Consider the following 72,089-nt stretch of genomic DNA (forward strand, 5'->3'; position numbering starts at 1 on the left):
TTTTCAAGATTCTCCAGAGAAACAGATGCAATACAGGATACCACAGGCCCAGATCGTGAATGGTATCCTTGTAAGGCATAACTCAGTTCAAAAGCCAGAGACTATAATGATTGCTCTTCCAGTGGAAAAAGCAAAAAGACAAACAACCCAATAAAAAGGACATACAGAGAAGCCCCTTTCTCTACTCCCCCATTTCCCCGGGTCCAGACTCCACTGAGCCTCCAGATTAGTATTAGCCTTCCAAACACAGTACCCTACTTCTAAGATGTTACTCAAGGACACTCTGAAGAGATGGTTCCATCCTCTAGGCATCCCACAATTTAGTCAAAATGAAAACTCATAAAAGTAGATTTTCAAAAATCACAGTAATAATGAATTTAAAGAAAAAGAGAGACTACACTCAGGATGTAAATATCCTGTAAAGCAGAATATGCTTTACTCTTTTGAATTGGTTATAATTATATATTAGAATTTACAATAAAATCAAACGTGGAAAGAAAGTAAATAAGCACTTGAGTTTTTTAAAAAAAAGTCATTTTGATTTACTTGGAAAAGGAAGTTATAATTATTTAAGATTATATCCTAGGCAGCAACTGACCAGTAGGAAGGGATAAATTCTAGTATCTATAAGGAGTGGCCTTAGGAATTGTTTAATAATCTAATCACCTTAAAAGTGAACTACTTGATTGATACAGTCTAGGATCCTGAAGTGACATGGTCTAGGGGTCTTTAAGGATTCATTCTTTCTGCTATTCACAGAAAACATCTGAAAAGTACCATATAAAGTCAAAGAAATTTCAACCACCGTACACAGAACCATCAACTGAAGCTGTTTATTGAGGTGAGGAAACAAACACATGCAGCAGACACACAGAGAGAAAGATTGTCTCCATAGCACAAAGGGGCCTTAGAAAACTGAAGACCTAGTCTCTTCTGAGGGCTGAGGGCTCTAAGCTTCCAAAGAGCTTCCTTCAGTGTGTGTGTGTGTGTGTGTGTGTGTGTGTGTGTGCTATATGTGTGTGTATGTGTTTATGTGTGTGTGTGTGTGTGTATAGTTTAGGGTTGGTCAGTTTGAAAGAAGTTAGGATGCTGGATTGTTCTAGAAGTGTTCTGTGGCATGTGCTGAGCAGACTTGAATTTGTGAGCCAATCCATCAGCCGAGGTCTGCTGGTGGGAGACAAAAGCCTACAAAGCATTATTTTAAGCTGCCAGGCTTTATTCAAAGTCAGGACGGTAAGGAAGAGGCCATCTTGGAAATTTGCCACCTTTATTACCTAGCCATGGCTCCCTCCTCCCTGTCTGTCTGCCTGACAGGGAGTCTGTGTAACTCCTAGTCTTCCATGACCACATTGACATGCTATTCTTAATTATTGCTGAGTTGTCACTTAATGATAAAAATATCTTGCTAATGTTTAGATTTCATGTTGTACAAACCCACTGTCAATTTTCAGCTAATTCAAAACTGTGCAGACTGCACTGCTGAGGTTCCTAGGATCCCATCAGTTCTTTGTTTACCTGGGTAGCAGAGAGGACCGAAGCACTGGCTTACTGGCTTACATGTCCACGTCTATCTCTTGTCCAGAACTGTGCAGACCAGTATCTCACTCTACAATTGGTATTCCTGCCTTCCCTGAGGACTGTAGATCTTGATGGTTGGAGCGGAGTGTAGTCAACCAGCAGTCTGTTATCCTGAACTTTATTTTATGGCACTGGTTGAGACAGCCTAGTGGGACATTGTATTGTTGGAAACTATCTCCAAATAGGACTGAAGACATCAAAGGAGAATATTGTCAGCATTATTTGTGACTTGTATGTGTGTATATGTGTGTGTTTGTGTGTACTACATGTGTGTATGTATATGTGTGTATGTGTATGTGCTATATGTGTACGTATGTGTGTATAAGTGTGTGGGTACTATATGTGTGTGTATGTATGTGTGTTGTGAACTTAGGCTATCACACATGACAGATTTCTGAAGTATTTTACAAGTGAATTGCTCTGAGGCTTAAAGTTCAGCCATTTTATGACCCATGTCCTTCTTCCTGGCACAGGAATATTTTTATTTTCTCAAGAACAGCTTTTAGCAAATACAGGCCATCTCTGTTTCCCTGATATCATACTCATTAATTTACAGATCTTTCTACCATCTAGTCCTTTCTCCCAGCATGGCTCTATCCAGTCCTCCCTCCCACATAGTAATACTTTGTGCCTCAGGAAATCACAGATTTGGATAACTTTCTTGTATCTCTTGTAACTAGATGAGTTTAGGGTAATAATAGATGTTTAAGATTTCATTGGAAAGTTTATCATGAATTATAAAGGATTTTTTGCAGTGTTGTAAGTCATCTTTGATAATAGAATCATTAATTAACAAATTGAGAATACTATGGAGATGATGCTAATGGACAAGTATCTCTCCTTCAAGTATAAGGACTGAGTTCAGTACTCAGCACACAAGTAAGAGCCAGGTGCTGTAATCCCAGCACTAAGGAAATTAAGACAGGTAAATTCCTGTGGCTTATTCAGTCTCTAACAGTTCTTTCTACAGAGGAAGAGATTTTGTCGTTCCTAGGAATAGCTAGTTTTTTATGGTCTGGGGTGCCTTCCTTTTCTCCTCTTTCCCAACCCTTATATGAAGCAGTATTAGGTCGCACCAAGGAACCTCTTCTCAAACCTGTTACCAAGCCCTTTCAAAGGCTCCAATAGAATCTCCTTCAGGCCTTGCCTTACACCTCTCTGAACTGACCCATCCCTTCTCTCTCTATGTAACTGAAAAAAAAAAAAAAAAGGTTTGCCCTTGGAGTCCTAGGCCACCAACTGGAACCTCTTTGCACCTGTAGCAGACATTTCAAAAAAGTTAGACCTAACCATCCATGGATGAGCACTTTGCATACATAATTTAGCAGCTGCTAAACTCGTTACTCAAGAGTCTAAAAAACTAACCTTTGGATTGCCTATCACCATCTTCTCTTCTTATAACTTGTCATGACTCAGTTTCCTCTTAATGTCAGTAGGCATGTTTTTTCTCATGAACACCTGATAATATTCTCATGAAAGCGGATGCAAAATTTCTGTAGAAGTAAAACTGTTGGTGCTAGAGAGATAGCTCAGCAGTTATGAGTAGTGGCTGCATTTGCAGAGGGCCAGGGTTCAGTTCCCAGCAACCACACAGCTCACACTCATCTATAACTACAGTTCCAGAAGATATAATACATTCTTCTAGCATTCTTCTAGCATGCACATGGTACCCATACAAATGCATGTAAAAAAAAAATGTACACCTAGCAAAAAGGTAACTCTACCCTCAATTCTAAAGCCTGTTATATAATTACTTTTCTGTTGTTATAAAAAAGAAAAAACACCATGGCTACAGCAATTATGGAAGAAAGTACATAGTTCCAGAAGGATAACAATCCAGGATGGTAGAGCAGAAGCAGGAGCAACAGGATGCTGAGAGCAGATACTGAAGGTTCACATCTCAAACCACAAGCACAGCACAGAGTTGAGAAAACTAACTAGAAGTGGCTCATGTCTTTAAACTTTCAAAGCCTGCCTACTGTGACAAATGTCTTTTAAAGAGACACATTTCCTAAAATTCCCAAACATATTGAAGCAATAGCACAGTGCACACAAACGTTCCTGTACATTATCTAATTCAACATTGTATCTTAAAAATCCTTTGGAAGTTAACACTGCGACCATCACAGTGTAGGCACTGAGCATTTACTAATGTAAGGTCCTCAGAGCTTTGCATAGTGTGCTCCACTTTTTCAGTCTCTCTTTGAAGCATGAAAGTGTGAATTAGTGTTTCCAGGCTGAGAAAGGAAGATAATGCTAAGCCTATCCAAACATCCATCACTTTGACCACTAGGCCACACCATGCACTCAGCAAACAAGGAGATTCTTACATAGTTCTGTGCATTTTTGTGCACCCATCCATGACAAATGCAAAAGACTGGATAGCTGATACGAGATAAATAAAGGCAAAAGGAAAGAAAAGGGAGGAGATTCTTCAATTAAAATAATCACCAGCCAGTAAAACAAAATAGTATGTTATGTGGTTGTGACAGTAATTAGATTGTCGTCACCGGGAAGCAGTTACCAAGACCAGTACGTCTGCAAATATTTAGAGTTCTGATTTATCTTCAACAGGTCAGACTGTGTACACAGCTGCATTCATTCCTGGATCTTTCTGCAGCCTATAAATAGCAACAGCAAGATATAGTGATGATACAGGCAAAACACTCTTGGGGCTCTGAGGTCCAAGCACCCAGCTTTTCTGGGGCCAGGTTTATACCACAAAGAAAGGCATCAGGCTCTAACTGACATTAGTTGGAGTCAGGAACACCTTGGAATGATGAAAGAATTGAAAAGCCATAATCATCAGCACTTGGTTGTCATTAACTAACTAGTCTGTTAACTCTACAGAGTCAGATTTTATGTTTTTTTTTCCGAACAATTGTGATTGAGTTTTCAAGCCAGTCACAAAATCTTAAATCTCTCTGAATATTGTACAGTTTTGCCTAACACTTAATCCTTTTCTTCCATCATGAACCATAAAAGGCAATTCTAAGCTACAGAAATAGCTGTAAGGTTAAGGGAGATTGCTGTTTTTCTTCCAGAAAACCAGAGTTCAGTACGAAACACCCAAGAAGGGTAGCTCACAACTGTGTGTAACACCAACCCCAAATCATGGTGACTTGTTCCCTAAGGCACCACTACTACATATGCATGTACACACACACACACACACACACACACAATTTAGTCATATATTTAACATGATTATGGTATATGTGCAATGCTCTGACTATATATACTATCAGGGAAGATTCTGAGTTTGTTTTATTTTGTTTTGTTTTTCAATTTATTCTGCTCCAGTTGAATGTGTGACAGAGATGTAAAATGACAGGCTGGAGTTCTCCATTAGTGAATGATGACCTTGATGCCATTTTTAAATCTTAACCCTCATGGCACCAAAACTAGACCACAGAGAGGATATTTTAAAAAATACAGCCTCAGAGGTTTGGTGACTTTTTTAAATTTTATTTTCTAACAATTGAAGGTACTGGCTTTTCCTGTGGCATTTTCATGTGTCTGTGTAGTCATTCTCTTCTTATTTGTCCCCTTTCCCCGTGTGTCCCAACATGACTCCTTTTCCTCTCTTAGGCATCTCCTTTTCTTCAAATAGTCTGTTCTTTAGTTTGCATAAATATGAAGAAGAAAGAGGCCTTCAACACTGTCTGTAAGAACTTAACTGGTGAAGACACTTTGTGTGTCCCTCAAAAACTACAAACAGAGCCACTACATGATCCAGCTATACCACTCAGGAAATATCCCAGAAGACTTCTAAGAAAGCATGCAACCCAGATGCCTGCACAGACATGTTTACTGCTCCACTCTTCACAGTAGCTGCTAAATTCAGCCAGGTTAGATGTTCATCAATGGATGTATGGAAAAAATAGTTTTTATATTCTTTCTATGTGTCCCTCCATCTGTAATCCATTCTCTGTTCTCCACTACTGGCTGATCCTCTCCCTAAGATCAGGAGGTATGTTGCCTATCTTAGAAGAGCCATGTTTTTCAGAATAGCATCCTCTAATTGTGCAAGTCTACTTAAATTTCAACAGGGTAACATTAAAGTAAAGTAAAAATTCAACACTCCTTTCACACTAGCTATATTTCAAGTGCCTCAGAGTCACATGGCATCTCTGACTTTGTACTATCTTCACTTTGGCAAGTCTATCTCTGCAGAAAGTTCTCTTGGGCAGAGCCTCTTAAGCAATCCCCTTCAACCTGAGCTCTTGATGTAGCAACTTCACTGAATCTGACCCCAGCTCCCCTCAGACTACATCTGTACTTTCAAATGCACAATCATGGCTGCTACAATTGTTCAAAATTATCAAGCAGCAGGCTCAGAGTTGGTATGAAATGCCTAGCGGCTATCAGTGAAGAAGCTGACTGATAGGACTCTCTGGGATATATGTTCCACATGTGAATTGGCTCTCACAAACCTGCATTATCTGAACAATTACAAGTCTAGGGTTAGATTATTTGCATTCTGATGGGGTGGAGAGGTCACAGGGCAAAGAACAGCACTCAGCTTCATTCTCCCAGGATGTGGGTGCCTGCTCCTGCATCATTTATAAGTTCCCCATAAATATTCATGGCAAATAATATATATGTATAGAGTGTGTGTGTTTACTCAATGTGCAGGATTAAAATTCATTCACATCAGATTTGAAAGACTTAATGTTTGCCATGCCAGAACAACTGTTGTGTGAGGAGACATGACTTTGAGGAAAGAAGAATAAGGAGGGGGTCTTTTCTGAGTGAGAGCTTTGAGAAACGCAAGGACATGGGTTTCTACAGTCTTCCTTTATAACCATACAGCTGCTGGTATAGAAACCAACCCATGACGCTGTAGTCCTGGCTGCCTGCTCTCTCTAGAGTCTGTCCTATGACTTTTCCAGGGGAGATAAAGACAAATTTCTTCTGCCCAGAGAGTGCATCTACAATAGACCAAAGAAACAATTCTGCCCATGTCTCCTTCAATGTACTAGTGGACTTATTGAGGTTGTGTCAGTGTTTTGCAGGAGGGATGATTTACCTCTAGCCAGCTCCATCACCTCAAACCTTACTCCAGCTTGGGTTATGACTCAGAAAGGTAGCACCCAGAGCTCTCTACATCAAGCATAGGCAGTACCCAAGAAGACCAGAGAGTCTATCTATTCAGAAATTGTTACAACTTGTACAACTTTGATAAAGGCCTTATAAATCTTTTCCAAAAGAATCTGAGATGTGTTTTTTTTTTATTTCCTTACTGAGTCCCTTCCTTTCTCCAAGTGGGAATTCTTCAATTTAAAGGCAATCTATGCAAGGTCTCTGAATGAAAGCTGCCCCCTCCCAATATCCCCATTATCAGAATAAACTATACCACTTATATATCACACATTTAAATATCAGGAAATGAATATGCATGTATACATATAAATATAGTTGCTGTTATAGGCTGTTTTATCCATTTTAAACAGAAGTCTTATTTTAATTTATATGGAAGAGTATGTGGCCTACATGTGTGTTAGGCTTCATATGGTCATCAGATCATGTTACTGAGATGATAGCCCACACAGTCAGTAAATGCTTACCTACCCATTTTAGAGATAAGCATGTAGAAGCTACATTTCAAGTCATTCCAAGGTCACAGAGAAAACAATTTTCATGGCTCTGATTCAACATGAAATACTTCATTTCAAAGAAGCTGCAAAGGGATGTGAGTTGACATGTAGGGAGGGGAATCTGGTGTTGTATATCTTGATGATTTATGTAAGCAACAGCTGTCACTGTCTGGGGAGACTTGCCTAATGTGTAAAGGCCATCCATGCCCTAAACTTGACAGTCCCTCCATACTGTGTGTTCCTGCTGTTATTTCCCAATGGATATGTTCATTTTCCACCCCCATCTTCCCTCTCAGCTCTACAACTGAGACTGTTCCCAGTAGCAGAGCCATGCACTGAGTTTTTAGATTAGAGAATTCCCTGTGTACTTCCCTTAATTTCCTCGGCTTTCGTTTTCATAGCTCTGGAATGAGGCACTGACAGATACCCAGGCAGGAGACCAAGCCGAGGACCAGCCATGCCTTCAGATAAGATTATTCACAAAGACAAAAGCCTGGATCATTTAACAAATTCAAGTACAAGAAGGCAGCCCAGCCTGGCCGGGCCAGGGAAAATAGATTGTAGTGTCAACTTAATCAATGGCTCATCACTGCTCTTTTTCAGTGCTTGAACCTTATTAGGATTGAGGCTGCACTGCCTGGCTGAAAATCAATCAGGAATTTTTCAAACAGCTCCAAACTGTAGAAATACAACTGCAAATAATTTGTTGAGTTTCCCAAGCTAAGTGAGGCTGGCACACAGGTATGTATCTGATTTGGGTACAGAAGTAAAAAATGAGAAAGAAGTGGAAGCTAAGTTTCCAAACCCAGGGAATTTTGATCAAATTCTATGTCTGTGCTCCATGGTAAAGATACAGTGACCAGATAGGGTGATATGAATGCTAGACTCTCTTAACCCAGAGACTGACTACAGCTAAGACTGGAAGACAGACTCTAAAGAAAGCCACTGAGTGTATCTTTGGCATCTAGAAATGGTTCCCAAAGATGGCATGGATTATTGGGACAAATAAGAAAGAAGAAACAAAATGATAGTGCCAGAAGACATACTGCAGAGAGAGGCTGATGGACTTGTAGGGAGCCTCGTAGTGCCTATGTGTAGATTATGAGGATGCAACTGTATGACAGTAGAAAACTCACAATGCTGGTGCTGAAATGAGAGACACTGAAGTTATAATACATAGAGAACAGGAAAAATTGCTTACAGGACCGTGGGGGAGAGAAAGAATGTAATTTTAAGAACATGATCTCTAAAATCAATGGATATCTGGGTTAAATTCTGGCTCCACCATTTACTATAGTCTTGGTATGAGGCATTTGACCTCCCTGAGATCCAATTTCACAGCCATTGCCAATTACAATCATTCCAACTCCTGGGACTTGTTAAAAAGATAAACTAAAACAATTAAAGGCTAAGCAGCATGTTTGGTACATATTATGCAGTCACAATTAGTAATAGATGATACTATCATGGCAAGTGGGAAGGAAATATAGTATTTTAGTAAAGGTTGTTGTTACATTCAATTGTATACCACTCAAATATCTGGTGAGGTCCTAACAAGCAATATTTGTGGGTGTGAAGCTATCTACAAATCAGTGAGTGTGGGGTGACTAGGGTAGGATTCATCTGGCAGATTTCATTTCCTTGAAAGTGGAAAAGAAATGGAAAGTGCTGTCCAAAGAAAAGTGGCTACAGAGGAGGGGAGAGGAGACTAAGGCAGCAGATGGGCTGAAGATGTACAACCTCAAGCTAGAGAACATTTGGGGTATCAAGGCATTGATGAGGTCATATCTTGTCTTCAGACTTCCAGTCTCCACAAATGAGAACAGATATATTTTATTGATCACATGAAGCTACTATTCAAATAATCCTTACCCAAGATATGTCTGTTCAATCAGCCAGGCTTTTATTAACTGGTAGAGGAGGCAAATAAGAGAGGCTCCATTTAAAAAAACATTAAAACTTGGAGACACACTCCACAGCTTTGAATGCTGTAATTTTTTGGAAGACATTGAAATTCATAATAAATACAATGATATACTATTTATTAATTAGTTAGTTCTGGCTATTGTAACAAGTCACTATCAATTGGGTAGCTTAAAAAACAGAAGTTACCCTTTCAGTGGTTCAAGAATCAAGACACTGGATACCTGGTAGAATCTAGTGAGGCACTTGCTCCTGGCTTGTAGACAGCTTCCCTTTTGTTATGTTGCCTCTCTTTAGATTGTGGACATAGGTGAGAAGGCAAAGAAGATTCTCTGGTTTCAGTTCAAAGCACTAATCCTACAACACCCTCATGGCATTACCTAACCTCAGTCATCTCCTGAAACCTTTCCCAAAAAGATTCCTTCCTATGTCAGGGTTTTAACAGGCACATGGTGTGGAGAAGAGAACCCGTTCAGTTTCTAACATCAGTGGCAAGCAAGCAAGCAAGCTGTACTTATCTCAAAAATAGATCTTGAGATATAGTTGACACAGAAGTAAATCTTTGGAAGAAGAGCCAGAGTGTACCAAAGGGTGACAAGGATATTGATGCAGTCCCCAATATCTTAAAGAATGTAAGTGTTGGAATGGTAAGAGGAAATCTCAAAATGATGTGTTGAACCAGTGTATGAGATAGTTCTGAGGGCAACAGAGATTTGGGGGAGCTCTCTGCAGGAGGGGCTTGTGTTACTGTTAGTCTCTTCTTAATCCCTGGCAAAGTGAAATGGACTGCCACCCAGATAGCTGGTGTTTGGCAAATACTGTTGGTAATGTAAGAAGAATTAAGAACCACAGCGGTATTTACCAGGACCCACAACTCCTCACTGTGGGCAAGGTTTCTCTGTGTTTTACATTCTAAGATGAAGTTGATATATTGAGAACATTACCAAAAGAAACACATTGAACTGGAATATGAAGGATAATCTCAATCTTTCCTTTGCTATTAATCATCCTTGGAACTTTAGATGAGTGAATTTTGGCAGTAATGTGGTTGTCTTCCAGCCGTTGGCTCCAGAAATAAGACCATGGGGCCTGGTCTTTGCACACTGCCTTCAGAGAACTACTGGTATCACCTGGATGCTGGAAATCCCTCATTCTTCTCTTTAAAGTAGAAATCCCTTCAAAATATCCAATAATTCAAATAGCAGCCAGAATATGAATACTTGCTGAATTGAAAATCTACATTACTATAGATTCTCCAATGGATTTTATTTATTCATTCAAAAGTATGTTTCAGTCCAGGACACAAGTAATGGTATATTCAGATATCAATGTCTACATCTAATATATATATATGTACATAAAATTTTTAAATACTAAAATCTATTTCTCCTGAGAACTTTCTTAAAACCTCTTGAAACTTCTGAACCTGAGTGCTTTGCGGCTACAATGTCAAGTGACAAAGCTCTGTGGGACAGAGCTCTGCCCAAAGCTTTTAGTGCTTGGCTCGCTCTTCTGTGTTACATGGTTATTGGAGCTGACAAACCCTAAAATAGCTTTATAACATGCAGCCTCTCTATTCCCCTTAGACTTCAGAAAGTCTTAGAGTTTGTGCTTCATTTCCGTTGTGGGAGGAAGTGGGTACATTTGTAACCCTCTCTAAATTGAACCCATCCCTGTCTCCAGGCCAGGTTCAGAAAGGTTCTACCTTTTCTAAAGAGATAGGGAAGCTTAAGTATATGAAGAGAAGTGTTCTGCCTTAGGCTGTTTCCAAAGAATTACAGCATGTGAAAGTGAACACTGAAATTAGCTTAACACAGCCTCTTCATTTTTCAGATTAGAAAACTCAAGATTGGAGGGATAATAGCCACTATCATGTACCTAAACGCTAATAGGGATGACAATATAATCCAGGTCTCCTCCCTTAAGATTATAATCTGTTCCCTAATCTTCCAGCCCAATCCTTCTCACACATTTGTTCATAGATGTGGGTACTTTGATCTCTCTTCAATGAATAAAGCTTCTTCTCTGTTCAGGTGAGAGACCAGAAAATTTGTTCTGCACAGGGCCAGGTAGTAAGCACTTCAAATTCTGAGCTCTACATACTCATAGAGCAGCTGCTCAGCCCTGCTGCTAAAGCAGCTATAGACTAGATGCAAGAAAATTCTTATAATGCTTGGGGAAGGAGACTGAGAGCCACGACTAGGCGTGGGATCACTCTCTGCCTGCCCTTGGTCTAGCTTTGTCTTCGCTAGTCCTGACCTAGAATCCATTGCCTATGATTCTCAGCACTGTAGGTGTATTCTCTTTCTATCCTTTGTGTATCAACAATATGCTTTATATACATCCACTTAACTGAAAACTACTGAATTTCAGTTTGTGGAAGAGCAAGGCAGTAAAAGTAGCTGTGGCAATTGCAATATCTGCTGAGTATTTCCCTGTCCAAGGCACTAGTTAATGTACTGTATGACTATCTTCACTAATCTGGGAAAATCCTTGTTACTGCAAAAGAGCGTCTGGCAACTCTGGTAAGGCTTGGAGCTGGGACTAGACTCCAGATTCCATGACTCTGAGTGCTCCAGGGGTCCTCTCTGCTTAACTCACTTTTACTGTCTTGATTCATAGTGGTTCATGTCCACCTAGATAGCTGTGAATGAGATTCTGGATCAAAGAAACAGCATAAAATTCAGATGATGGAAAAATCAGTAAGTCTACAGAAAGTTTAATGTCAAAGTGTAGATTTTTATGTACAAGTCTGTGCTGTGTTTCTGTGTGTATATAGCTGTGTTGTACATTTTTGTGTGTATGTGTCTGTGTTGGATATATCTGTGTTGCATCTATGTGGCATGTGTCTATGTTCTGCCTCTGAGTACGTGTTTTCTCTGTGTGTACAAGTCTGCGTTGTGTCTATGTGACTGCTTGCTTCTAGGTGTCTCTTTTTGTGTGTGATTATTCAAATCCCTCCATTTGTAAGATTTGCTCACACACTCACTAGCCAAGTACTAGGAACCACAGTTCACAAAAACAAGGTATTGAGACCCTGAGTCAGAAGAATAACTCTCCTAAAAAACCTGGCCTTTCACTTCACACATTAGTGTTTCTGTGTGCTCCACTAAAAGATGAGAGCATTTTATTAACCCATCACTAAGAACCTCTCCTCTAGATAGTCAAATTAACGAGTCTATAAGAAAAATGAGGAGTCACATCATTTTTCTCTTGAGGATAGAGGGCTCCCAGAAGAACTGTCCTCCTGGGGCTGGATAGATGACTCCATGATTAAGAGCATGCACCATACTTTTGGAGAACCCAAGATCTGTTTCCAGTACCTAGGTGTCTCAAACCCCATGTAACACCAGCCCTTGAGAATCCAATGCCTTTTTCAGGCCTCATTGGGAACCTGTATACACATACTGCCACACAGATACAAACACATCTATAATTAAAAAAAATATAAAACAACTGTTCTACTTTGTATATGAAGGGTAATTGAAGAGATCAACATTTAGCAAAGAGCACCTGAGCTCTGTACAGGTATGGATGCAGGCATGTGTGTGCTTATGTTGTCCTGTGATGCAATAGCTAAGCCTTGGTGTCAAACTGCCTTGTTAGCTTGGTTTTGCTAGAAAGCTTCAGAAGGTCTTGTAAAAGGTATTTCTAAGGGACCTGTACTTCATGAAGCATGTAAGAGCCTTCTTGCATGCCTCCTTCTAGTGGCAAAATCAGAGCAGATTGTACCCACACATACTCTAAGTTCAGCAGCCACTCTTGAACTATTACTAGTGCAGGTAGCAGAGCCTCCAAGCTTCAGGACAAGAGCCACATTGGCTTACCTACCAAGTATTCAGATATTGAACTCAATGTATGTTTGTCAGGTAAGAAAGAAACCAACCAAGAGCAACCCAGGGAGAACCCCGTCCTCATCCAAGCCTCTCTAATTTCATGTTCACAGTCTACCAATATTTAATTGTTGCTTGGAGCTTTCCTCTAGGCACTAAGAGCCCTCAGTGAAATAAGCTCTTCACACAAATGTGAGCCTCAGTCACTGAAGTGCAGTCTATAGATGAAGGATTCTTTTCCTCCTATAACATTCTGCACTGCTGTGCCTTTCCTGTGTCCATGTGAGGAAGCCCCTGGGGATTTGAGAGCTGCTCAAAATTATCAACCGTAGCCTCACTTCTCTACATTGGTGTGTTGATGGATGTCCTAGCATCTTTATGATTCTCTTTGTAGGAACTGCCAGCACTGATGGGTAATGCAGATACCACGGAGGCATCACATGGCTGGAGACAAGTGACCTGGGATGAAACCTACTTCAGCATCCACAGTTAGAGCACCTGGTCTCCTCCACCAGGTCCATTTCTGTTTCTGACTTTTATGTTTTAGTTTCATTGAAAACCTTAACAATAAATTGCACAAGGATACCTGTGGCCTGGTTCAAAGCATGCTTTTATTAAAGAGAACTGTCTATACCCTGTTTTAGAACTTGTTAGTTCCTCAGAGAAACACAGATTAGAATTTTCCAGAAGGAGTATGATGTCTGACTCTGATTACCATATCCTCTGAGTCCTCTCTCAGTATATTATTCTGCAAAAGATTCCTACATTTAGTTTGTGTGTGTGTGTATGTGTGTGTGTGTGTGTGTGTGTGTGTGTGTGTGTGTGTGTGCATAAATGTAGAGATTAGAGGTACTAAATACCTTATTTTATAAGATGGGGCTATAGTAAGAGTTTTGCCTTCTTAAAAACTCAGTTATGTTATGTGAATGTGTTTTTGTTTTAATCCCAGATTTGGGATAAAAGGATGCTCACAGAAGGTGATTATGGCTTGCCTCATGCACTAGCAGAGGCATGATTTTTGCCAGCTGCAGATAGGTTAATTCTGGGGACTCTGTAGAAGGAAGATCCTAGAGAGGGTCTATGGTATTTTTGCTTCCATTACTGCTAGTTTATTTTGCTGCTGCGTTTGCTGTGCCTTTGCTATTGCTGGTTTGTTGAACTGCTGGATATTCTGACAATGAATATTGGACTTTTCCCAAGGAATTGTGTGCCCCTAATAATCAGGAAGTAGCCTATAGAGGTCTATATCCCCTTTGCCCTCTGATCTTTTTTCTCTCCTACCTAACATTGGGGATTTCGAAGGGATTGGTATAGAACAAGGCTTGAAAGGGAAGTAAAAGTATAAGAACTCAATAAAATAGTTTTAAAAATATGCCAACAATGGAGTCTTTAACTAATTCTGAATCAGACTTGTCTGGCTAAAATGGACACCTTGCTAACAAGTTCTGGGAATCTCCATTTCTATATGCCACATGCCCAACACTGTGGTTATCAACACACAATGATGCCTCTAGCTAGAAATTCAAACTCATATCCCTAGCCTTGTCTGTCAAGCACTTTTCCAACTAAACCAAGTCCCCAGCCTCTGCACAGGAGTCATAACAGATTAGAGATATAATAAGAGTCAGAATGAAGAAGAATGGCAATAAAAACTAAAGAACGTACTGCTTCTTGATACGATCTTGTATTTATAAGACCAAAAATACTTACCTTAATTTAATATTTAAGTCTCACCAAGTCTTGCACGAGATTCGTATTTAAAAATTGAATATGGATTTCTTTATTTCTGGCCATGTTCAAGTAAATAAACTTTGATGGGTGAGTGTTTCTCAGAATCTTTGTGACATACATCTAGTAATCATCTACTGCTAGTTAAGTCTGTGAGAAGTGGCTGCCCTGAGATTCCTGAACAGCAAGTGTACTCTAAAGTCAGCCAGGTGGCCTTCCTCACCTTTCAAACTCTCTGGCTGAAACCCTTAAATGAATTCTCTTTTCCTGGCTAATCTGCCTGGCAGAGTATAGTAACTAGCTCATGTTTCCTAGTGGTGCTATTTGTAGGCCTTTAGAGCAAATGCTTTGTGATCATCTTTTGTTTGGTTCTTGCAACAAACTATTAATCTCATTGTGATGAGAACAGAGATCTTTAGTAAATTCCATAAATTTGTACAGGAAACTGAGTGGAAAAGCCGAAGGATTCAAAGAGCACCTGAAATCACAGCAGATGGAAAAGTTATTCACATCCATTAGAAAGAGTACAGGTGAGCAGACAGTGCATAGGATCCAGAAAAACATAGCAGTGACTAGTGTTAGAGTGTCCTGGAAGAGATAAAAGAGCTATGCAAGTGTCACCATTGTCACATTAACCAAAATGTCTGACATAGGCCGCTTATAGGAAGGAATTTTATTTTAACTCATTGTTTCTGAATTTCTCATCCCTTCATGCCAGGACTGAGGACCATTGAGTCAGGGATGTGTAATGAACCAGGAATCACAGAGAAGAGGAATACAGGCACTTGCTGGCTTTTCTGGTTCATTCCTCATAATCACCTATCACATAGTATAGTGTCATGATATTCAAGGAAGATCTTCCTCCCACAAAGGCTGCTCCAATGAAAAGGCCATCCTAGCATGAGTAACAACTGAAAAATATCACATCTCTGGAGTTTCTTGACTAATTTGAAGTAAGCTCCATCAAAGAGTCTCTGTTCCTTCAACAGGTATTTATTGTTTATATAATCAAATGTTTATTGTTTATTGAAATTTGTGAACCTTGTACAATGAGAACCTTGTCCTGAGTCTTAATAAGTCTTGTTGCTTCCTGAGTCACTTGGGCCTCACTTCAGGGGGCAACATTTAAATTCAGATGAAATACCAACTTCTTAGATCACTGTGAATCTAGTCATGTTGCCAGTAAATATGAACTATCACAAGTCAAGTTAGACAACTGGGAGATTTAAAAGGAAACTATGCAGTTATCACATGGCTTGCAACATGATACAAGACACCAATTGTAGAAATAAGGCTTAGGGCCAGAGGTACAGTTCACAGTAAGAATCATGTGAACTCTGAAACCTTTCAGTCTTAAACAGAATCAAGTGCAGAAAACCTTTCAAATCAGGGGTTCAAGTGTAGGCAATTGTATCACAGTGATTTGAAGTGGAGCACTGAGTCAGAGCAGAACAAATGTCTAGTAGAAGGTGGAAGCCTTCAAAACACTAAATGTGGTGTCAGGCCTGAGGAGTTTCTCAGAGAATTCTCCATAAGCCATCCTACAACTAAACCAGAATTATGGGTAGACGAGCAAAGAAATATAGTTAGAGGTAAGAGTGAGGGAGTTTCAAGGTGAAAAATGAATTTTCATTAACACATTATGCTGCACCATTAATTTCTTTGTCATTTAAGAACTGTCTTGTTATCTGAAGAACCATGTTTTATAAAAGAACTAAGGGATAGTAGTTTTAGAATGTGCTGAGTAAGGGTTCCTAAAAGTTTGAGGATGTAGATTATTTAGGAAGCATCCTCAGGAAATGGAATTTGGTGGCATGAGTGAGGCAGAAGGAAGAGGAACAAGATGGTCTCAGTTGGAGATGATCTGTCTTGATGCCCCAGGAAAGCTTAGAGAAAAGATTGGAACACTGATTTCATGCCACTTTGAGACAGATGACCCACCTTTTAAATGCCTATCCAATGTCTTTACAAAAGATTGTCTCCAAGGAGAAAGAAAGGGCCAGAGCCTTGAGTTTAGCATAAGAAAATTCTGCAAAAGAAGATAGATAGATAGATAGATAGATAGATAGATAGATAGATAGATAGATAGATAGATAGATGATAGATAGATAGATAGATAGATAGATAGATAGATAGATAGATAGAGATCCCAGTCACCATCCCCAGAGGTGATCCCAGTCACCATCCCCAGAGGAGAGTTATGAATACACTGCACCAGCTGGTTTAAAGTCCTAGGTGAAGCAATAGCAGCATCTACCCCAGACACTCACTTCGTACTATTTATAGACTTCTGTTTCTAACGTTAAGTTCACTCCATCTTGATTGATTCCAATATTTTAGAGAACTTATTATGTGATCACAATTAGAATTAACCATTACTTCTGCTATACTATTGAGGATTTGATGACAAGTCATATTTCCAACCCTCCTTATCTAAGTGACTTACCTAAATGCTATCTTGAACTCTCGGCATTATGAACCCCTGATTACATGCATTGCATTTGGGCCGTAATTGTTCCATTTGCCAATTTGTAGTTACTAAGGTACACAGGTGCTAAATATACTCCTTCTTGATTGTGTTGAATAGGACAACTTCTAGCACCTCACAGTAGCCTGGGTTAACTGCCCATGCTATTACTGAAACTCTTTTATCTTGTTGATGATTTTTGGATTTGATGGTGGACAGAGAGGACAGGAGCAGTTGTAACTTCAGAAAAACAACAATTCTGCTGAATCTTCTGGTATAAGCATTCTCCCCTGGACCCTAAGACCTCTTATCTCACAGATTAATAAATGTTCAGAAGATGAAAGCATCAAAACATCAATTCTGTTTTTTTTTGTTTTTGTTTTCGGTTTTTGTTTTTTTATTACTTTTTTTCACACTCCAGGTTTTATTCCCCTCCAAGTCCACCCTCAGACTGTTCTATGTCCCATAACCTGTCTCCACCCCCTGTCTTCATGAGGATGTCCCCATCCCACACCCACCCCACCAGACCTCTAAACACCCTGGGGCCTCCAAACTCTTGAGGGTTAGGTGAATTTTTAATATTAGTAATGGGGATGACATTAGCTGAAATACTCCACAAAGGGGAGAGAACCTGTCGAGACTATATCTAAAGGTTAGGCATGTCCGCTGGTTGAGAGATGAGGCCACCTACTTATCTCCAAAATTTTAACACAGAATTGCTCCTGTCTAGAGGAAATATAGGGACAAAGAGTGGAACAGAAACTGAAGGAAAGGCCATCCAGAGACTGCTCCACCTGTGGATCCATCCCACATGCAGACAACAAACCCAGACACTATTGCAGATGCCAAGAAGTACTTGCTGCCAGGAGCCTAACACAACTGTCTTCTGAGAGGCTTTACAAGACCCTGACCAATACAGATTGTGGATGCTCACAGCCAACCATCCAACTAAGCACAGGAACCTCAATGGAAGAGTTATAGGGAAAGGACTCAAGAAACTCAAGGGGCCTTATCCTGGCATCAATAAGATGAGAGGACCTTGGTCCTGTGAAAGCTTGATGCCCCAGTGTAGAGGAATGCTAGGGCAGTGAAGAGGGAATGGGTAGGTGGGTGGGGGCCACCCTCATAGAAGCAAGGGGTATGGGATAGAGGGTTTGCAGAGGGGAAACCAGGAAAGGGGATATTTGAAATGTAAATAAGAAAACATCCAATTTAAAATATATATATATTAGCAGTGAACCAAGTAATTTTACCACCATCCCCAAATCATACAATGATTAATCATTTACAATGATACACACTTGCCTTTCATGGTGGCTTCTCAAAGCTTGTGCTTTAGCTGTGACAAGAGTTTTCTGCACTTACCAGCAAGATTGTAGTCACTGAGATAACATCACTCACTGATAATAACACTGAGATAGGCTAGAGAACCAGTGGATGCTGAATGGTGGATGTGTGGCAATATCTTCTTTTATGTAGAGAAGACAGTATTTTGGGGGATCCCATGGATCATATATCTTATGAGATATTACACAATTGGTTTGACTGGGGTACTATAGGTGAGCAAAGGTGACCTGCTAAATTATTCTCAGTGCCAGCCAGGATGAATTTTTATCAAGATCAAATATCTAATTAATTAGTTTTTCATGTGTTATCCTTTGTCAAGGGTGGTGTTTAATTAGATAACCAATTCCCATAACTTATATCTGTTTATGGACGAATAGTAGAGGAAAGATTTTCGCACACATTAGAACTGCCACTAAGGCTCAGAGATCCTCATCAAAGGTGGCCATCTTTTCATCAGCCTTCAAGTATGAGAACTATCTCAGTTGTGAAAGCTGGTAAGAGATACAATTTTCATTGGGTCAGCTAACTTCAGTCTTTTCCCCTCATCTGAGTTATTGTAGTTGAGAAAATAGATATAGAGATACAGACACTGATTTGCACTAAAGTTGTTAGTTGCTCCTTATTGCTACCAAGAACACATCTATTTCATGAGATATCTTCATGCCATATGATGATGCCCACTGTCTGCTTTTGCAACCCTGTTCCACAGCAGTAATCATACTTTCCTGATTCTGATTGTTAAGTGTCATCACTTGTCCTTGATTGAACACTATGATCATTGTTATTACTGCTATACAAAGTCCAGTTCCATAGCTAGACTCCTAGACACCACCAAGATACCACCAGTGATATTAGTGACTTCCTCACTAACACATTACTTACCTTGTTGTAAACAGTGTCCTCTAGAAATTCCTGGGGAACATGCCCACATCTTTGACTTTTCTATTCTGTAATGTTTTTCCTTTCTTTATAGTTTGCTGCAACAATTCTCATACACTGATTTTATTTTATCTAATATGATCTATTGCTTATTTCCAAACTCTGAAAGCTTGCCCAGTGTTCAGGGTCATTTCCATGGTACTAAATGGTGTGTCACAGAAGAGTATCTCCTAAATAGATAAGCCAGAGTTTAGTGGTTAAAAAAGCCTACTCTTCTTCCAGAGGACTCAAATTTGCTTCCCAAGATCTGTAAAAGGAACCTCACAACCTCCCATAACTCCAGCTCCAGGGGGCATCTTACATCTCTGGACTCAATGGACACTTCAACTCCAATGCACAAACCCACCCAGAAGTACACATAATTTCTTTTTTCTCAAGATACTACCAGTGATAGAAAGATAGCTCAACATATAAGAGTGCTCTCTGTGAGCATGGAATCCTTAATCTGAATGCACAGAACAATAACAAGTTGGATGTGTTTTAATCAGGTATTGAAGTTTCAGACAGAGATAAGAGAAGTACTTAAGCTTTAATGGTACTAGCATAACTACAAGTTCAATTAGAAATCCTGTTTCAAAAGAGAGAGAGAGAGAGACAGAGAGAGACAGAGAGAGTCAGAGACAGAGACAGAGACAGACAGAGAGAAGGGAGAGAGACAGAGATAGAGACAGAGACAGAGATGCAGAGACAGACAGAGAGCAGGAAACATAAGTCCTGCTCAGACCCTAGGATTAATGTACTCCCATAAACAGGTTTAAACACACACACACACACACACACACACACACACACACACACACACCAGTGCTGATTGAGCTCTTGCATCTGACCAGGTGAAGATTCAGATGAGCTTTTTGGTCTTTCCATGTCATTGGAAGAAAAATAACTGAGGAAACAAAGAGATATTATAAGAATGCAAAGAAGAAATTAAAGTCTTGGAGACAAAGGCATTTGGCTTCCGTTATTCCTGTGGACAAGTTGGGAATGCTTATGAGTTTCTAAAATTTCATGTTAAACTGAATGAGAATGAGCATTTTGTAGAACACTTCAATTTTACTCATATCGTCAAAGCAGCTGTGCTGCAAACAGAAATGAAGGTCACAGGAAGGGCGTAGGTTCCTTCTTACAGATGTAGGGCTTCTTCACTGAGATGACCCTCTTGCCATATACAACGGCCAGGCTCTGCATTTGATTAAAGATTGTGGATTAAATTTCTATAAAGGTAAAATAAAATAAAGTCCCCAGGAAGTGCTCTTTTCCTGAAGATACACTATATAACCTTAAAATTTTATACTGAAATTCTGTTGGGTCGATGTTTTAATGAAGATAAAGACCTAAGCATCCTAAAGAGATTTCACTTTGACTAAACTTGAAAGGAGACCCTGCAAGGTGACTCTCCACCCTCTGCCTCTGCAGTAACCCACTCCTTGACACATATATTTTGACTTTGCCTACATTAAAAGAAAGCTCAACTTTGACAAGAAAATTACAGGGAAAGTGAGGAACCGCGCAGAAAACAGAAAACCCCTACAGTAAAGACAATGCTTATCCCTGGAAGTCAAGAAAGTTAGTTCTGTTTCAATAGCTCAGGGTGCAGAGAAGAGGCTCATGGTTATTGTTGTTCATGGCCCCACTGAAGAAGCGGAGAAGCCATGGGCCTGAACAGCATAGGGTTTTAATGTCAGTATTCATTCCATCTATGGCTTAATCTCAAGGAAAGAATTTTATAGTTTATCTAAATGATTTTCTCATCACAGCAATGAATAAGTTGAGACTTACACCAGAGAAGTGTCACAGTCAAATATAGAGGAGGTATATCTAGCCCTAGGTTATATCAAACATAAGCAGAGGCACAGGTTTTTTCAACTAGGCTATCAGAAACCAAATTCTGATAGCTACTATTCTTTATATGAACAATAGGCCTGGTAACTTCAGTCACCTAACATGGGAACTTGGAATAATTTTGTTGCAGATACAAGCTCCTATCGAAATTGCTCAGGTATCACAGGGCTGTGCGCAGTAAGGACCTAGAAGTCCCCACAGCTCTGCTGCTGCGGCTGCTGTTAAAAGAAAGATTACGTGACTCAAGAGTCCATATTTTGTTCTATGGTGAACACTAACTAGACTCAAATTTGGGGCCTTTCACTTACTCCACCGTTAATTTTGGATGTGTGACAATCTCTTAGTGGGCTTATTTTTCTTATCTGGAAGGTGGAAATGAAGGTCCCTGCCTTTCAGAACTGAACAATCAATGTAAAGTGGATAATATACTATTGAGTGTTTCACATTTGAGAAACAGAAAATCCTGCCTGACTCCCCGGGCATGGACCTTCCTCTGAACATCATTGATTTAGAATGTTATTTTATAATAGAAGTATGTGGAAAACTACTTATAAAAAATAAATAACTGTATTATTTTTATTCCATGTGTCATTTTCACCTGTGTCTTCATTTTCCTTAGCTTTAGACTGTATCTCTCATTAGTGCACCTCTACAGATGAGCATAGGATAATCCAGGAATTACAGGGAGCTCCTCATACCCAATGTTTGTTCATTCAGAAGTTCGGAATCTAACGGGAGTGCACATATAAGCAGTTCTTGACATGGTCCTCTCTCCTCCTGAAGTGCAGATGGAACAATATATTCTAAGCCTTTTCCACACAGATCAATCTGTCTCTGTGAGATAACTTGAGAGAGTTGAGGAAGTGTGATTTTGAGGATAGCAGTATACCCCAGCTCTCCGTCAATGGTTACTAATGCTACCACACACAAGCTACTGCAACCTCCCCCACGAGCCTGCTCACAAACTCCAAGAACATTTGCAGTATCTACCCTTCATCCTTCCACACAGGTATTTGTTGAGACACAGTTCCTCAAGCACCTCTGTATAGTGAACTGCATTGAAGAATGAACAGCCAAAGTCATCTTCAGCTGCAGAATCCATATGGGATGTTGTCTGTGCAAATATTAAGACATCTTCCATGAATTTAGAATTACTTGTATGCCTGAGAACAGTGTCTGGAAATCAAATTGACCACTTGTCCAAAAGCCATAAGCAATAGTGTATCAGCCCTGACACAGACAAGAGTATGGGCACTTTGAGTTGCAGACCCCAACTGTGGGGATCTCAACTGTGGGGCTATTGAGCAATTGCTTGTGATATTGTAGCTGAAATGTCTAGGTTTGTTATCATTCAAGTGAGCCCTTTCATATCTGCATCTACCTGTTCTTAGCACAGGGCTTGAAGAAATAAAAAAAAATTACAACCCCGCCCCAATATTATTTCTGATTTTAGTTTGGGCTACATCACCCACACAACTGACATGTCTGTGTTAATAGTAATTAATGCCTTCTTGTTGCTGTATAAAGAAAACACATTTATTTTAATAATTCTGCGAGATGGGTTTGGATTATTTTCTCTATGTTTACAGAGAGTAAATATGTAAAGAAATGTAATGATTTATCCAAGATGGGACAGCTGGAACTCTGGTTGTAATTGAGATAGTACTGAGTACTTTCATAAGAGAGCAAAAGCAAGAACTATGCTAAAGTGAGTGAAAACCTACCACCCCATAGAGTAGTCCTGCACTTGAGAAAACCGAGATTATAAAACATGACATTGCCTGTGGGAAAATATAGAGCACAAACAACAATGCTGTGGAAATTGTTCTAGAGGCATCTGTGTATGGTATATCAGTGGGGTAAATTGTGGATCTGTATGCAAATAGACACACACACACCCACACACACACACACACACACTTGTTACTATTCCCTGAATATCTTGAAATAAGAAATTGTCATTGTCTGAATTTTATATCAAGATTAATTTAGAAAAAAAAAATCTTTCCTCTTTAATTTTAGGAAACATTTTGAGACACTTTGGCCTTAACTATTTAAGTATTAAGTAGTATTTACCAGTGAACTCAACTAGTCATGGGCTTTTTCTGTGTTAAAAACTTTGTATTATCAATTCAACTTCTTTATTCACTACTGGTCTGTTCAGAATGTGTGTGTGTGTGTGTGTGTGTGTGTGTGTGTGTGTGTGTTGTGTGTGTGTGTGTCTGTGTGTGTTTGGTTCAATCTTGGTATGTATGTTTCTTGAAATGTGTTCATTTCTTCTAAGATACCTAACCTGTTGACCTAGTCACTCAAGATAGTTCCCTGTGACTCTTGGTCTGTTTTTAGGAATCAATCATCAAATGATTCATCTTTCATTTATAATTTACTTATTATGATATCATTTTCCTTAGACCATCTAAAGATTTCTCTACTTTGTTAATGTTTTCAAAACCAACTTGGTTTGGTTGGTGTTTTCCATTTATTTTCTGGTCTATACTCCATTTATATATGTGTTTATTTTTGTTATCTTCTTCCTACACTAGTTCTGGTCTCCTTTGTAATTGTTCTAAATAAGTTGAAACAAACATGTTTAGTAAGATCCTACTTCTTTTAAAGACATTATTGTTTTTAGAATTTTATATACAATTTTTGAGATTTTCATGTAAGGATACATTGTATTTACATAAATTTCAACCCTCCTACCTACACCTTCAAATCCTCCCTTCACGCCTCCCTCTCAGAACTACAACTTCTTCTTCTATAATTACTGTCCCAATGAGGTGCCAAGAAATGCTACTGGTAAAGGCACTACCTCAGTTGTAGCAGAGACCTCAAGGTATTGGAAAAACCAGGACTGTGGATTGAATATATGTAGCTTATTGAGTCCATTCAGTGTTGAATGTATGAATATGTGTTAGGGTTGACCACTTGAGATTAGAAAACCTATCATGAGGATTGATCACTGAGAAGTCTGATTCTCCCACATCATCACTTCAGTGTCTGTATTTCTTCATCTACAGATGAGACCTTCTGACATTTCTCCCATCCCCACTGGCACGTTAACTGTTATGATTATCATGCAGTCTTCCTTAGGCAACTATACCATTGAGATTTCAGATGCAGCACTCTTATCATGTCTAGAAAGTACTCAATACCAGTACTTCTCCTGATTCTTTGTCTTTTACAATCATTCTAACCCTTCCTATATGGTGTTTCCTGAACCTTAAATGTAAGGGTTGCATTGCAGATGTGCCGACTGGGCCAAGGCACCCCAGGGTTACTTATTCTCTGCATTTGAACTAACTATAGATCTCTTTAGTCATCTCCATCAGATGCAAAATGAAGGTTGTTTGATGAAGGGTGAGAACTACTTTTATCTGTGGGTGAAGATAAGTATTTATAATACAGTTATCAATCATTTGGTTTAGTAAAGTGATAGTAGTAAGTGCTCCTATAGGGTCTTTATGCATAGTTGGCTAGGTATATATAATAGACATGTATTCTCTCATAAATGAGCCTTAAATCTAAGTAGACAGATGTTGGTTACCTACATGGTCCATTACTGTAGGGGTTTACTACCATATACTTCCCACTTACTGTTACAATTTTTCTACATGTTGTTTGACTGTCTTACAGTTACTTTCTTTCTCACTTGCCATGTTCTCTGTGGTTATTTTATTTTTTAAAGCAGTCTTTAATTTCTTTCTCTTCACTTCTATGTATCTATTCATTGATTTCCCCCTTTTTATCACTGTAGTATTTACATAAAACATCTGATGGCTATAAAATCTCACCTTTACAGTTAGTAATGTAACTTTGATTACACATAAAGCTTTATACTTTTAATTCTATACTACTTCAAGATTGTTACTGATCACACAACTTATTTAACATTATGAAGTCACTAACAAATTGTTGTAATGATAAATTATCATTAGTAATTTCATCCTCCCTAATTTATGCCAGAGTTAACAGTGATTCTGGTCTCATCATTACAATAGACCTGTATTCTGAATTGAATTATATCCGTATAAGTACTTACTTATAAGGATATAGGAATTCACTGACTTTTACAACTCTGCATTTTTTTCATACTTCTCATATACATCCTTCAGTTTAACTTACAGAGTTTCTTTAGCATTCCTCTGAAGATAATTCTGAAAATGCTTGTTGTTCTCTCATCCTGAAAAACATATTTTTCAGGTATAATATTCTTGGTTAGCCTTAATTGTCTTCCTTAAGCAGGCTGCATGGTAACATCGTCCTGCTTCTCTCTATCTCTGTCTCTGTTTCCCTGTCTCTCTGTTGCTCTCTCCCTCTTTCCTTTCCAATCTCTTTTTTTTTCCTTTTTGGAATCCTATACAGCACATACTGGTTGACTGGTTGACTTAACTATATATCAAAAGCCCAGTAGGAAGGCTTTCTTCACTTATTCAGTTTGCTTCCAATAGAAGTGAGTCTGTTAGTACAGGTGTTTCTGCTTGGGTGAGTATGTTCTTAAAACTATTCCCTTATTTCATTTTTATATCCTTCAGTTCCACGTGTTCCTTTCTTTCTCCTCTGATTGCCTAACAGTGTCTGACTTCTTTTGTAATTAGCTACCATATTTAAAAATTATTCTGGATTCACCTTAGGAATTTACATGGTTTTGGAGGACCAGCAGAAAATTATTGTTTCTTTGGTATGTTCATGATATTTTATTTTTTAATTTTTTTCTCAAAGTCTGATTTTGCTATCTTTTTATTAAATTCAACTCTTCCACACGCACGCACGCACACACACACACACACACACACATATATGTGTGTATATAAATATATATATATATATTTGTTGAAAATTTGTACATGATAGGCTTTGAGGCAGAAAGAACTGAGTCAGGCATGTGGATGTCTGTGTGGGAGCTTCTCAGTATTTCAAAACTTGTCCTAGATGTTCCCCACTCAGTCTTCTTTCTTCCCTTCAGAGGGAAAAGATCAGATCCTACACCTTCTTTCAGTCAAACAAAGCCAGTATAGGGCTTAAGTTCTTGCCATTTGCTTCCCCAAAAGTAGTGCCTTGAAATTCTTAAGCAATAGTACTTTCCTCTAATCTGTAAAAGCACATGAGACACCTGCATATCCTCATGCACTACCTGAGGAGACTTGTGTGGCTGTGGTGAGACGGTGCAAAGGAAGGATTATAGCACTCGGGGCTAGTCAAGGGGTAGTACACCGATGGCTCATGACTCAGCTTGAATGTGGAATTATGAGGCAGTTAGAAGGAGAGCTGGGAACCCTGTCCCGTTATCTTACTGACGCCCTCACTGATGTTCATATTGATTCCCAAGTCATTCTCAGAGACAGAGATCTTAGGGGCAGATGTGAGAAACAGTCTCCTATGAGTAATGTGGTAGTTCATCCTAAGTCACGAACCAATGATGAATGGGATGAACTTTAAGAGCAAGTCAGGGATTTCAGATTGAGTTCTTACACATTATACTGTAAAGACAAGTTAGGAAAACCCAACAATAAAAACTCCTTACAAAATGTAATGTGTATTTACAGCATATGAACGGAACTGAATCAATGTATTCCTGGCTCTAGATTGTCAGGAAGCAGTATTCCACCTTTAGCATAGTTCATCTTAACACATAGATATCATTCCTCTTCTAGAGTTTGACTAAGGATTCCAAGTGGTTTCCAATCAAATCCTTTTAAGCATTTGTACTTGTTTCAACTAAAACTTCTAAAAGAAAAAATAAATCCTTAGTATTTTTTTAAAAAGAGAAAGAGAGTCTGCCCCAGGGTATTCTATGGAAAGAAATTAAAATGCCGTCTCAAATGAAAAAATTTGAATTTACAATGTTGGATATTTCAGTCTCTTCTTTTGGAGTTTGGCAGTATTACAAATGGTTTGGCTCCTTTTTAAAGGAAAACACTATAGGGAATCTGATTAGATTTATGTTTACTTAGTCATGTTCCTAGTGACCCTATTCAGAGCAGGTCAGCCTTGAGGAATATTCCTTTTTTAAAAACTTAAAATCAGAATAAATCTTCCTCTTCTTTCCTTAAGTTTTTGATGCTTTTCAGTGAGGTGCACAGTCTCCCCACATGCAATGCCTCAAGTTATACATTTTTAATTGTCTTTTGATCTTAGCATCCTGATGTCTAGGACAGTCTCTCCACCCAGTCCTTATGTGTTCACTGAAATAGCCTTAGCAGCCATCTGCATCTCTGTATGGAAGCAGGCAAAATGTCAGCCCTCCTGCAGTGTCCTCAAAGAAGAAAGCTCTGAGAGACCCACTGGTTTCTCACCCAGACCGCATGGCTCTGGCCTGGCAGTTTGTTCTCATTAATGCTTTAGCACTTGGGTCTCATGGGCTTGGGGAACACTCTTATGAGTGAGGTTCACAAGGTAACCTCTAGCATGGAGCACTTTTTCCATAGACTATGGAGAAGTGCTTCTTAGATCTGAAAAAGAACACTTCCTACCACACACGTATAAGCAACTTAGAGGTAGGTATGCATAGCAAACCTTTAAAATGGCAAACGCTAAACATGTGTTGGTTGATTCCAATTGGAAAAAGAAAACAGAACAGAAAAGGAAGAAAGGAGGTGATGCAGAAAACTTTTAATGAAGATTTTAAAAGGAGTGTATAGAAAAGAAGAGGAAAATAATATAACCTTGTGTTGTATGCTGAAATTGCTATTGTTGGTGGATCTGTAGTAAGAAGGAGAGCTTGAGAGATGTGAAAGGAGAGAACTGTGGGTGTGGATGATGCCTTCCCTGCACTAGGAATGTACAGGGCTTCTCTAGCTGATTTCTCCTCCAAGCTTCATCTTGATCTCACAAGGTGAGTGCAAGGTGTGCTTGACATCATCTAAATTTCAAAGCAAGGACCAAGAGGAAATTCAGTTCCATCCTTCCTTTCCTTCCTGTCCTTCCTTAGGAAACACTTGTTGAGTGTTATAAACAGGTGGTATGATGGCCATTGTCCAGTTGACCATTCCAAAGCTTCCATTTTCCAGTCCCTCACAATAAATGAGGACAGGGTTACCTAACAATGGGTGGAAATGTGGTAATGGGTAGGCTATTCTTTCTGATTTGGTTACTCATACTAAGTATGCCACCTTATCATGTGCAGAAGTGTCTGAAGACATCTAGGAGATGACTTTATATGGATCAGCATGTCCCTGAAAGATGTGTGGACCTCAGTGGGTAGAAAAATGAATACGTATCCGGGTTGCTAGAAATGAAACACAAGCATTGGTCAGCACTGGGCTATGGCAGTTTCTCCATACTCTAACAGTGTGAGCTTCCCTTGGGAAGTCAGTGCTGAGTAACCAGAAGGACCCAGTTCCGAACTGGGCTTACCTTTGACCTCTGCTTAGCTTGTTCTGTGACTATGTGAGTCTACGGGGCACAGCACAGTACTAAAGCTAAAGTGACTTACCTCACATATAGCTCAGAAAATTAGAAAGCCATGGCCAAGATGTGTGGATGGAGACTGTGAGAAAGGAGTGTCTACTCCCTGGTTCTCCCCTTAGTCCTGCAGCCCTGGGAATGCCTCAGCATATAAATGGCACTCCTCTTTTCTTCCCAAATCTTGCATTCATACATCTGATTTTGTATGCAGTTATATTGCATTAGGAACCACCACAATGGCCTCATTAGCTTGTTTATCAAGACTTAAATTCAAAATCAGGTCACATTCACATATATTGGGAAGATTCCAACTTCTTGGGGGAGTTTCTTTTAAGAGCAACTTAGAGTCCACAGTTATAAAATTCTAGACATTTCCTCAGCTATAGAAATCCATTTTTTCAAGCCATACCCCTTCTTTATATAGACCCCTTCAGTCTAACCTCTGAATGACCCACAGTAGCAGTATATAAAGCCTGACACTGCCCTGATTCAGGGAAACTCTGCAGGATTTTTCTGAGTTAAAAACTCCCTAAAGTTGGAGAAGACTACTCCTTGGCCCTTCTTGCCCTTACTTTAAAGACTTTACTGGACAGTACAACCACCAAAAATTACATCAACAAATAACCAAGACCACTGCTACATCACTTGTACCAGTTCTTGTCCAGGCTGACACAGTGCTAAAGATGCTATAATTAAATGAACCTTCTCTTTAAAGTCTTTCTTGGTGTCCCCAGACATTAGGTAATAGGGAAAGAGTGATTCCTGTAGAAAAAATTTGCTTCCTGTTTTGACCTGTCTCCTTTACTTCTGCACCTCCAAGCCCTCTTCCTCTCCTTTTGCACTCTACTTCTAGAATAAAAAGAGGACTGGAAAGAGTTTCCCATCTACAGGTACAACGGCCTTCTAGACACTTAACCTGTGTAATCATAGTACAAATGGAAAAAACAACAATAAAAACAGATTCTAAGGAGATCAGTAAAGTCCCAAAGCATCCAGTTTGTGGCAGATGCAGAAGGAATGTGAGCCCAGGGGCTTCCGATCTGAAGGGCTGGGCTCTTTCTGCCACACTACTGACTTTTAAACCAGTAAATCACACAAACTAGTAAATTAAAAATAAACAAAAATTTGTAAGCAGAAATAAAGCTAGTAAGGTAAGATTTTGCCAGAAATATTAAAAGCAATATTTCAGTCATTGTCACCACCATTTCATAAAGAAAATATCATTTTAAGTCATAAAAAAAATGCAAGCATTTAATCTCAAAACAGAAGTTTAGCTTTGTCGGAAAGCAAGCAATAGCATTACTCCTGATTTTATCTAACTCACCACAGATATTTTAGTTTCTTTTCAAGAATTGGAACTGATTGAGAGCAGGAGGAAAGAGACAGAGACAGAGACAGAGACAGAGACAGAGACAGAGACAGAGACAGAGACAGAGGCAGAGGCAGAGACAGAGACAGAGACAAAGACAGACACAGAGACATACACAGACACAAAGACACACAGAGAGATACAGAGACAGAGAAAGACAGAGAGTGGGGAGAGAAAGATGGAGGCAAGGACAGAGGAAAAAAGAAGGAAGTGAGAGGAAAAGTGAGAACAGGGGGAATGAGGGAGAAAGAGAGGAAGTAAGGAAGAGAGAAAGAGTGAGCAGAAGGGAGGGAAGGAGGAAGGAAAGAACGGAGAAAAAGTGGTTGAAAATTATCACTAATGATGTGGGTTTTATTCACATTAAAGTAGAAAACAGCCTTTCTATATTATTCTACTAAATATTTTCAGTGTTACAAAAGATTTATCCAAGTTAGCTTTGATGAGATTTGATGAGGTTGCCTGGGTACACTGCACTTCAAGACACAAAGCAAAAGCACAAGGAAGTTCTATTTTATAACTTGACTATTTTCCCCAGATCTTTCACAAGAAGAGATCTGGCAAGAGTCCAATTTCTAGTCAGAGGATTCTGTTTCTGCCCTATCTGTTCACAGTACAACTCCTCTTAAATTTATATCTACAAATTTATTTTCTACCATTGGTTTCATCTGACAGGGAACTATACCTAAAATCTGTGTTGATAACTGGATACTTCTAAGATGCCAACTCAGACTCAAAGTGTATACATCCCATAATGCTTGACACACATGCTTCTTAATTACCAGGTAGGAGTATAATGAATTAGTATATTCAGTAATGCTAACAAATACATTCTCTGCAGAAATAGTAATTTATAAGCATTATTAACTCAAAGGACTTCCTAAATACCTTATAGATGGCAGTGTGACCAACTAAACACCAGTGAACTACAGTTGCCTCAGGGATACCAACCCTTGTGTCTGAGGATTTTGTATTACAAAAAGAGAACTGCAGCATTATCTCAGGAAGCTCTAATTCCCTAAGTCTTTCAGATTTAGAACTGACAGGAAGCATTTCCTTTGAAGAGCAGCAGTATTTTAAGAAGGCTGAGTGAGATTTTTGAAGTGGCAATCACTCCTTACAGGCAGCTTGTCACCTTCAAAGGAAGGAAGACCTCGGAGTTCATCAGAGCTGGATTTGGATCCCAGCTTAAAAAAAAAAATAGAAAGATTCAGATGTGCAACCTGAACACTGCTATCCTTTCTGTAGAAGCAGAACTGATAATATTATCTTGCCATAAGCTTGCTGTAAAAAAAATGACTGACAGATGCATTCGGTAAATGATAGTTGTTGTTGTTACTGTACCTGCAACTCCCAGGGCTATCATGAATCTTGTTGTTGTGAAAACAATTACAATAGTAAAAAGGGTTAGCTATGGCATTACCTGAAGCCTAGGAATATCCACCCTTGGCGTTTTAGATCTTATCTCATGTCCTCACTAGAAACATGTCCTTTTACAGAAGCAGAAACTGAGTCTCTGAATGAGAATGGTACTTGTTCAGCCCAAAGTTGCTATACAGCTAATGTGCTATTTACTTTTCTTGTTACTATAACAAAATATCTGATGAAAGCTATTTAGTGAAGAATTTATTTTTGAGTACATACCCAGTTGAAGGGTATAATAAATCCTGGTGGGGAAGGCATGGCAGCAGGAACTCTAAGCAGCTAATCATACCACAACTCCAGTCAAGAAGTAGAGAGACACAGTTCTGGGGAGCTTAGTTGTCCTTCTCTTTCTTCTGTCTGAGAGTCACACTCAAGGGATGGTACTTCAGAGTGCATCTTTTAACATCAATTAACCACTTCTGAAATATCTCTCATAGGCATCCCTAGAGATTTGTCTTCCATGTGACTCGAGAACATGTTGAGTTGACAATATTAAGCTATCACAGTTAACAAGTGGTAGCTAGCCCTATATTTGCAGGACAAGTCTAGAAGTTTTCAAGTGACTTCCTTAGAGAATGGCTTGGAATTTCATGCTGTTCCCTATAGCTTTCACCATGCTGTGGCTTTGCTCAGTGTTCCTACTTAATGGCACCAGCAATAAAATAATGTTGCTCTGTGGGTAAGACACACGTATATCTTCTCAACTTTCTCTGTTGTTGTAAATAGTTAATCTCAATTGTGGGTTTCTGCCCTGCCTTTGATCATTCAGTTACCAGATAAAAGACACAAAACTTTTTTATTTATAATAAGCTTTAAACAAAACTAGAGCTGGGCAGGTATCTCCCCTCTAAATTATTAGTGACTAATTCCCTATAACCTCATGTTATAACTTGTCATGTTCCATTTGGGCCACTGGCCAGTCCTTATGGCCATGTTTCATAACTTACCTACCTCATGTTGTCTTCTCTCTCCACCTTTTCCTCTACTCTGGTCCCGCTTCAGACCCCAAACCCTGGAACTGAACCTCCACCAACCTATCTTCTGCTGATCAGCTAAAGGATATAGACATCTTTATTCAATTAATAGTTTTAAAATAATGAGCAAGGTGCCCATGAGAATTTTCTCATCCCTTGGGGCAATCAGACCTTGAGTACCAGTATTTAGCTTTACAACAACACATAACAGCATTCACCTATATCTCTTCCCTGGTGCATAAATTCTTAATCCAAGCAGGTTGTTACGTGCAACCCCCCAGCATGGTGTTTACATCATCACTGACCCTACTGTTGCTATCTGTTGAATTCGAAGAGTCGTTCACAGACTTGTGTATCAAAAATTTGGTTCCGAATTCTTGGCTTTGGGAAAATATTGGAGCCTTCTGGGAGGTCTCTATGCACACAGAGGAGATGAAAACCTGGACTTTTCTCCCTCTCTTTCCTATCTGACATAAGGACTTCCCACAACCTCTCACCCTATGTGCTGCCAAAACAGTAGGGTCAGTCAGTCAAAAAAAAAAAAAACCTCTTTAAGACCCACTTGCCTTGGACATATGGTAAAGCATTGGGGAATATTACTTCTACAACGCAGAAAGTAAAAGAATGGAGATAGTATTTTTAGAGCTTAGAGAGATCTAACATAAGTTTGACTCCGAGGACTGCTGGCATTTCTCACTCTGAATAGCATCTACATGGATACTTTCTAGGTCTTCCCAACATTGCTAGGTCATTCCAACTTTGATGTCTCCAAGCCTTTAAGCCAAACTCTCAAGAATTCTCAAAAATTTTGAATTTCTAAGGTATCGTGATGAATTCTTTTGTCCAAGTCATTCAAATCTCTTGGTTGACTTAAAGAACACTCACCCATCCATAGCTCCTCATTAACATTTACATCTGCTTCACATTGGGCACATCTCCACCCACTGCTTTGTTCTGCTAATTTTCAGTGCATTTCTGAATTTTCTCCAGCTAAGTTGTCAGGTCTTTCAGAACAGTCACTGTGTAGTATATAATTCTCAATATGCCTCTCTGAGGGTTTAAGATAGTGTGTTGAATAAAACATGTATAGTTCAGTTGGGTAATTGACTGCCCCCAGAGATTCAAAGTCACCTCTTTGGCCTCAGCATAATGTGTTTCCTAACATCCTGACATCAAGATAGTTCTGGAATTTTCCAAATCATTAAAATTCTTTGCCAAACCAATCTAAGCTGTGATGGACAGGATATATCCCTGTCTGTAACATTTCCCTGGTGCTGTGGCTTATTAAAGATTGCAGGCCTGTGAACATCTGCTTAACAACAAAAACAAAATTCCTCCAGGGTAGCTTGATTTCTGATCTTCCTTAAAAAGCATCTTATACACAAGCGCTCAAATGAGAGCACTTTAATCACAGAAGCAAACCTCAGATTCCCAGCACTCCTCTGGCATTGGTGGGGCCAACACCATAATTGGAAACAAGTGTCTGCCTTTCCCTGTGTTCAGCAGGTGAAGGTTGGACTTCAGTGTCATGAGTCCTCACTGAAGATCTACAGGCTCTTTTCTCTTGGCTCTGAATTCTAATTATCCAAGGCATATCTCTTCTATGGGAAGGTTGCTCTTTGTGAAAGGATTTTCTTGAATTGATAGAATTTACTCTGAATCATACTTTCTCACACATGAAAATATATATATATATCATACTGTGTAAGTAAATATCTTAAAATATTTAATTTAAATATTTAATATTCCCCTTTGCATGAATTTCATGTACTATTTTATATAATATCTTATATACTATCTTAATATAATCCCATGTATGTTTTAGTAATATTTATTTCTCAAAATAAACTGACATTTGAGACAGGTACGGTAGAGATATAAATGTTAGTGGTTGATTGGCTCCTCTTCACACAGCTGAAGGCAAGAACATTCCTGTAAAAACTCATAGGTATGCCATGAGCATGCATGTGTATTCAGTACAGAGACTACCAGGATACTCAGGCTTGACTCTATTGTACTGTATTAATTTTAAAACTTTTTAAATATAAGTAAAATCTTCCCTCTTCCTTTTCTGGTCACTTCACCCTTTAAACCCTCTGAAGCTAGACAAACAAGGACATGTATGCAAGTAATAAAACAATTACGTTGATGCTTGAAGTAAACTTGGGGATAATGTCTCTTTTCAGCTTAAGTTTCTGCTATGATGATCTCAGAAAATGCAGCCGAGATCACATTAAGAATCAACAAATTATCTTGTAATGATCTTAAAGGGGAAACTCAGACAGTGAGTGACAGCACTTTGACTTCATATGAAGTCTGTCTGCGTCAAGAACCTCTTAGATGACCTCATAAACATCTATAAATTTTATTCTCTCCAGTGTAATGGAAAGTGTCACATGCAGAAGAAAGCCAAAGTTTTCCTAATTATGGGCAAACAATGTGGCCGTGCCTTGCCTTTGACTTGCTCAGCTGACTGCCTTGCTGGCCCTTATTGTTATTATTGATAATAAGCATTTCTACACCACTGAGATATTGGTGCTTTCTCAAAGTCATTCTGTCTACACACTGCTCCTCCTCCTGCAGAAGGTGAATCAGTCATCCTGATTTTATTAACAGCACCACAAAGACTTCAAGCAAAGAAGCAAGCAAATAGTTCACACATTCATCTTCCATCACCATTCTGACACACTAGGATGGAAGTATTGACACCCAAGGAATCTAATGATCTTTATCTTTGGTAAATGGATGCAAAGTTAGTTTTTTTTATTTGGTGCTTTGTTTTCCTTGCATTTTTCCAGAAGAAGCAGCTATCAGCTTTATACCCTGCCTTTAATTTAAACTCTTCTAAGTGTGTACCGGAAACTTCCAGAGAGGTGCTAGTTGGGCTGGACTGATAGCTCAGTCAGAAGATGACTGTAGTTTCAGTGCAAGGACACATCCCCAGCATCTTTGTAAAAACCATGGTAATGAAAACTGGATGGAAAAAGGGCCACAAGGCCTCAACCCTACACAAACAACTGGAGGCAACTGAAGGAAGCTAGGAGTGGGGGAGCTGATCTTCTCCAGAGAAAAGCACAATTGGGTGTCCAGTACTGAACGGTCAGCTCTTCAAACATTCATATTTGCGTGGACTAAATGGATTATGCACACATACCTGTACATACACACACACACACACACACACACATACACACACACACACCGAGAGAGAGAGAGAGAGAGAGAGAGAGATGCACGAGTGCATGACAACCTGTAGTACTCTCCAACTCCAGTTCATAGACCTCAAGATTGATGAGACTCATAGTACATACAGAATCCACGACTTCTATACTGTGTTTCTGAACTGCTATCTGGTGTTTTCTGACCAGGGGAAAATATAGACACAGCACTGGGTACTGAGTAATCACTAATGCAGATGATACGTATTAAGATTGGTCCCAGGGTCAGGACTCAAACCTTCTTAGAGGGCTCAATCATTACCTTTGATATAGCCTTTGTCCAGAGACTACTCCCTCAGATATAGTGAGAGAGAGGCTAGCTTCTCCATTCCAGGTTCTTTCTTCATGAAACCCAGAGTGAAGGCTAATGCTTGGTTAATAATAGCTGAACACTTTTGCTTTACTTTATTATAGACATGCAATAGACTAAGTTGGGTTGGGTCTTGCTGACCAACCTGAAGGAAATCTGGTTTATATTTTTCTGTTTACTTCACTGTATATTCAGTGTCTGAACTTTAACTTGCCTTTCACTTCTGTTACTCCTTATTTTCAAGGAAGATTATAACAATACTTTAGAGTTAAGTGTCTAACATTCAGACACATATCTATATTAGTTTTTCTTATCCTTCAAATTTAAATATATGAGAAAATCTTTTAAAAAATCTCTTGATATTTAGAATAACATTGAACTGAAGACATTTACTTATTCAATGAACAACAAACTTTTGCAGAGGCCCTTGATGAACTATAAAGTAATATCTGGCACCATAAAGTCTCTGTGAAGACTGTCAGCTGTCTTACATAGTAAGCATCTCACTCGTTTTTGTTGTTGTTTGTTTTTGTTTTGCTTTGTTTGCTTGTTTTCCACACTAGAAGATTAAGCAGTGAAGTGAGGATAAAGAAGAATCCCCTTTCCATGGTTCTGTTTTCTGCTTCTTCCTTTGTGATTTCCAGGCTCTGTTGCACACCAATTGAGGAAAGATGGAGCAGGGCCATGTTTGAGTCCACATCTTCTGTGAGGTGCCTGGGCCTGATGCACACCAGAAGGGAAAGGATGAATTGAAGTCTGGAATGGGTGGGCCAGCAGGATCCAGGTCTGGCAATGAATACCTTAGTGAAGAGTTCTCCAAAGATTTCAGTGTTAGAGCTCTTCTTGAGTGTTACATCTCTTTTAGAAAACAGACCTCTTAGTTGACAATCAACGAAAGAGTGTGCATATACACTATTTTGGGGTGAATCAAAGGCTATATAAACCTTGGAAAGTGAAAAGGGGTTTTTAATGGAGTAAAGTTTCATTGGCTGAGGTTTAAGGTTCTCACATTACCTCATTTGCATAGAGAAGCATTTCAGGAAATTGAACCTGTAATTTTGCCAAGGATTACATGACATTCCTCAGGTAGAGTGTTGGGGTTGAGGCTCTCCATACGAGATCGGGAAGATGAAGCCTTGTTGGGAAAGGAAGTCCTCCATTTTGCTCCAAACTCAGGAGAACTACCTGAACATGATAGACTTCAGCCTTAATTAGTAGGCTTTCTTAAAACCTTGCAAAATGGGAAGAATTAAGGCCACACTGGTGGTGAAGGCAGCCCATACAGGGACACTCTGAGAACTTCCATGTTGGTAGAAGCCAGTATATCATGGGAGAAAAACATATATAAATAAATACTCCAATAAGCTAAAGTGTTTGGGCGAAAATTCATGAATTTTAAGGAAAGGAATTTATCCTTGGCACATTCTCAGAGACGAAGAGCTGAGCCTGGTAATGAAGTGTTAACTAGCATCAGCACAGATCTGAGTCTGCTGACTACATACTCCTTGGCTAATAATGTGAAAATAGTATTGTGTGGATGTTAAGTCTGTTTATTTTATAAAGCTAAAGTGCCTTTTAAGATTATTGATTCCTTATGGAGATTCTCAACACAGAGAATTCTAGTATATTAAAAGAAGATTCATTTGGTTACTCTGGACTAATTGTCCTGTTATAAATTCTATTTCAAACTGAATTTTATTTTACTTTTGTTTCAGTGTAAGGAATAGAATATTGGGCCATATACATATGAGACAAAGTCTATTACATCCTCAGCCCCCAAACAAGGCATTTCTTAACTGTATTCAGAAACTAAAGGTTAAGATGTCCTTCAGACATCTTGCCTTGAAATAATTTGCATATTTAAGAAAGCTAATAATTGCAAGATTCAGAGTTTTAAATTCAGTCATACCTTCAATCAACCACAGAAATATTGTAGATGAGGTGTTAAAGCCAATAACCAGAGCATATCACTCTATGGTAGAATATAGACATGCACATTTAAGACTGTATCACTGAGAAACTGTCATTGTTCCTTACACAGATCACCCTTATATATACCTTTGAGTTAATATATTTACCAGTGTATTCCTTTGTGATGAATACTAAATCACTGAGATCAAGCCATTATCAAAATTACAGGGAAGTGTTAGACATCACTGAGTTTACATATTTACAGGACTGTAGGTTTAAAGGAATCCTCGGGAATGAGAGTGGCAGTGGGTAACTTTCATTTTATAATTTGAATATTCTACAATGTAGACTCCTCTTTTTTGTAACAGAGATATAACAAAGATAAAGGCTGTGACAACAAGACATTAATTCTCTGATGATATTTTTGGAAAATAAGGATATATGACTGTTTCAATATTATCCTACTGCTGTAATAAAAACCATTCTGACCTAAAGCATGTAAGGTAAAAAGGATTTGTTTTAGCTTATAGTTCCAGAGTGATGGAGTCTATTGTGCCAGGGAGGGAAGCCATGGCAACAGTCAGGGAAAGCAGAGAGATAAGAGCAGGAAGCTTGCTGACCACATTTTCATCCACACTTAAGAAAGAGAAATTATGAACTGGAAGAAAGGTCAAGCTGTAAATTCTCATAACCAGGCACTGGTGATGTTCTTCCTCCAGAAAGGATTCACCTTCAGCGTTCCTACCCTTCCCAAGTAGCAATAGCAACTGGAGACCAATGTTCAAACACACGAAACCTGTGAGAAACATTTCTCTCACAAACTTTCAAAATTTCCTATGTCTGGCAAGTATTCTTTTAAGCATGACACTAAAGTACTCAAATGCAAAATCGAGCTGACATTATTGGCAGGATCTTCCTTTGCTATGGCTATCACAGCTATAACACATAAACTATAGCATTCTCAGCTATAATCATAAAAGCATATAATAGAATTATCATAGGTTTACTCTCTCAAGCATGGTCTACACATGTGAAGCAGGGTTTCTCACGGCAAACTTCCAAAGCACATTCTATTCCACATCTTGGAGTTATGGACTTTTAATAAGAGCCACAAAAAGACAAACAGACATTCATAAGAACAAGGTAAATGCTATGAAATCAAATGCTTTGCAATAATGTCCAGTCTATGTCTTCATGCCAAAGTTCTGGAAGACCCATTAGCATCAGGGCAGCAAGTTAAGACCGAAAGTTCTGAGTTAAGACCTAAAGTTCTGAACTATGGAATACAATTTTCATAACATGGAATGAGATAGCTGGCAGTTTTTTCTGAACTGGGTTAGGCAGAAGGGATGGCAGAAGCCATATGCTTACACAGACTCATGGCTAGTTTTTTTTTCACTTGCTTAGAAAATGTGTGTTATTTAGCATAAACCACTCTGATAGAGGAAATTAGAACAAAACTTCTAGTGATGTCATGCTGCCAAAGGAATCTTGGGAAAGACAATACTTATGCCAGCAATACTTGCCCATTTTATAAGGCAAAGACCAAGGACTTGATGTAAGAGCTTGAAAGAAGTCAGATTGTCTTTGTGAAGGAAATAACTGTGCCTACAGACTAGTGTTTACTAAGCTTGCACTAAGATGTGTTGACACCCTGACTTGACAAATATGAGAGTAAATCATGTCCGTAGCATAGTGGTGCTGCCTCTCTCATGTTTGGTCTCTAAAAGGCACAGTTTCATGTCCGCCAACATCATAGAATAGGTGCACTGTGGGTACTACTAAGACTTCAATCCTGATTTATCAACTGCCCCGGGATACCTTAAAACATATTTGCAAAAGACATTCTGGTGGGCACGTTAAATGCCCCTTCTTCTAGACTCCTTAGATCATCAGGAAGCAATGTACTTGGACAACATTATCAGAGTTCTCCACAGAGCATTCTCTCTGATTGATGATTCAAGGTTTTGCCCTGAGCCTTTGCAGAGAGTCGATATGAAACATCTCATCAGTGTCTGTTGCTCTGCAGAGCCGTTGCCAGGCAGTGCTTGCAAATATCGGTTCTACAGAAATTCACCTCCTTTGACTTAATTGAACAAAAGGTTTCTTTCTGTTTGTAAATGTGTGTGCTTTCTTTGGTCTAAAGTGACCATTAGGTAACTAATGAGGTTTCCTTTTGTGCCTGGGGTCTCAGGAAACTTGGAACTAAATTCATGCATACATTATACATACTTTAGAAATTAACATACCTCCAGAGATGTTCTTGATTCTTCTCTTAGGTTGTTTCTCCACTTATCATGTGCCCAACTTGGAAGAAACTTTTAAAGCTTTTTCAAATTCTATGACACAAGGGAACTAAATTCACTGAATATTTGGTTGATGTGACATGACTCACTTAAAGTATCTTAGTTTCTTTTCTTTTCTTCTCTCTCTGAGACAGTCTCCCTAGAAACCCTGATCTACCTGGATTGTACAGAGTAGAAGAGGCTAGCCTTGAACTCACAGAGATCACCTTGCCTCTGCTACTGAATGTTCAATTAAAGGAATATACCATTAAGCTCAGCAAAACTATCCATGTGTCTTGTTATCTCTGGGTCCTGGTTGTACAGATATTTCAAATAAAACACTTAGTATCAAAGCTAGCAATAGTCAGGGTTGATATTTGAAACTACTGCTTCTCCACCTGTCCAATACATAAAGTCTATCTAAGTTCTACAGTGTACACTAAATAATTAATAATTACAATAGTAGTACTGTTTTGTTATCCTTAAAATTATTATTCAGGTAGTAAGATAGCCATCCTTTTTGCATTGCACTTTCAGTATGATCATGAGAGAAAATAAAATTAAAGCAATGAAAGCACTCTGAAAGAGTCCTTAAAAGATGTATAAATGTGAAAGATTACTTTTGCCTGCAGTGAACTATTAATGAACTATTATATTAAAAAACGTTAGCTTCTTATACTGATGAATTTAAATTATTACTATTAAATATAGTGTTTATATGTGTGCATAAGGTTCTAAATCTTGATATATCCACTATTTATTATGTACAGTTCAACAATAGTTTAAACTGACTGAAAAGTCCAAAGGTGTTTTAACAGTAGTCTCTAAGATGAAATCCCATGTGGAAATGCATCAACAAGTATATTATAAAGTAAACTGCAGCTCCTAAAGTTCGCATTCTGGCAAGAGAATTGCTATATGCCTACAATTCCTTTCTGAAGCTCATCTGACACTATCCATCTGAAAACCCTACTGCGAGCCTCTGATCCACAGGCAGAGAGTTTCTATTTCAGAGTTTGTCAAAAAACAGCAGTGGGGGATAGACTGCTCTTTTCTGTGTTCTGAGAATCAGTTGTAGACTTTATAAAGTGATCAAGCATTTCTAAACCCAGACAGAAATAGTCTCCTCACTTCATCCCAGACCAAATCCTTAGCCAATATTTAACTGCATAGTCAGCATTTCCAATCCTGTTTTATTCTCTCTTCTCATTCCAATTCTTTACCCTTCCATAAAAGGACTTCTGATGCTGCCCTCTTGATTCTAATTATATATTTTTTAATTTTAGGTTTTCTCTGTTTCCTTTAACTTACAAGTAAGAAAGTCTTTTAAATCCCACAGTATCATCAAATATGAGCATTCTTCCAGAGGCCTCAATACCAGCTGAGCAGTTTGTCATTTTACTGAAAAAGTTTTCTGTGGCTTCATGGTTTTGCTTAGCCACTCAGCAATTAGACTGTAGGCCCATGCAATGCTTTAAGACAACTTTTTCCTTCTGCAGGGCATTTAGCAATCTGTAGATAACATGCTTTCTGTGTCTTATTTTTAGATTAATGGATTGTAGTAACATCCTTGTCTTCCTCTCCCTAGCATCACTGATGCCTGAGCTGAGGAACTAATTTTTATCTGTACTATAAGACTTTGAATAAACCCTGCATTGGGAAATACCATGTGAGCCTTCGGGGCTATGTAACAGTAAACCTAAATGATAGAACTGTATATTATAACCAATATGGCAGTCTTTTGCAGGTCTTCCATGGTCTTTGGTTTATAGTTAGAATCAGACCAGAAGGAAAGCAAAAAGGAGATATGGACTCCCTCTCCTTTTTTGAAAGAAGGAACACTGATCCAGAAGATGAGTTAGAGGAAGCTTCATGGCTCCCTAATAAAGCCACTGCAAACATAGAAAACATGGCAGGGGAGGAAGTGGAGGAGGTGGAGGGAGGAAGAGGAGGAGTGGTTCAAGAATGCATGTCAGGTTTCCAGGATGCACAGCCTGAGATGAAAGTAGGCATGGGATACAACAACGTGCAAAGAAGGATAAAGCATGATGGGAGAGACTGAACCAAGTAAGGAAGTAGCACCAAGCACCTCCTAGTCTGGCTGGCTGGTTTCCAGAGGTGGGAAATTCCTCATGAGGAGTCACACACTTTTTCTGTAACATAAAGAGTGAGTGTGCACACATGCTTCTAAAGTTGTAGCTTGGAAATAGACACAATCAATAAGATAGACACTTTGCTCTAAGAAAACTTTACACACTAAGAACTTGGCTGAATTTGGCCCAGAAGTTCACTGAGTCTTTCTCTAAGGTGAAATCCAGTTGGATCATTTCTTCTCAATTTTTGTCATGAGTTATATAGCTGGATTGGGCAGGGCATAGACTATCCATAGCTCCATCAGCTGGACTACTGGTTCTCAGACCAGTATCAAATTAAAGGCTTCTAAGATAGCTCTCTGGATTCTCACCCTAAAGCATATAGTTTATTGGTTCTGGAATGAGTCTATAACTTTTTCATTTTGGGCAATCTTCCTAGTGATAAGCCTACTCCTTTATCCATGGTCATTGGTTGAGACCACTGGGTTCAAACAGTTTTTCAAGTGAAGAGGTGACTTGAGCCCTACCAGGATTGCACTTATAATGGCTAGAGGCCAGTGGCACCATACTGGGAAGGACATCTCAGTGGAAGAGTATTGACAGCATCTAGGATTCTGCTTCAAAAAGATGGAAGGATAGCACTGGAGAGGTGGAGGCAGCAAGACTGTCCATGGCCAGCTCTAGCTATAGATCAAGTTCTCCAAGCTAGTCTAGAATACACAAGACCTTTCCTGTTTTAAGGAAACAAATCACTATGCTTGTCTATGCTTGTTTGATGTTGTATACTTGTAACTGAATCTCTGAAGCAGGAAAATCAGATGCTCCAAAATAGCCTTGGCTATACTTGAATTCTTGAAAGCTTCCTGGGCCACAAGACTCAAGAAAACATGCAACAGCAAACTAAGCAACAATGAAAGTCTTTGTGGAATGGCATAGATTTAAAAACAAAAACTCTAGATAAAAAATATACTTATTCATCTCATGTTCCCTTTTGGGTGCGGATACTAATACTTGAGTGACTTCTTGCCTAACCAACAGCTCTGAGCCAGCTACTTCTCTCCAAGGAGATAGAGCCCTTTAAATACATGCTTATTTATGGTTTTCCACATGGGTGTATTGATGCCTTCATTGATATTCATTGACATACTAATCCTTGTTAGGCTCTAATCTCTTTGATAATATAGGCCATATTTATTTCTCCCTAATTTTATAACTAACTTTCTCAAGGGAAAAGAATTCTATGCATTTCAAGGCTACATTGAATCAATACTTCAAGGGAGAACTTGAGACAGGTAGCATATAGAAAATGAGGGTTTCTTTATTTAGCTCCAGCTATAACTTCTAGCTTATTCATTTTCTTTATTTCTCTTATCACAAAATGCAATAGCATACAATTGATATTAAGAATATAAATGACAAATCTCTCAGTATTTCTGTCCCTAACAGCCTAGAATCAATGTGTTCTCGTGACCCATGTACATCTTCCTCACAGACAAGCAGATGACAGTCCCCAAATCTTAACGTGTGCCTTGTGCAGTCTCTGAAATGCCTATGGATTCTTGAGGTGGGGTAAAATATGTCCTGGACCATATGTCTAAACATTAGCATCTGTAAAAACAAAACAGAAGACTGTGACTTGTTGTTTTGACACACTAACTAACCAGGCCAATCTATAGAATTCAAGTTAAATCCATCTAAGGACTAATAATTATGAAGTTACTTCAGCCCCAGTGTTCAGCTGTTAGCTAATGATGAGAAGTAGAGCAAGCAAAATGTTAAAATGGAAATAGATACTGACTTTTAAAGGTCTTACTAAATTTAGGGTGTGTGGAGTGACTCAGCTGGTAAAAACACTTGCCACTCAAGCTTAACAAATCTGAGTCTAATCCTCAGATCCCATGGGAGGAGCAGAGACTAGAATCCCTAAAGTTGCACTCTGACCTCCTTGAGTGGACACAGGCTCACGCATACTTACACACAATTGGGTTGGATTCCTGAGTGTCAATTAATTGACAGCAAAAACACAGGGCAGCAATAGTCTTTTAACAAGTAAAAGGGGGAGAAATAGATGTATAATATTACAGTTTTTAATACCAATGTGAAGTGCTATAGTCAAGTGTACCTGTTGTAAAATACAATGTTAAAAATATATCATAAAGTGGCATAGAGAGAGAGAAACAGAGAGAGAGAGAGAGAGAGAGAGAGAAAGAGAGAGAGAGAGAGAGAGAGAGAGAGAGAGAGACAGAGAGACAGAAAGAGACCCAGGAATGGGTCACCTAATGGTTTATCCAGTACCATAGCACCAAGCGGTCATTCCAGAAAACATATACATGCAGCCTAAATTGATGCAGACTTACTTATTTACTAGTATATAACAGATGTGTGTGTTTTGTGGAAATAATAATTAAGAGAAAGAAGCCATGGGTTTGTGAGGGAGTAAGAGAATATAGAATGGGTTAGAGGGAGGAGAGGGATGAGGAGAGGAATTATGTTATATTTGGTTAAAATAAAATAAAGTTTGGTTTAAAATAAAATGTCTTAGAACCATCACATATAATTTTATAATATTTAGTAAAATGACAAGTGGTAGTGAAAAATCTAAAAGATAGTCAGATGAATATAAAAGAGATTTCTTTTTTAAAAAAGGTCTGCATTTAAAAAAAAATCCCACAAAGAACAAATTAGAAAAAGATAACCTGTGAAAAGGTATATTTTGAAGATACCATACCAATACTTACATTGCTCTAGGTCTTTAACTTATTTTTATGTTAGTCACCAGAGAAAGAAATAAGCGTAAAGATATTCTGCTTTGTTTTACACTTTAAAGTAAGTGGTTACAAAGGTTTACTCCCTTGTTGCTGCTGCTATTGGTGGGGAGCTTTTTTGTTTTTGTTTTTTATGAGATGGAGTCCTGCTATGTATTCCAGGATAGTCTATAATTCCTTTTTTTTCTGCTTCCAGGGATTGAGCAAGGGCCTCATGCAAGCTGGTCAAGTCCTCTAACCCTGAGTCATGTTCCCCAGGCTGGTGTGGCATTCACGATCCACCTGCTTCATCCTCCCAAAAGTTGATGTGGCAGATATGAGACAGTATATCTGTCTTTGAATAACTTGCTAGAAAAAGAAAAGAAATATCTTATTTGATTTTCTAGTGAGGACAGCAACAAGTAAGTTCTTATGGCTTGTCCCTAATTTTGAAAGGATATGGTTCCATCCTCCCAGTTTCTCCAACCATAGATCCGATCACCTCTGCACCCTGACAGTTCCAACACCAAGAGCAGTCTGCGCCCTTTGTAACCACAGTCACTACACTCCATCAAACCCCCAACAGTATCCTGGATTCCTAAGTATCATTCTGATACTCTTTTGCCCTCTTGATCTATCTGCCAACTAACAGCCATGGGAGGATTTCAAACCTGTAAATTGAAGCTGGAGAAATGGCTCAACAGGTAAAGGCACAAGCACCAAGCCTGGAGGCTGAGATCAATCACTGGGACCCACATGGGGAAAGAAAAGAACCAATTCTTGACAGTTGCCCTCTGACTTCTAGCACAGGCCATGGCAGACCCCACACCACTGTGCACACATACATACATGCACACAAACTAAATAAATAGAATTGTAATTAAAATGTTAAAATATACACTGCATTCCACTGCACCCCTGCTAACCCCTTCCAGGGTAGTTACAGTCTAAATCTAATCATCTTAAAATGAAATGCAGGACCCTGTAACATTTTGCCTCTGATGATCTCAGTGCTGAAATTTCCCACCCTAGCTTCCATCCCAACCTGTGTATAGTTGTGAGTGGTATATACTTCTCTTCCCTAAATGACTGTGAGTTCTGGGAAGGGGCCATCAGAGTTCCATCATTTGCCTGTAGCAAGCACCTGACACACAGATTCTCCACACCCAAATGCTAAATGAACTTTGTACAGATTACTGCACTGAATGGGAAATGCGTTAGCTCATATGTAGCCAATAAAATGGAAATTACAAGCATAATAGGCCAAAGTTTGTAATATACCATATGAGAAAAACAAAGTAGCAAAGTCCTGCTGGATCTAGTGTGTACCATTTGCAGTGCGATTAGCCTTACACTTACAATCTGACTGAACCCATTAAAACTCTAGATGTGAGCTTTCTAAAACCACTCGGCTGGTAAAGAAGGAGAGCTATTTAAAGCTTAAATGCAGGACCTGTCTTCCAATGTAGAAACCAAAGTTTCTCTTAGGAACAAATGATTTCTGTCTAGAAGAGATGTTTTGGTGGCCCGTTGGTTATTCTGGATGGAATAAAGCCCCTTCTTTGAGGTATGAAGATGTAGCACCTAATTAGTCTAAATAAAAGTACTTTGTATGCAGTGCACGGTGAAAATCACATCTAATGGCAATTTCCTTTTTGAAAACTCCAAGCTAAGTCTCCTCTTCCTCTTTGTGGGTAGCAGGGATCAATTTGGCAAAGCCACTATGGTTTATGCTGGCAATCCTAGAACTCAGGGGGCTGCGATAGGATTGCTGTAAGTTAGAGGCCAGCTTAGGTATATAATTAGTTCCCATGTTCAGGGCAACACACCATCTCAAATGCAAATTCCAACACTAATGACAGTAATATTAATAATTAATAATAATAAATAAGACGCTTGGAAGTTGAACTTTGTGAAGAAGCATGCATGAGAAATATCAATGCTAAAGTCAGGTTACAGTCGTTCGTACCACCTAATTATTTAATTTTCAGAATTTTTAATTAATTAAAATTGAATTAATTAATTAATTTAACTCATAAGTGTTGACATTGTTTAAAAATTCAAATATATAACTTAGATTTAAATATATTTTATTAAAAATCAAGGAAACAAGTACTGAAAGCTCATCAGTTCCCTGACTTGCTTCTCTCACCTGTGCTTTGGTGTTATTTATGCCTACCACGTGTGACTGGTAGAGACCGCATGACATTGCTGTACAACTTGGCCAGGAATCTGCTTTCTGATGGTTTGTGCATAGCTCTGAAGTTGAAAGTTGTGCTCATAATTACACTTCTCAAATTGGCAACTACTACAAAATGGGACTCTGCTTATTTTTTTTCAAAAATTTTACATTAATGAAAGTGCTATGGAATGCTGACTTCTGGATCTGGCATGGCTGCTGTTATCATGACTTTATAGCAAGTGTGGTTATCTTCTAAATACTTCACAAAACTGAGGCCTGCCAATATTCCACCGTGCTGGGAAAGGGCTTATGAGATCCCATTCTTATCTTGGGTAGCTATTTGCAGTTAGTGGTGGCTGGGAGGAGGACAGTTGTTCTTTTCAACAGTGTACACAAATAAATTGGTGCTGCTCCAGTATTTATTTAATGCTACACACACACACACACACACACAGAGAGAGAGAGAGAGAGAGAGAGAGAGAGAGAGAGAGAGAGAGAGAGAGACTGAGATTCATGAAAAAAATCTTTAATTAAACTCAGCAGGTCACCAAAAAAGGCATTAAAGTGAAAAGTGGACTTGTTGGGGTTCAATAGCAAGGGCAGATGAATGACCGATGATGGCGGAGAGTGAAAATAACCAAAATATATTATTAACTGATGTAAAATTAATGAAGAATTTTAAAATAGATTAAATAAAAGGAAATGGTGAAGATATGTTAATAATGTAAATGATTAAATTTGTCTATTGCATCATAAATAGCACAGAATAATATAGAAATAAATTATAATCCAGTCCAGCCAAGATGCTCCTCTTATCATAGTCAAGTGAGTGATATCCTGACATATGTTTTTATTGTTTAGATTTTGCCATAGCCTTGATTGTAAGCCAAATATCCTCCCCTATTTGTGACTGAGCTCTAGTTGCTTGTTAATTACAGCCATATGTTGTCTATGAGCAGTAAAATTCAGCAAAAATCAATGAAAACATTCTGTGAAAATCAATGACTATATAGACTTTACTATGAAAAATATTGCATATTTTATCATTATTGTAAATTGTTCTATGTGGCCTTTATATCAGGAAAGTGAGTAATATATATTCTTCTATTTTCTTGGAAAGTTAGATGTTGAATTATAGCTTGCTGAATGTGAACTACGTCTACACCGGAATTTGAAACTGTGAAAGGCCAGACCTTTCTTACAATGCACAGTTAGGTGTGGGAAGGCAACCCTGTTTGCAGCCACAGAGATAAGAACTCCAACTCCTAGTGCTTGTGATGAGGAGTGAAAGTAGGAGCAGACACGTGTCAGCAGTTAAGATCACTGGCTTCCCTTGCAGAAAACCCACGGTTGGCTCCCAGCACTCGCATGGAAGTACACAAATCCAATTACAGAGGACAGTATACTCTCTTCTGCTTCCATAAGCAGACTGTCAAATACTTGGAGCACAAAGATACATGCAGGCAAAACACTTGTGAGTCATAAGTCATAGCTGCTGGTCAGTATTGTGCTAAGAGTCATGGATGGAACCCAAAACCCCTTTCATTATATGAATGTGGGTGAAGCTTTGTTGTGTTTGTATGAATTGTTTTTTTGATGGTCAAGGGACACCCCTTCTCAAATCTCGTGTTATAAAATGTTTACTATCTACCTACAGACAATAGTGCATTAGCTGCCCTCAGTTTCAACTCAATCATTAATGTGAAAAAAGAAGGAAATGTATCTTAATGAGAATAAATATATGTGAGAATAAAATTAATACTCATTAATTATAGGAAGTGCTGTTTCTTAACCTGATGACAATAAATTAAATGTTCTGAGATGGATACATAAGTTGTCTCACTACAAAGCCCAGAGGACAGTGCAATTTTGAAAAATGCCACAGATGACAGCGAGTCCTGAGGATGACTGTCCCTATTTGGAAGGTCTTTCTATAGTGACAACACTGGACCCTCACATAAAATGTTACGGAAAGTAAATCCTAGATAATTGCCCTGTGAGATGGAAGTACTGTCAAACTGACATTCCTGTGGGTAAGGGGGTGGGGTCCAGTTCACCAAGGAAATGTTACTTATTTTAATAAATGACTTCCTATCCTCATTATTTTTGCAACTCGTAATTGGTGTCAACATAAGATCAATACCATATCCCTACCTCGCTTGTTCCTATGAGGATTGAATGTTATATATCCCATGAAAACAGGAGAGAATGACACTGTGAGTGGTTACTATTAATCCATACCATCACTGCCATCATTAACATCATTCTATATGTGGGCTGGGAATGTCCTGCCAAGACATGGTCCCCAGACGGATCGTTGGCAACTTGTCACTGTCAAAGAAAGTCTGTGTCCTAGTATCTTTCCCTGATACTTGTCTGATACTTTATCAAGATTTCTCAGGGACTCTCTGGCCGAGTCACAGAGAAAAGAAGTTCATCTTGAGTCCAGAAGGAAACATAGATTCCATGCTTTCAATTCTTAGAGAAGCCTCATGTGTTATATTTGTTATTCAGAACCTTGATTCATAGTCACAGAGTAAATGCTATTCACGGTATTGTTTCTTTAGTCATTTTCAAATTATAAGTGTACAATGTTGTGTTTTAGGCAATATAATTTGAGGTAATAACTAGTTATCTTTCAATGGTCAGCTTAAAATTTTCAGTGAGAATTAAATTGAAAAGTCAATTAATAAAAATTAAAGAAGAAATAGCCAAACTCCCCCTTGTTGCAGTTTCTAAGACTGTGTGAGTTTATCCTTCCTTTACCACCTTCCTTCATTGATGACAGAGCCCTGGCTTCTGTGCTTCTTAACTTTTACCTATCTGCCCTGGCCACTATAGAAGTGATTAGGTGACACAGGCTGGTTAAAGAATCAGCAAAGCCACATCATTGAGGATACAAAGAATCCAAACAGAGATGATCAAAGGTCTTTGGAAAATGATAAGAATGTCAAGGAGGCAGGACATCCAGCAGTGAGGAGAGCTCAAGTCTTCTCCACATGGAAAGTGTCTTGCCAAAGAGGCCAGAAATCATGCTGAATTTAATCAGGTAGCATTTGTTGTGTTTGCTAGCCATGCTAGGTGCTGTGCCTGGTACTTCAGATATATTATCTTCCCCTTTTTGTTCCTTTTGAGTTTGTTCTTTTCATTTGGATGTGTGCCATACATCGTGTATGTGGTACTGTATAGAAACTAGGATTTTATGTGTGCTAGGAAGCATCCTACCAACCCAACTGCTACCATCCCAGGCCCCAAATACATCATCTTATTGGATCTTTGCAGCCCTCACTAAAGAAGATGTCATATTCCATTTTGTAGATGGTATTTGAGACTCAGAGATGTACCATGTCCCCAGAAAATGTCAGAGAAGAGAAGCGTTGAGCTCTTACCATCATTCCTGAAGCTGATCATTTATCTCAGTGGCATAATTACAGTCCAGTACCTGAAAGAGCTTTCTTTTCTGTAATAGAAATGTGAGTGTGTGTGTTTCTGTAGTGAGAAAAATACCATTACTCAAGTGGTTCCTAAACAACAGAAACCGATTTCTGACAACTCTAGAGGTGCAGATATCAAGGATGAAGGATAGCTGAAGATTTGGTGTTTGCTGAAGGCCAGTGCCTCTTCTAAGAGGCATATAACTGTCTTGAAATGCACCCATCTCATGGCTATGACAAGAGCAGCTGTAGGACTTTCGGGTCTCAGTTTGAACTTAAATTTGAAAAAACTCCACTGTCCCAGGACACTTCCTGGGAAGGGCACATTCCTTAGTCAGTGGACACTTGCTAGATTAGCATTCAGAGGAAGAAGGGAGAGACTGATTAACATTCTTCAGACCACAGGGGAGGGAATCCACCTGTGAGTGAGGAAGGCCCAGAGCAAAGAGAAACATTCCAGGATACTCCTTGTCATAATCTGAGTCACCTAGAGACCGGATCTGGGAAGGTCAGACTTTGTGGTTTGCCCTCGTGAACTCTGCATAAGAACTGCTCCCAGCTTTTGTTAGAGGCTCTCTTGCCTACATGCGAGAGAGTCCTAGTGCACTAGTATCATTAAAGCTCATGTTATTGCAGCAAGTCCCGACTGTATGTGTTTGGGTGAGAGCATGTCCACTGGTTTTGGATCTTAGAGTCCAACATAGCCATAGTGACATGTGCTTCTTTAGCTGTTTCACCAGGTACATGTGATTTTGGATCAAGGAATATAAAACAAATCCAGGTTGCTTGATGTGATAGATATCTTCCATGTCAAGGTGGTGGGATTTAAATAACCATGGAAATGCATCTCTGGATGTTTCCAGCAAATGAATCCTATTATGAGTGTTTTCAGCACTATTCTATTTTTATATAAAAGAAATAAGAGGAGAATGGTGAGGGGAAGGAAGAGGAGAAGGAAGGAGGAAAAAGAAGGAGGAGAAGGAAAAGGAGGAGGAAGAGGAGAAGGATTAGGAGGAGGATTAGGAAGAGGAGGAGGATTAGGAGGATTGGGAGGAGGAGGAGGAGGAGGAGGAGGAGGAGGAGGAGGAGGAGGAGGAGGAGGAGGAGGAATGGCAGCAGTTATTTAGTCCAGGTCACTATGCAAGCAGCTCAGTATCTAGTTCCAAAGCCTTTGATTTTTTTATTTATTTGTTCAACCTAAGTACCAATTGCTTCTCAAAGGACCCCCAGGATCAAAAAAAAGGCCTGAACCTAGAACCTTTTGGCAATGTATCTGCTCTGTGCACTTGACTGCCATGCCTGTGGTGACTTTCTCCTGCATGGAGAGCTCATGCATACAACCTTGCCTTTCAGCATTCACCCTGATTTTCTGTAGGGAGTGTTACTAGACTCAGATAAGCTCCTATGTGCCCCCAAACCCACCCTGTTCAGTACCTGCTCCTTGTTTATTTGATATCAGCATCCTAGCCAGATACATTATTTAGTTGCACAGACCAAACATGTGTGCTTATTTATATACATTACATTCTAACACTACTTTGGTTATATATCATGTATATTGTAAATCACAATGAAAAATGCTACATTTTAATAAGAATGCTTTGGAAATAATGCAGTAATGTTATAATCATGGTAGTTGCTTCCGGCTACCATTACTGACAATAGTCAAAGATACAATTTACACTTACACAAAGGACTGCCATTAAGGAATGGTAATAATTCAATATTTCAAATAGTCATCTTGACACCATTTGTATGTGAATACTCAGTACATTTGATTATACTGGCCTAGTGTTTTCCTCTGTGACTCATTTAAAAAAAAAAAAGCCTGTCTTGAAGATTTTACTTTTTCTTTGCATTTACCATTCTTGTTTTCTGCTATCCATTATTTACTTTATCGGAAAATTTTAAGCTATTTCTTCATAGAGCTTGGTTATCTGTAATCTGCTTTGCAGCCACTTGTAACCTAGCAATCAGATTTAAGCAGCTTTGGTAATAACAGAGGAGACCATTCTGCCCTGTTTAGACTGCTGAGATACATCTGCATACAGGGCATTCTTGGACCACACCACAACCTCCTAGTGACCAAGGGAGGGCACATGGAGCCCAGTCTAGCCACTGTGGCCTGGTCTGTCCCTTTTGTATACATTAGATAAAAGCAATGAAAGATTATAAATGGTGCCCCTGATCTTTTGATGGCCTTGCTAGAGGAAGCCTGCTCTTGACTTCAGAGTTCCATTGTTCTGGACAGGCTCTGAAGAGCAAATAATGTCTTCACCCTTTTTGTATGATTCAACCAAAAAGCAAAATTAACCTTTTACCTTTCTGTATCTCTCTGTGTCTCTGTGTGCCTCTGTATGTCTCTGTGTCTCTCCATGTCTCTGTGCCTCTGTGTGCTTCTGCATGTCTTTGTATCTCTCTGTGTCTTTGTGTGCCTCTGTGTGTCTCTGTGTGTGTGTTTTTAAGAGGTTGATCTTTTATTTCTTGGCTGTGTCTCTGTGTGTCTCTCTGTGTTTCTGTGACTCTCCATCTCTCTGTGTCTCTGTGTTTTCTGTGTCTCTGTGTGTCTCTGTGTCTCTCTGTGCATCTCTTTGTCCCTCTGTCTCTGCAGCCCAATATTGAACAATGCTTCACTGTCATCACTTAATCCTTATCTCTCTTCCTTTTAATAAATTCTTCTCATTAAGTAGAAGTAGTTCCTACAATTTACAGGTGAAAAACGTAAAAGGCAGAAACATTGGCTTGCCTGTGAATGTGAATCTGTGCTGAGCCCCACAATTGGCAACTTATAGAGCTGAGATTTTAAGCTCTGTGTGCTTTCTGAGTCCATGTACTTTTAAACAATCCAATTTTCTTCCCATTTAGTAATGCACATACACACGTACACTAAATAAAACACTTTACTGTGAGACATATGTACAAATATAGCAATAGATACATGTATTTTCCATCCACTCATGTATTTATCCATTTATTTACTCTCTTCTCCAAAGCGTTCTTCAAGAACAAATAGTTATAACACAGTATTCTAAGCACAAAGAGTGCAACAATGAATGAAACAGACCATGTGTTATTGTCTGAGGCCTTGTGGGTAGAAACAATGCATATGGATTTAATTTATAAGAAACTTAAATTCTATGCTAAGTTAGAAAATGGTGGGTACTAAGGGTGGTAAATATTCAGGAAACTGTGGGCAAGTGCGTTATGAGGCATAGTTTTAACCAAGGGATCAAAGAAAGCCTTACTGATTAGGGAATATTTGAACAAAGATTTGAAGAAGTGGAAGCAGGAGCATGAGTTGTGCCTCAGTGTGTCTGTGGAAATCAGAATAACCACCCCCGATGATGCCTTATGTACTTATGTTAGGAACCTGTAAGTATGCCTCCCTACAAGCTAAAAGGGAGCTCTGAAATCTGGCCTGAATTAACAACCTTAGGTGTAGTAGGTCATTTGATCAGCTGAGAAATTACATGTGTTTGGAAACAGAAAACGAGGGTCGGGTAGCAAATTTCAAACAAAAGCAGCAGTCTGAACAAAGCTGTTCCTAGAAGAGAGATCTGAGATAAACAGGAAGTCTGCTTTGCCATTGTGGTGATTTCCAAAACAACTAGAAGTGTAGCTTCCCAAACTGTAAGAGTGTTCCTTTCTCCTGCTTAAACCCAACATTTGTTGCAATTTGTCATGGAAGCAACAAGAAACTAATAAACCAAGAACAGGAAGAGCAATGAGAACAAGGGCCAAAGAAATCAATAGAGTCACCCAAGGCCATGGAGCCCATACTCAGGCAAGATGGAGAGCTAGGGAGGGCTTCTAATGAAAGATCCAGGTGCCCTGGAAGCAGAGTGCTAGGCATGAGTTTTGGAAGAAAGATGGGCAACATGGAAACAGAAGACAAACTTGGAATCACACACACACACACACACACACACACACACACACACACACACACAAATGACACAAGAACTGATGATACTGAAGAAGTGAAAGGCAACCCACATCTGTCTCATCCTCAACAGGAAGCCTTGTGAATCCTTTACCAGACAGGTTGTGGAATATGTACAACAAGAAGTCAGAGATTTCTAAATTCTGCCTGACAGGGGATGACATTGCCATACATAAACTATAAAGTAAAGAAGGAAGGGTGTCTTGAGTGTGTGTGGGGGTGCAGTGTTGGTAGATGGATTGTCAACATTGCATATCCTAAATTTATCCTTGTAAAAGCAGTTGGAATTTAACCCCACACATCTTCAATGACTCTCAACACACCTGAACTTCTATCCATTCTCCTCTGGGTTCATCATTTTCATCCCTTGTGTTGTTTCCTGCTCCTGCCCTGTGCTTTAAGTCTCTCTCTCTCTCTCTCTCTCTTTCCCTCTCTCTCTCTCTCTCTCTCTCTCTCTCTCTCTCTCTAACTCACACACACACAGAGTGGGGGAGGGAGAGAAAGAGAGAGAATGTTTTAGTTCTTCTGAGTTCTCCTTGTTTCTTTTGTTTTCTTTTTGTTTTTGTTTTGTTATGATACCTTGGCTAACGTTGAACTCATCATCCTCTTGCCTCATTTCAGCTTGTCAAGTGTGGCTATTAAGGCATAGACCATCACAGTTTGCCTTACCCTTAAATAATGGCATAAATGCACAAATGCATCTATCACATCTCAGTATTTTCATGACTATCTTAAGACCTTGGTTTACTTATCACTAAATTGCTCACTAAAGACCTTCTTCTTGAGTGACAGTGTTCCCTTTCCGTATTGTAATTACTTACTGTCTCTATTTTAGTGAAAAAAAAAAAAAGAGTTCATTTACGCGAAAAATGGCTGATTTTCCAGAAAGTCATCAGCTTCTGTTCAGCTGCTGTTCTTGTTTTCTTTTATTTTTCTCTTTGGTTCCATTTTCCTGCTTCCTGAAGGGCTGCTTCAATCAGATTCTGAGTGTGATGACTCCATAGAGTTTTAAACAGATTAAGTTACCTCTTTTTTGCTCTAATTCTTAAATGATAGTTCATCTGGGTATATAAATTGGGTGGAGAAAGGAGACAATGATGTGAAGGAGGAAGGAATCTCTCTAGAATCAAACAAGATGCCTTTTGTGGCAGAATTCAGATATGCTCAATTGTAAATCTGTCATGTGGGGTTTTTCTATCAGGAAGCTTCTCCCTGTGATCTGGCTTTCACACAAATCAGGAGAAATAAATTCTGTGCTTTCTACAACTCACAGCATCTGTTAAATATTGGCTACAACCATCAGTGAAGCAGTTTCACTAGACTGGAGGATAATAACAGCACTGTTTATATTAATTTAAAGTATTTTAATATTAATATTATTAGTGTAAGATTTAAAATATTATCTTTATGTACCCTTCTGGTTCAAAGATGTTTATTAGATTTTACAATTCATTATTTATATTGAGTTTCTTCAACTTTATTTTCTCATATGTAATTTAAACAATTTAAATGAAGACTTGGTTAAAAAAGACACTAAATCCCTTATTCTCTGTTAAACACAGTAAAATCTCTATCTCCAAGGGGAAGTATATTTTAAATATATTTGTATTCATGGTAAATTGTGCTCTGTCTTTCCTCCCTATATGAGTCTGGAGAGCATCCATACAGAAGATACCCTCACAGTAGTCTTTCTAAACAAAGAATCATTCCAGGTATGAGGAATGTTGTCTCCAACACCTGGCATCATTGTCAACTTGATGTTGAATACAAATTTTCATATTAGAATATGAAAATACATATTCTAATAAATAAGAATAAATGCATCTATAACGTAACCAGATTCCATGGAAGCAACTATTTTGGTCCATTTAAAAATGGCTGATGTGAATAACAAAATTCAAGAACAATAATTTGCCTTAGAATGAGCTTTAATAGTAGCAGTGTATGCTGACTCCTTAGAAGTCTGCCAGAGCCTGAAATATACAGAGGGGGATGCTCACAGCTAACCATTGAGCTGATCATGGAGTTCCCAATGGAGGAGTGAGAGAGAAGACTGAAGGAGCTGAAAGGGTTTGCAGCCCATGAGGAGAGCAACAATAACAAGCAACCAGAACTCCTAGGGTTAGTTCTAAACCACCACCAGCCTGGGAGCACATAGGGAGGGACCCATGGCTCCAGCTGTACCATCATGATCAGCTTTCTGAATCTGTTGCAGTGGCCAGCAAGGTACAGGCAAGCTCTCATGGTTTGATACCCTTGGGGCTGTGTCATCCATGCCTTTACAATCAAGGCCAGCTCTACTGTGTTGCCCAGCAAGATGTCGGGCATGCTCTTCCAAGTAAGGACCCTGTAAGGGCCAAGGCCATCTCCACAACTGCCTGGAGTGTCAAGGTGGCAGGGGTGGGGTATCTCTCCAGCATGCACACTACATCAAGCCAGGCAGCAGGAAAGTGGTGAGGCCAGCTCGCCTTTGCTGATCCCTTCAAGAAAATATACACATCTATAAATTCCTAGAGAATGTGAAAGAGCATGTCCTACAGATCTAAAGCTGCAGGATCTCCATGGCACAGGGCAACAACTGGATAACCTAGAGGAAAACAGTGAGGATCCAGTACTGGTGGTATTGCAGAATCCAAAGACTTCTAGGCTTCTGCTACACCATGACTCATTGCAAGGAACACTTGTAAGGAAAAATATGTAGATAAAAAGATGTATCTACTATGGGACATACTGTGATATCTTACAACTTCTATGATGAGGTGTTTTCTATGCTTTGCTTTATTATTTAATTTCTATTTTTTATTTTCTTTGGGGGGAGTTACAAGGGTAGAGGTTGAACACAAATGAGTGAGGAGATGAATGGGAGTAGGGTGCATGTAGTGAAACTCACAAATTACTAATAAAATGTTTAAAACAACAGTAGAAGTTGAAACAGTTCTATAGATGGAAGGAGAACCAGTGTGTTTGAATACTCAGAGAAAGATGTGTTTCCTAATAGAAGCTGACAGGTATGAAATGAGACCACAAAACCGTTGGCATTTATAATATTATTTATATTCTTTCCCGAATACAGGTACCATACTGTGATTCTTACCCAGCAGTTAAAAAGGCTGTGAAAGCTGATAAAATTTAACCAGGAGTTATCGTGCTTGTGTCGTTACAAAGGAGACCCTTTCATTGCTCATCTTCACAGTCTGTCCACTTTCATCTTAACCCCGATTTCTGAAGTTTCCTGTCTATGAGACTATATAAAAGGTTAAGCTTGACATAAATTCTTCAGGGTTGCACCCATTTTTCTCCAATTTAATCACTTTCCCATATTTTACTGTGATGGTCACACTATAAAATGGTTTGATCTGAAGATCAAACTGCTCTAATCCCTTCCCTGTCTTGCAAGGAGTCACAAAACCTCTTTTTAGGTTGAGTTATTAATTGATTAGGCTGAAAGCAAAGAAGCTGCTGTTTCAGAACTCCTACTGTGCTTCATTTCTTTATCATTGTTTTTGTTAACTTACTCACTTTACCTCTCACTTTGCCTCTCACTGACCCCCTTCCAGTCACTCACTCTCACAATTCCTCCCCCAGCCTCCTCCCCTTCACTGAGTGGGTGGGCCCACCTGGGTATCTCTCCATACTGTGTGCTCTACTTCTTTTCAATATATATCCAATCCTTACTTTGGCCTTACAACGCAGAAAACACTATCTCCATTGCCAAAAATTAAAAAGCCAGATCTCTGCAAGGTAAAAGGATTTGCCCAGTGTCATGTAGCAAAGATGAAATGAGATTTCACTTTACTTAAAATGGCAAACGGGTTTAGGGCTACAAGACTGCCGTGGAGCCACTCAGGAGACTGAGACTACGAGATCACAAGTTCAAGGCTAGCCTGGACTACAAAATGAGCTCAAAACTAGCCTGAGAAACTTAAGGAGACTTTCACAAAGCAGGCTAGGTACTCATAAACTTTCAGGGTTCCTCCTGTCTCTCACTCCTTTGCTGCCCTAGGAGCATTAGGCTACACAAGCGTGCTACTCTGCCTACTTTTATGTGCACTCTCAGGGCTTGAACTCTGGTGGTCAAGGCTGTAAATCACATTGCTTACTAGCTGAGCAATCTCAGTTCTTACTTCCACTTTACAAATACCCAATAAAGTTTCTCAGGTGTAAGTGTGCAGACCAGACCAAGAAGTATATTTTAAGTTTTGTCTTCAAGGTGAGGACAAAGAAGGAATGTTCATGCTACCCTGGTTTACTTCCTAGGTAGGCCCCTGTGGTGTCCTTTCCCAAACTCCTAAGTCATCTATGTCTTCTCTGATCATGTGTCAGGCCTTTATTTCCAAAGCAAGCTTTAGTGGTTTGTACATGCTTGGCCCAGAGAATGGCACTATTTGAGGATATGGTCCTGTTGGAGTAGATATGGCCTTGTAGGTATGTCACTGTGGATATGGGCTTTAGAACCTCACCCTAGCTGCCTGTAAGCCACTATTCTGCTAGGAGCCTTCATATGAAGATGTAAAACTCTCAGCTCCTCCTGCACCATGCCTACCTAGATGCTGTCATGTTCCTGCCCTGATGATAATGAACTGAACCTTTGAGACTGTAAGCCAGCCCCTTAAATGTCCTTATAAGAGTTGCCTTGGTCATGGTGTCTGTTCACAGCAATAAAACCTTAACTAAGACAAACCTTCATAAATAGTCAGCAAGTGTTTGCATCATTGGAAATGTATTATATAAGTCAAAGGTTTGCATAAGGATAAATCATGCACCACTACTCCAGGAATGTATGTTCTTGTAGGAAAAAGGAATTAATACAGTTGATTCTTCTGACAAACACTGCAGGAGACTCACTAAACAATAGGGCAAAGAAGAGAGAAATTGAGTCTGCCTATGATGTCTGTGTGGGGCTTTCCAAAGGAGATGAGCTTTTTGATGGTTTTAAAAGTTAAATAGGAATATACTTCCAAAGAAGAGAAAATGAACAATCCTAGAGAAACAGAGTTGCCTGCATAAAGAATAAGGGGACACGCAGACAACTTTACATGGAGGATGTGGGGATAAGAAAGGAAGGGAATAGTGGTTTTCTTGCAGCTGGCTGCTTCAGTGAAGAACCAAAAATTGAATGGCTAAAACTAGAGAGATTGCACAGTTCTAGGGGCTGAAGCCTAAATCAAAGTCTCAGCAGGGCCATGCTCCCACAGAGAGCTACAGGACAAAGGGTTGCACTGTTACTTTACCATTTCTGGTGATTTTCCACCATTTCTTGGTGTGAGGTATCACCTAAGCTGTGTAAACATTCCAAAGTGTGAGCATCTTCTCATGAATAGTTTCATATCTTTCTTCTCTGTTTGATTGTCTGTCTCTATCACTATGTGTTCCCACTTACTTATCTCTAACTGTGTGTGTGTGTGTGTGTGTGTGTGTGTGTGTGTGTGTGTGTGCTGTTCACATGACATGGTCCACATGTGAAAATAAGAAGACAATCTCCAGTGTCAGTCTTCCAAGTCTACTTGTTGAAGGAGGGACCTCCCCTTGCTCTCCACTGTACATGCAGGCCAATGAGAGGATGTTTCTCAAGATTCTCCTTTTTTACCTTCAATCCACCATATCACATATGTCTCTATATTGGTTCTGAGAATCTAAACTTATCCTCTGGTTCCATGCCAAGAACTTTACCTACTAAGTCATCGCTAAAACCTAAATTTCTCCTTTTCATAGGGAAAATAAATTTCATTGATATAGGGTCCAACCCAACAATTTCATTGAAACAATTTTTTAAATATCTTACTTTGAAATATATTGATGTTCTGGAGACTATGAGTTTAGGACTTTAGCCCATCTTTCCTCTGAAAAGGTCATACAGTTCTTTCTACAACTTAGGGTAAAGGTTACAATGGTAGGTTAACAATTGTGTTGAATCCGTCTTTCATTCAACATACATTATGTACTTTACATGACATGTTGAACGTGCTGCTGGAGAGAAAAAAAAATAACTGGATTCTGTGCACAAAACACATTAAATTATTTGAGCTGATACAGTGAAATTTGCAAGAAGCATTTTATTTGGCAATGTTTTGTAATGAATGGCAACAATGATATATATTTTTTTATCACTCAGGTTCCATGCAATCTAGACTTTGCTTATCTGGAGAAACTATGGCTAGGCCAAGTTCCTAGCATGATGTCAGCTGAGACATTCTCCTCGGGACTCCATTGTGAGATTTCTTCTTATGATGTCATTTGGAGACATTGTTCATATAGAAAAAGCTAAGAGAGCAAGAAGAAATCACCCAGAGCTATCATGTCTACTCATATCAAATAAGTCAGAACAAGTCATTGTGTCTTTCAAGTTTTAAAGAAACTGTAGACACATTGCCAAGGAAGTGAGTATAGGGGAAAGGGAAGAACTGGAGGCAGAACCCATGGACATTGTATCAACAGAGCAATTATATCATTTTCATGTGTTGGTAACTGCCGAGCTCTTTACTCCCTTTACAGAAAGCATAAGCTTGCTCTTACAGGGTGAAGTCAACATCATTCATTACTCTTATGTTTTTAACATAATCTTAGTTATCTGGGGAAAAAGAATACAATGATATTTAAGATAAAATAAAGGGGTTGAGTATCTTCAAAAAATTCTATAAAGAAGACTCTGCCTAACTTGATGGTAGAGACAGTTTCATTGATTACAGTGAAGTGATAATGGGATAGCAAGAAGTTGTTACATCCTTTGAGCTTAGGCACAATATTCCCACTCCTCTGTGAGGTCACTCATCTATTTACCCAGATATAAAGCATTCACGATATGGAGAGTTCCAGAGCAAGGTCTGTGGTCATTTCTCCTGATCAATTACCAACAAGTTAATGGATGTCAAGGGTTGTCTGGAGGCTTTATAGAAATGCAGATTAGATGTAGACTATAAGGCACTGTCCAACCCTTAGCTGACACCTTCCTGCTGTCAGTGCTCAGTCAGGGCTCATCCACATCATTACTATGTTGACAGCATTCTCCCTCTATCCCTGTGCACTCAGCCTCACTGATGTGGCAGCTCCCACAGACCTGCATACAGCAGACATCTCATGGGGGGGGCTATTTGTAATTGAATTACAGTTCAAACACATGAACCCTTGATCTGTGATCTAGATGTCACTGTGCTTCATCAAGCAGAAATGTGCATTTGCTTCTATAGAGCTGAAAAGTACTAAATGGAAGAAGAATTGTCCATCTAGGTTCATTTCTAGTCCCAAGATTTTTTTCTCTTCTATTTTAAAGATACTCCATGGTTATAGAAAATTGAGAAAGTTAGACATAATTCTACAAAGGAAGATATAGACTAGTTTTCATAACCAGAATCTACAGATAACACAGGCAACATCATGGCTGATTTCCTTCTTGTAACTTGTGTCCATAAAGTACGTATCTCATTTACACTTGAAACACAGAATAGATGGCTTGCTTCTTGTTCAGCTTTACTATTGTGGGCATTAACTCAGATCATTTTCATGAAATATTCTTCAGGAAGAGGGGTCTTTTACCTTTGGTTAGTCCAACAATACACTTAACCCTATTGAGTTTTTCAAATGTCTTATTTTCCTATTTGGCATACGTAATTCATAAAATGTTCTTGTTATCAGATTGGTTTTGTTTGTTTGTTTGTATGTTTTGTTTTGTTGTGGTTGTTTTGTTTCTTTATTTTGGTTTTCTATCCTTCAGATTCGACTAACCTCAAGTTTTAAAAAAGCAGCCAGGCAGGGTATTATACTGTGGTTATTTGTTTGGAAAACAGTTCAAAATGGCAGGAATAAGGCACAAGCTAAAGTGTTCAGAAAGAAGAGGGAGCCAAAACAGGATCTGGAAGATGAGGGATATAAAATCACGGGTAATTAGAAGGCAAAGACAGGCTCCATTTACATGCAATTGGACAAGGACATCTTTATGCAGAGCTTTTGGGATACACATGCATGGATATCTGGTAAAAATCCTTCAACACTTGCTTGAGGAAAATCATTGTTAGGCTGTGCTTGGGTGAATGCACAAAACTTAGCACCTAGTAGTGGCTGGGAAAACCTGAATAGATCTGCTAAAATAAAAGAGGTGTATGAGTCAACGCCTTTCTTCTGGGTCCACAATGTTATGCGTATTAAAAACTAAAATGAGACAAAATCCATGAAGGTTGTTTGTGTTGGTCAGATTTTCCTTGGGGACTGAGAATAGAAGAGAAAATATTTGTCTGGGCTCAGTCCAGGAATTTCAGTACACACACAGCTACTCTCACTGCTTCTTGGTCTGTGCTGAGGCTATGATGCTGCTGCAGAGCATGTGGTGTGGCAGAATTGCTCAAATAGTGGTGGTCATAAAGATAGCCCCTTCCTGGCCATACTCCAACCACCTAATTCCTCTAGCAACACCCTGCCCACTGTTTCCATCCCTTCTCAATATGTGATTAGTGGGTTTCATCCACAATAAGACCAAAGCCCTCATGATCAACTCTCATCCTAAAAGTCTATGATTGGAAACCAAGCCTTGAAATCATGGCTATTTGGGGGGAACACTTCAACACCAAATAGTAACATTGATTAAAGTAAATATTTACTGTCAGATTTGTAACACTAGACAGTGGAGAAAGATAAAGAAAAAAGCTGGAGCTACGAGTTGGAGTATCACACACTAGTAAAAAAGTCACCAGTGCTCCAAGATGTTCTTCTTTATATACCCCACTCCCAGGGAGCACTTGCAGGGTTCCCATAGCATCTTTGTGTTTTCTTCCTACACAATCATCATGACAATGTGGCAAAGCATGTTATCTCAATGTAATAGTAGATTTTCTTAAGCTTAGTTTTTCATGTCTGTGCATATATTAAAGGTTATAAAGAAATTTAGGAGAGAACTGTAAGAATAGGAGCATTTCATTTCAATCAAATCTATATTCCATTGTAAATAGCAGCATTGCCTCCAGTTTGGTGAACACAAATAATTACAAAAGTGGAGATGGACATAAAGAGACATAACTATAAACATATTTCTTTCAACAAATGCAGCAAGATAATCTACTTATTCATGCTAACATAAGCAAGATATGAATAAAACAAGATACCTGTATTTCAAAGGTTTTACAATGTCAGACTGTGTGTTGCTACAAGTACAGATTTATATGTGTATAAATATATGGGTGTTAACTATTAAGAGGTTTAAAACATCCTTAAGGATTAGATGTTATGGCTTCAAGCTTTGAAGAGAGATGGGTTTCAGATATATCAAAGAGAGTGGGGGTAAGATGGAATTCCACCCTTATGATCCAAATAAAGAATAGAATAATGGTGATATTGATTTCACTGGGATGCTATGAACAAACACCAAATGAGGCACTTAGTCTAGTGCCAAGCACAAAGTACCAATGCATTTTAGCAATTTTTAATGTTGTCAAATTCCACAGAGAGTTTGAATGCACCACTCAGGATCCCATCTCAGCCACTGCTAGACTCTGGCTTCCTGTGTCTCACTAATGGTACTTCTGAGGCATAACTTGCATAGGAAGCATAGATCCAGATGTCAGCCTTACTTCTCTAACAAGCAGCATGACACTGCATATAATGGACAGTCAATAAATGTCACTTCAATATATCAAATATACATTCCATTGTAAATAGTAGCATTGCATACAGTTGAGTGTACATAAAATTACATTGTTGCTAATACATAGTAAAAATATGATGCTTTGCTTAGCACTGCTTTGGAGGACCTAAAAGATATCAAACATCATTTGTTTCTTTGGTCAACTACAGAGTGACAAAATTTTAGGTGCTCGTAGATCATGGTCACATCCTTCAAAGATGCATTTTGCTTTAGAAGGGTAGGGTTGAATGCTAAGACAGACACTCAGGAGGGAAGTCCAATGTTTATTCAGGGGAAAAGAAATTAGGTAATGGAACTGCTGATAAACTTCCTGCTTCTGGCTAAGATAAAGCATAGAGCAGAAGCTTCTATCTTATCAGGGAAAGACTGAAAGGCAAAGACTGCCTAAGTCTGTCTTGGGGAATCTGTGCTATACCCATGCAGGTACCGAAGGATCAAGTTATTCAACAACACAGATTGTCTTTCTTTTATGTGTATTTATTTTGCAGTGCTGGTGATTGAACCTGGGTCTTTACACATGCTGGGCAGAAGTATTTCCTGTGAACACTCTCCCCGGCTCAATGAACGGTCAGAAGTCACATTTAATTTTAGTGAGATATTTGAGATTATATAATGACATTTCTTCCTTCTCTTTCCTCCCTCCAAATCCTCCCATATATCCCACCCCTTCAAATTTATGGCCTTTCTTTCATTAATCATTATTGCATGCATCCTTGAGAAAGAGGATGAGATCTACACTCCACATGGCAAACCATACTTGTTCTGTGACAGTAGATTCTGAAAAACATGCTATAATGTCCTTACTTCCTGAGTATTACCATAACCTAGTTTCTCATTCCCCTTTGCTGAGTATCCACTATATGCTGGACCAAATATACACATATTATATATGTATGTTGATGTATTTTTATAGTATATGTATATACATATTATATGCATGTACAGTATATGTATATATGAATTATATGCTAATATATTAGATCTATAAGTATGTTATTATTTTGTACATATATATGAATGGATATGTAATAATTATGTATATGTGTGTGTATAATTATTACATTCAAACATTCCAAATTCTTATGTTGGTGAGAATCTGGAGGTCAGCATCATGCCTGAGACAGTGCCTAGAACAAGTTCTCATCAGTCTTTAATGATGGAAAGACAAAGCACTCCTGTCCATGTCAGAAGCCTTCAAAGTCAGGTGAATTTCCTAGAAATGAAAGGGTTCCAGATCCATGGAACTGCAGATCATGTTCTCTTCCTCAGCCTCTGTGGCCTCTCAGTCTTCCCTTTGTAATACAGTTTCCCTGTCACACCATCACTTCTCCCAATCCTACCTCTCATTCTGCAGATTCTGAGCTGGAGGGCATTGACATCTCTGAGCTGCCAGAAGACATTCAGATTGTCCAATAAACTCTGGTCTTCTCATTACTCTACATTTGATGCCATCACAGGGAGGTTCTAGCCCATGACTCTCAGTGACTCTTGAGAATGACCTGTGTGTTTCATCCCTCTGTATAACATCCTGCGTATGTCAGGGGAAGTTATCAGCTGATTCTTCCAGTCATATGATTCTGTCATATGTCACATTGCTCTTTTCCAGTGAAGCCTTGCTTCCTCAGGAGCGAAGAGCTTAGGTTTCCATTGCTTGTCCTACTTTCTAGATCTTGACACTATGCGTCTTGCAATCACCAGTGTTCATTAGGCATGTGACACTTACCTCCATTGCTAGAGTATGAGCACGCTGGGAGCGAGGGTCCTGGTGGAACCCAGCTTTATACTAGCCACCATGGCAAACACAAATCCAGCATGCAAAAATTACTGATTATGGGTTTGAGAAATTGTTCAGCTCTCAAGAGCATTTTCTGTTCTTTCAGAGGACCTAGATTTGATTTGCAGAACCCACATGGCAGCTTACAATGATCTGTAACTCCAGTTTCAGGGGATAGATATCCTCTTATGTCCTGGGAGAGCACCAGGCATGCAAGTGGTACACAGACATATATCTAGGCAAAACATAAAATTCCATACCTATAAAATGAAACTTATTTTTAATATAAAAAAAGATTACTAGAGGAATGCTTAATGCACCTAATTGGCTTTAGGGTCTAATAAATTGATAAGATGTATTCTATATATAACTATGTAGAACAATTTAGGAGAACAATTATAGAGCTACTATTCATGTCTTAGATTTATTTGTATTTCTGTGTATGCATATGTGTCTCTGTGTGCATGTGTCATATGTTCAGGTACCTGCAAAGGCATTGGATCCTCTGACCCTGGAGCCACAGGTGGTTGTCAGTCACTCTACAGGGGTGCTAGAATCAACCCCAGATCTTCTAGCAGAGCAGCAAGCATTCTTAACTGCTGACCCATTTCTCCAGTCCTGCCCACTCATCTCTTGGCACTATACAATGTTCCCTCTTTTTTCATTTTCCCATTCCTTATCTCTTTCTATTGGAAAAGTCTGTGCTTGTTCGCTGCAGAGCAGAAACAAGAATGATGGGTTACTTCCAAGGCCATCTGCCTGGACGAGCTGAACTTCAGAGATCCTGGCCAATATTTCAAAAAGCTTGCTGGACAGTGATGGGTGCTTCAGAGGTGGCTACCAGTACATGATTATTATTAATCAATTTTTATCTGTGCTTTCCACAAAGTCATGACAGAACAGGACCAAACACAACAAAGTGTCAGGCTGGGGACTGACACTTTGAAAAGCAATAATTTGAGAAGGTTATGAATACTAATCATTTGGGTAATGTTCATGAGCAACCATGATGGTGTACTTCTCGGGACAGAAGTCTTCCTTCAGACAGAGCATGGTGGTTCTTTCAAAATTAGCCATTCATAAAGGAAATGCCATTTGTCTATAAAATGTGTGCAGTGTTGTGGGAGAGGCCAGGAAACTGCTTTCTTGCTCCACTGACATCTACAACTGCAATAAATAAACAAAGAGCTGCCTGAGTCCATTCTCAGAAGAGCTATTCCTAATCCTTTTAGGGCAGGAGAATGATTTGTGCACAGCAATCTCCTATCGGCAGCTGTTCCTATTTCTCAGAGGATTCTAGTTGCTTCAAGAGGAAATATTTGGAACAGTCCCCTGGAGACTGTTCAGGAACCAGACTGAGTGAGGTCTCAGCATGTGGAACAGGCAGATTCGAGATCCTACTGGTACTCTGGAAGCAATTTTCAAGCGATTGTTCACTTAGAAGGATGTTTATCTTCTCTTTGCAATGAAAGCAGGTTGTGTGTGACACAGATGCTTTGACATGGATAGCTGCTTGGCACGGAAATAATTTCAAGTATGACACTGAGTAACTCCTGTTTCTGGGGTAGAGCCGAGCCAGGTAGATTCAACTACTCCTGGATTCAGGATCTATGATGTATCAACCTCCAGTCCCTCCACTTCTGTAACATAGTAACACTTAGGGGTGGTCTCTGTATAGTGTAACTGCCATTATACAAGTAAATAATACATTTACCAATAAATGAGAAACAGCAGACTTTTCCTGCTGTACTCTCACTGACAGGATTAGTCCCCTATTATTAATAAAGCCTTTGAAACTATTGTAACATCCAAATGTACAGTAATTAAAAACTCATGGGTTTGTGAAGATGACTTAGCCCATAAAGTATCTGACAGGCAAGTATGGAGACCTGAGTTTAGATCCCCAGCACCTGTGTGAAAGGTAGAGTACAGTGGTCCACCTGTAACCCAGTGCTTGGAGGTGAGGAGTTAAGTTAACCAGATCCATGAAACTCATTGGCTAGCCAACTGGCAAAGCCAAAACCAAGAGATTTAGGTTTATGAGATCATGACTCAAAAACTAAAAACAGATAGCAATATAAGATGCCTGATGGCAAACACTGGACTCTCTTCCATGTGTACAACCACGTACATGTGGTTAAACTCACACTAAAATGTACAAACACAACATACCACACACACACACGCACACAAAGAAACAGGGCGTTTTTTAATTTTTTCTACAGCTCCCTAACATTCTAGCACAGCATGCTGAAGATCAAGCACATGCTCAGTTAGAATGTTCCATGAGGCTCACACTTCCATCCTGAAGTTCTCTGTCTTTAAATTATGCCATAATCTTCAAATACTTACCAGCCTCAGAACAGGACCAACTTTACATACTCAGCAGACTAGTGAAAATATGGGGCTTCCTTCAGGACCTGGAGGTTGCTTGGCTCATTTGCAGGAGACTTACCCCCAACTCTGGTCTCCCTTCAAGCTTCCATGAGTGTCCCTTCAATACGTTGTAAGGCCATGGCTGTCACTCCAAAACAAGCTCAGAAATATGTACTGAGAAATAAAAATTTCTGTAGACATTTTTTTCCCTTGGGCCTTCCAACTCTACTAGATAGAAGGCTCTATCAAGAGAGTCAATTTCTTCTTAAAGGCAAATAAAAAGTTATTGGCACCAGGGTTCAAATATCTCATAGAGAGTAACACTTGAAAAATGGCTAAAATATGTTATTGATTTTCTGTGCAATTTGAAAAGAACGGAATGCTTCTTATGTAACTCCTGAAGCAGCAGTCATCTTCCAAAATGCTTAGTCCTTGTAAATAATTTGACTATTTTTAATATCAGCAAAGATTGCTTGTAATCATTTTCCTTAAGATCCCTTTTTCTAGGTTTCAGAAAGAAAGCAACAATCTTCAAAAGATGTATAGACTTATGTCCCTTCTCACATCCACACAAACACACACCACGACAACCAGGGTTGCCAGGGGGCTAGGCGGCAGAGTTTTGCCCAACTGATGTACTGCCTTTCTAGTGGTCTGCTATGAGACAGACGCCCTGCTGCTCTCGAAAGGCATTTGATACTGCATCAGAAAGAATTTCCTTTATCTCATAGGGGCCACAGGGCAGCACGAAAATCACATAAACCAGGGTGGGAAGAAAGGGGCCAAGTGTTTGATTTCACCTCCGCAGCAGGTCTCTACTAGGCTGCAGCCTGGAGGGATGGAGCCACAATCCTTCAGGATCCTGTGGACAGTTTGCCTCCAGCTGTGCCTACCTAAGCAAACTGAATTGGCTAATAGACGAAATTACCTGGGGATTCAAGCTCAATCAGCATGCCCATCAAGAAGCAACCTAGAGAACTTGTATTTTACAAAATGAGTCAGGCGGCGTACTTTCTCCTTCCAGATTTTAAAGCTGTGTTTTAAAAAGAGAAGTGTAGTGATCCATCTTAAGAACTTCAGATCAGGGTTTGCTGTTAACATGTGTGTGCATATGCACATGGCATATGCATACGTGTGTGTCTGTGTGTCTGTGTAAAATGTGTATTGTGATATGTGTGGTGTATTCATGTGTGGTGTGTGACTGCATGTGTCTGGCATGTGTAATGTATAACTATGCTTACATGTGGTGTATGTATATAATATGTATATGTGTAATATATGCAATGTGTGTGTGTGTGGTGTACATGTGTGGTATGTGTAATGTATGACTTTGCATGAGTATGGTGTGTGTATATGGGAAATGTATATGTGTGTATAATATGTATATGTGTGGTGTGTGTAATTTGTGGAACATGTGACTGCATGTATGTGGTATGAATGAGTGTGGTAGGTGTGGTGTCTATGGGATAACCATATATGTGTGGTATCTATGTGGTATGTGCATGTATGAGTAGTATGTACATGTAGTGTAGTGTGGCTGCATGTATATGGTGTGCATGTGTGTGTGTGGGGGTAACTATATATGTGGTGTGTGTGTATGGGTATATATGTGGGTTTGTGTGTGTATGTAAATATGTGTGTGCATGTGTGTGGTGTGTGTGTGTGTGTGTGTGTGTGTGTGTGTATACCTGTCTATCTGTTAGCAGGAACAGAATCCCAGTCAGAAGGTGTCAAGTTTTAGCAACTGTTAGAAAATCACCAACAAGGCTCAGTGGATGCAAATTTCAGCCTGTGGACCTCTAATATCAGCTTAACACAACATAGCATCACCTAGGAAGAGAATGACAGTCAGGGGTTGTCTCTCAATCACTTTGGCCTGTGGACACGTCTATTGTGGTGTCTTAATTGTTAATCAATGTGAGAAGCTCCAGCATGTACGTGACAACGGCAGGAAACAAATATAAACCCTGTTGTCAATTCCTTGGACAGGCAAATTTTGCGATGTCATGAACAAAACCCATTTGAGGTGGTGGTGGGGTGGATAGTAGTGACTTGCAGTTTATCAGAAAAGAAATAGATGGTACTGTGGACTCTTTTTGGCAACATTGTCACAGGCATTCCATCACTTGTCAAAGTGACAGTCTCTGTATGTAAACACCTTGGTCCAGTTCACTTTTGAGAAATCACAGTGACATTAATGGATAACATTTGGGCTGGTAAAATGAAATGGATTCTAACTTATTTAGCCAAAGTACATCTCAAATGAAAGCAAATGGCCATTTTCATAAATTAAAAAATGAAAATGCCATTAAAATGTTATTTAATATAATACTATGTATTGATACTTAATACCTCTCTGACTAAATTAAAATCAAATAAAAAACAATTGGTCTGATGTACATGGTGGCACATACCTTTGATTCCAGCAACTGGGAGCCGAGGCAGGCAGCAGATCTCTGCAAGTTTGAAGCCTGTCTGGTTGTATAGCAAACAGCCAGATAAGGCTGTTATATAGAGAGACCTAGTCTCCAAGAAAGGAAAAGGAAACAGGAAAGAAAACAAAGAAGATTTTAAAAGATAGAAAAAGGAAAGGAAAGAAAGGAAGGAAAGAAAGGAAAGAAAGTCAACTCGTCTAATTTAATTTTTCTTTAATTTTGTTCACCAATATTTGGAAATGCTTCTTTATTCTCTTTGGTTTTGATCCTCCCCCTACCCCCAGTTTCAGTTGTATTTCTGTTTAACTTTGTGTAATGGTAATGAGGAAGAAAATAATGTCCTTCTTCCTTTTAACATGTAGATGCATTTTTATCTGCACATAGGATAGTTTTTGGTAGGTACACTAGTGAAGTAAATAGACATTGAAAACAGCATGTCTGTGAGATGGGCAAATGAAAAGACAGTATAGATTTAATTTCTTTGCTAAGATTTTAGGAATGTCATTACCTCATTTTAAATTTGCTTTGCAATTTTTCCTTTGGCAAAGGAACAAATCACACCCAAACTCCACATGTGCTATTGTAAGCTCATAATGCTTCTTTGTAGAAAAAGACTACAAATATGGCCATACTAAACATGTTCACGTAGCATATTCCATTAATAACATTCACTGTATGAAATTAGAGGGACAAAGAACAAATATCTTTAATTCAGAAAAAAAAGGTTTCAAGAAAATAATTTTGAATGAAAAGAATCCTCAAATTGTTTAAAGAAAAACAAGTTCAATCAGAGACCAAGAAAGTATATAGAAACATGTAAAATTAACAAATTAGGATTCTGGAGTTGGTCATACTCTGGTAAGGGAGAACACTTGTCCTTACAGTATTATGTCAAAGTATGGAATAAAGACACCCCTAACTATCTCTTATTGTCATCAGTCATGGGTAATGTTGGATTTAACTTATGATTAAAATAGGGAAGGGCTGAAGTGCTTCTTTTCACTAGGGTAGTTATGGTGACTCAACAATTCAAAGCATTCAACCCACGGCTCTCGTCACCGGTACACTATCTTACAACTTCTTTTGATAAATGGCGACTTCTAAATCAACCCAAGATCCATGAGAGTAGGTAACTCATTATATCCCCAGTGTTGAGCAAAGGCAAGTACATAGCTGCTCAATAATAATGTTTGAATGAAGAGATGAATCACTGAACTTAAAAGAATGAAAGGGAAAGTGGGATGCCCCCAAAATACAGGATTGTATGAGATAAAATGGCTGCTGCTCCATGTATTGCTCTATTAGACAAAGTAAAGGGAGAGCTGTA

Source organism: Grammomys surdaster, unplaced genomic scaffold (genome assembly GCF_004785775.1).
Source record: "Grammomys surdaster isolate TR1022 unplaced genomic scaffold, NIH_TR_1.0 138, whole genome shotgun sequence".
In the NCBI taxonomy this organism is placed as follows: Eukaryota; Metazoa; Chordata; class Mammalia; order Rodentia; family Muridae; genus Grammomys; species Grammomys surdaster.